A 72089-nucleotide genomic window follows, 5' to 3' on the forward strand; every position below is an offset into this window, starting at 1 on the left:
ATACCACTATTATCATAGTCCAATTCGTAGACGCTGGCCTTGAAACGTCCATTTTGTAGGTGCTATTCAAAAAATGAAAATCTGGTCCATTTCGTAGGCATTAAAATTGAGTTGGAGTGTATATCCACTTCGTAGGTGATGGACCTGAGATGGAGTTGCGCATTTTGAAAATTATTTACAGTCGTGCGTATTTAGAGAAATAATCTTTTTTTCTATATTTATTTCAATAAAAAAGCCAAGATAGCCTTAGTGAGAGAACAACTTCAACAAATAATTGTTTAGATGCAAGACCATGCTGGACAAAATACAAGTTGACTCAAATTTTCTTTTTTTTTTTTTTGGACGTGGCCTCAGGCCAGCCAAACAACCCGGCCCAAGGCACCTGAAGTTAAGAGACCCGTAACCCACCCAGACCCGCGCCCGACCCGGATACAATCTGACCCTCAACGCCTCAGCCTGGACTTCTCCCTCTTTCACTGCGAGCTATCTAGTGTTGTGTTCTCCTCCTCCAACGATTGTGCATGTTCGTGATTCCGAGCTCCTCCTCTCCCATTGCCTCCGTCTTCCCTAATCCTGAAGGTTTCGTGCTGAAGTAGGCCGTTGCTGCGCCTCACGACGGATTTCTCCTCCTGATCTGCGTCCCCTTGCCTCCCTTCGAACCCCGTTTCGCACGCTGCTCCTCTCTCCATAGCCTTCACTCGGATCTGCCTTGCAACCTCCGTCGGATCCTTGGGTTGAAGATCGCTACCCACTCTTCGGCATACCTCCTTCTGAATCTCTGTCCGATCAACTGCGCCTCCTCCTCTGTCCGTATCTGCTCTATCAGAGACTATCTTATGGCTGTCGTTGGTGGGTAGGTGCATTGCTTTGAGGCGATGGTGCTCCTTGTTTATCGCTGATGGCTTGTCTCGGGTTTCCGTTTCCACCCCTCCAGGTAACGTCTCTTCAATTTGCAATTCATGATGCAATTCTTGATGGGTGATTGAATCAGAATTTGTTGTTAGTTGGATTCTGTATTACTTGATTTTGTATATCTTGAATATGCTGAATTGTTGCGAGACTTGCTTCTGATCTGATTGTATTCCTTAATTGAGTAGGTGGGTTCATTGTCCATTGTCTCCCAAGATTATTCTCCGCTGCCATCGCTGCCAGTTGGTGAGCTAATTTGTTGCCATCCCTTGGAGTCCAGGTAACTCCCACATCTGGAGCCTCTTCCAGCAGTTGGAGAATATCTCGAATGATAGCATCTGCTTCTGCTATAGGCGTTCTAGCCTTGATTGCCTGAACCAGAGGTAAGCTATCAGTTTCAATTATGCAATTGGGTATCTGAAGATTCTTAATTAGTATGAGTGCTTCTCTGTATGCTTGAGCTTCCGCAATTAATGGTGATATTGTCTTGAATGTTGCTGTTGTCCCAGTTATGACTTTTTCTTGCCAGTCCCTTACTATTGCTGCTAGAGCTGCTGTACCGGTATCCCTGTGGAAAGCTGCGTCTGTGTTCACTTTCAACCTATTTTTTGGCGGCGGTCTCCAGGTAATTCTTTTTCTCACACCGCCCTTGCCTGTATCTGGACTGTTTGCTTTACTGGATTTCTGTGTTGCCTTATAAAATTCTGTTGTTAGATATTCTGATTGAATTATTACCTTTTGTGGGCTGATTTCTGTTTGCTGGAATATATGCTGGTTCCTTGCTTTCCATATGCACCAACAAACACATCCTAGCTTGCATAAAGTTTTCTCTTGTTCACTCCCTGATTTAGTCTTTATTCTTTTGATTTTATCCATTATCCATTCTCCAAAAGATCTTACATTATAGGCCGTAGGAACAATTTGAATACTGGAACCAAACCACACTGCTCTAGTCCACGGACACAATAATAGCGCATGTTCAATTGTTTCATCCTCTTTCTGGAATATGCTGCATGTGGGCGTCGTTGTAATTCTCCGCTGGTGCAGATTCGTGTTTACTGGCAAAATTCTATGCACTGCTTTCCATAGAAACATTCTAATCTTTTGAGGCACCGATAATCTCCAAATAGCTTTCCAAACCTCCCTCTAATCCTGACTAGTCGAAACCTTGCAGATTCTTCCCTCTTCCTTCGAATCCTTCTCCTCCTTAGCGACATGATAACCGGTTCTCACAGTGTACTGTCCATCCTTTCTGTGCTGCCAAACAAAGTGATCCTTCTTGTTGATCAGGCTAATAGGAGTCTTAGTTATTAGTTTAGCTACGCTTCCATGAAATATTTCTTTAATCTTGTTCCTATCCCAACCCTCCCCTTCTCTAATCAGCTCACTCACTTTTCTAATACCTCCTGTTCTGCCTCTTCCCAATTTTCCTATCCCTACCGCCCAATTGTCTTCCCAAATATCTACCTCTGCTCCATTCCCTATACTCCAACTTCCTTTCCTTCTAAGGAAATCCCTTCCTTCTAGCAAGCTCTTCCATATCCATGAAGCGTTCCTACCTACTCCTGCCTCCCATAGGCTGTAATTCGGGTAATAAATGGCCTTCAGAGTCCGAACCCATATAACATCCTCCTCTTTTAACAACCTCCAAGCTTGTTTACCTAGGTGTGCTATGTTCTGGCATTCTAAATCCTTGAATCCCAAACCTCCATTTATTTTGCTCCTTGTCATTTTAACCCAACTCTTCCAGTGGATGCTTCTTTCCTTACCATTGCTTCTCCACCAAAATCTGGCTATTGGTGCTTCAATTCTCTTACAAAAGGATTTAGAGAATTTAATGATATTCATAGCATAGACAGGAATCGCCTGTATTACTGCTTTTATCAAAACCTCCTTTCTGACTTGATTTAATAGCTTCTCTTTCCATCCTTGCATCTTGTCCAGCATCTTCTCCTGTATCCACTCTAATGCCTTATTCTTGGATCTTCCCCATCTTGCTGGTAGCCCTAGATATCTTTCCGGATCATCCCATGATGCCATTCCAGTGATCTCCTCAATGTTCACCCTCCTTTGTATTGATACCTGCCTTCCAAATATCAGCCTGGACTTGTCAGTGTTAATTCTCTATCCTGATGCCTCTGTATATTTATTTATAATTTGGATAAGTTGATAAATCTCCTCTTTTTGTGCCCCTGCAAAAATAATACAATCATCAGCAAAAAGTAGGTGAGTAATGACCGGTGCTGTTGGAGCAAGCCTAATTCCAGATATAAGATTTTCCTTCCTCGCCTTATCCATGAGAATAGTAAAACTCTCAGCAGCCAAAATAAATAAATAGCGCGATAGGAAATCTCCCTGTCTGAGACCTCTCTGTGGAATGATCTTGGTTGATAGGTTGCCATTTATTTTGAATCTATAACTTGCACTCTTCACACAACTCATCATCAATCTGACCCAATCTTTGCTAAAACCAAACTTTTCCATTACCCTTTGTAGAAAATTCCATTCCAGCCTGTCATATGCCTTGTTCATATCCAATTTGATGGCTATGTCATTGCTTTCATGATTTTCTTTTTGGTTTAACTTATGAAAAGCTTCCTGCACAATTACTATATTGTCCTGTATAAGTCTTCCTTTTACAAAGGCACTTTGGACTGGAGATATAATAGCATCTAAAACTCTCCTTAACCTCCCCACCAAGACCCTCGTCACTATCTTGTACACGAAGTTGCAACAGCTTATGGGTCTAAGTTGATTCAGGCTTTTCGGTTGACTCGTTTTAGGAATCAATACAACAGTTGTTTCTCCCAAGTCCTCCGGTACGCTGCCTTCCCTAAAAATCTGTTTGACTACTCCACACACTTCTTTACTCAAAATATCCCAGTGTTGTTGAAAAAATAATCCATTTAGTCTATTTGGGCCTAGAGCTTTTAAGCCTCCCATGCTAAACACCGCTTCCTTTATTTCCTCATCAGTGATGTTCGCCATTAACTCCTCATTCATCTCTCTTGTGACTCTCTTAGGAATTTCTGTTACACACTCCTCCAGGTTCCTATTTCCTTCCGACGTAAACAGCTTAGTGAAATGTCTTTCTACCAATCTCATGATATTTGCTTCCCCTATAATCCACTGTCCTGTCTCATTTCTCAATTTGTCAATTCTATTCCTAATTCTTCTCTGAATAGTTATCGCATGAAAGAAGGCTGTATTTTTATCGCCCCACTTTAACCATTTCAGCCTTGATCTTTGCCCCCCAATATTTCTCTTCTTGTTTCCATAGCTCTGATATTTGCTTCTTTAATTCTCTCTCCCTTCTTTGCTCCTCTTCTGTCATACCTGCCTCTTGAATTTGATGTAGTTTTGTTTTCTTCCTTTCTATCTCTTTATCTGCTCTTTTGAACTTCCTACTGCTCCATTCCATTAACTCCCTAATGCATTTGTTCCTCTTTTTTGTGAATTGATTCCAACAGTTTCTACTACCATCTTCCCATTTCCAGCTCCTTTGGATGACCTCTTTACACTCCTCATGTTCTGCTCAATAGGCCTCGAACCTGAAATCTTTTTTTGTTCGAACTCGCCGCTGTGTATCCAAAATTAAAGCACAATGATCCGAAGTAACGGCCGGAGAGGCTCTTAAATTAACATTCTGATATATTTGCAACCACTTCTAATTCACTAACACTCTATCTAGTCTTTCCCTAGTGATAACATTATTTCTTGGATTACTAAACCATGTGTACTTACTGCCTTTAAGATCAATATCTATTAAACCATTATCATTTACAAACCTTCTAAACGTTTCTAAATAAATTCTAGGTTGTGAATGAATGCCTACCTTCTCATCTTGATTTAAAATATCATTGAAATCCTCCAAATAAGCTTGAGGTACTTCCTTATTCATGTTGCTTACCGTAAGCTCCTGCCATAGTCTCCTTCGCTTTTGAAAAACTAGATTCCCATACACGAAAATACCCTGCCAATTCAAATCATTGTTAATGTTAATATTTGCTTTAATGTAATTATCACACCACTCATGAACATTAATATTAGTATTAGATTTCCATAACAAACTTAGACCGCCGGACAAGCCCCGGGGTTCCACGCAAAATATATAGTCAAACTTAAGCTTTCTTCTAACCCTATCCATTTTTTCCTTCCTAGCCCTAGTTTCTGTTAAAAACACTATTAGCGGCTTTACTTTTTTACATATCTCATATAACTCAGAAATCGTCGGGGCAGCCGCTATTCCCCGACAATTCCAACTTATAATACTCATGGTTGAGGTTGGGGCATGTTAAGGTCCGCCTCCTCAGCCATATGTGTTCCCCTACTCTGCCTAGACACATGCATAGCTAACTCAAACTCCCCTGTATCCACAACTGTATTGCCATTCTTCATTTTCTTGAGCTCCTTGTCCTCTTGTTCCTCCTTCCTGTCCTTGTATGTGAGCATTGGCACCTGCCAGTTCTCTCTTTTCCTTTTCAGACTCAACTTCAATTCCAATTTCTTGGTTAACTGTGCTTCCCACTCAGCTTGTTCTTCAGCTGCATTGTCTTCATCTTCATCACTTGCTAATTCCACAAAGTAGACATTTTCACCCTGATTAACATGTTGGCTAACCAAATCCAGCTCCCTGTTCTTTGCCTCCTTAGATGGCTTGCTCAGTTCATCATCTTGCATTCCTCTTCTCCCCACTTCCTGGTGGTTCATACTCTCCATTCTACCTTTACTAACCTGCTCATCCTTCTTCCTTCCTAACATGAGCCTTTTTAACTCCTGGCCTATGGTTTCTTTTTCTCTTTTATCCTCCTGGCCTAACTTCCAGTCTTCAATTTTATAGATGTTCACCTCCATTTCTTCTCTTGGGTTTTTATTCTGCCCACTCCCTTCAATATTCTCTGCTTGCAAAGGATTTAAGTCTAAGATGGGCCCAAAATCCTTCCTTAGTCCATTTCCACTTGACTTCTGGGCCTCTTTCCCCTTCTGTCCCTTCTAGGCCTTTGTGTTGCTGGACCATTCGTTCTTTCTTTCTCTTATATCCATAATAAGATTTTTAAATTTAAACGCTGCTCCTAGGTCAAACAGCATATCCCTATCATCCTGAAATTCGGGGATTTTCGATACTCCCTCTACCTGCTCTCCTGCTTCTGCCATTTCTTCCTCTCTCCTTGTTTGGTTTTTCCATTCGCTTTCTTCCCTAATTTTTTGCTGCGGTGCCTGCTCAGCCCTTATCCTACTCTCCTCAGAGCTTTGTTCATCACCACTCTCCCGTCTAGGGCCCATTTGCTCACGCGCCTGTTCCTCCTCTGCCTCCTTCCCTCCCTGTTATTTTGAAGTTCCTCCTCTCATGGTTGGACTTGGTCTAAATTGGGTTACTCCCAATCCTAGTGAGTACTTCTTCTTGGATGGGTCTTAGCAAGCCATTGCTGTTGGGTTTTTGCACGATTTCTTCTCGTGTCCTAATATACCACAATTGAAACAGTAGCTGTCTAGTAGCCTTTCATACTTGAAAAAGACCCACAGTGGTGGCATTTCCTATCTGTCGAGCCAGAATCCTGTTGGCAGAGCCTTGATTATGTTGATGCTAACCCTTATCCTCAGATATGATCTCCTAAGAACGCCATCGACTTTTGGATCTTCTGCCTCAGCCAAAACCCCAAGCATCTCTCCGATAACAATTCCTGTCTCCTTTTCCATGAGGTCATGTGGGATACCATGCACTTGGATCCAAAATTTCATGAAGTCATGATCCACTTCAAACACCGATTCTCCCTCCCTCCATAATCTGAGGTTGACCACGTTTCCTTTGACATTCCAAAGGTCGTTCTGCATAATCTGCAGCCCTTTCTTCCTATCCTTAAAGCTGAATAACAACTTTTTTGATCCAATATCAGTGATTGCCACTTCTTGTGGGTTTCCCCACATTTTCAGTAGCGCATTCTTGTATGTTTTGAAATTTATCTCTTTCTCACATATTATCTTCCCTACTACATTTAAGCAATCTCTCTTGTACCCCAGCTCTCCAGGTTTGTTGAACTTGATGACTTTTCCTTCAATGCTATTCATATTGTGAATTTCTGAGTAAAATGGTTGTCTATTTCAGGTTTCTCAGTGTTGTAGAAGGCTCGGGTTTAATGCTATATTTGTGAGGATATGACTGTGTGTGTTGATAGAAGAAAGGCTCCCTGTTGGAGAAGAACCTAAAAGTTCACAGAAGACTCTCCTAATGAGAGAAAATCAGACTCAGGGTCTAGTAGTTTCGAGCTGGTAATGGTATCGACCGACTCAAATTCTCAAAATTCTTGGAACAACCGTGTAGAATGGGCTAGCAACTACAAAAAGAATAACACTAAGGCTGTCATAGAAAACCGTCGGAGATATTCAAGGGCGGAGCCTCATATACAACACACTCCAAATTTTAATTTTTTTTATAAAAAATATATAAATTTTAGTTTACTCTTTTTCAAAATTTTTATGTTAATATGTTTATATTAAAAAATTAATTTTTAATTTTTCTGTTTCTGGTAAAAAAATTTCTATTTGAATGTCAACTAAATAGCAAAATATTAGTATTTTTATCCGTAATAATATTATAGAAATATAAATTTTTTAAAATTTCAGTCCATTTTGTTTTGATAGTATAGATTATGTATGACACAAAAGATTTATAAAATCAAACTACTTTTACAAAAAAAAATTGTAGGTTGACAAAAGTCTCTGGCTAAGAAGACCATGATCTCTGTAGATAAAAAATCAAATAACAAAATTTTTAGTTATTATTTTTATATGAAAAAATATAATTTTTTATTTTAATTATATTATTGTTAATTTTGTATTTTGTAAAACAAAAAGGTAGAAAAAATAGAGAATGAGAGAAAAGAGAGAGAAAGATAAAGATGAAGAATGAGAGTGAGAGTGAGAGTTTGTTAATTTTGGAAGAAAAATTTTTATTTTAATTGTAATAAAAAAATATCGGATGACATAGTTTGATTTGTCAAATTACTAATATAAAATATAAATTATATATAGAGTGAAAAGGGTAGAGAGAAATACAAAAATGGAGAGAGGGATAAGAGAATTTAGGAAATGAGTATTAATTTTGGAGAAAAATATTTTCTCTCGATTTTAATAAGAGGGTGCCATGTGACACATTTGATTATTAAATTAGATAGTAATATATGATACATAATATAGGTATATTTTAATTTCAATTTTAATATTTTAATTTTAATTTTAATACAATTAAAGAATGTCATGTTACACATTTTGATTGTCAAATTAGTAATTAGTCATTGATATTAATATTGATATCTAAAACAGATAGAGTGGTTGAATAAATGAGAGAGATAGAGAAAGAAAGAAGAATGAGGGGATAACTCTTTAATTTTGGAGGGAAATATTCGATTTCGATTGCAATGAGAGAGTGACATGTGGCACATTTTGGTTGTAAAATTAACATGGAGGAGAGAAGAATTCTCCTTAATTTTGGAGGAAAAGATTTAATTTCAATTACAATGAGAGAGTGACATGTGGCACATTTTGGTTGTAAAATTAGTAAGAAGTAGAGGAGAATTCTTTAATTTTAAAGGAAAAGAATTGATTTCAATTACAACGAGAGAGTGACATGTGGTATATTTTGGTTATAAAATTAAAAATATATAATAGATTTTACTAAAAAATGAGATGATTATTTTCAAAAAATTCTTTGGTGCCTATGATTTTTATGCCTAAATTACCTAAAATAGAGATAAAAAAAAGATAACACTCACTCTTTTATTTTTGAATTCTACGACTAAAATTTGAGCACAATAAAAAATATCTTGTTTTCAAAGAATATGCAATAGCCAGTGATATAACATTATAAAAACTAATTTCAACCAGTATGATATAATAGGTTATTAAATATATTTAATACAAAATATATTAAATATAAATTTTTATTGAGTTTAAATTTTAAATAATTTTTAATTAAATTTCGAATATTTTTATTTTAAAGAGTTAGAATATTTTAACATCATTTTTTTCGTATCTTTTTAGTTGAGTCTTTAATTTTTAAATTATAAATCTTATTTATAATTAAGAGTAATATTTTACCACCACCAATTAGTCACACATATAAAAATACAAGAACAATTCTATTGTCATAATTATAATCTAACTTTATAAGCAATACAATACAATGAAACTATATATAAGTAATATAACTAAATTTTATTTACATCTATAGTCACATTTCATAAATAATATAATTAAATTATATTTATGTTTATAATTAAAATATGAATAAAAATACAAAAAATTATTAGGATAGTTAATTTTTTCGTTCATAATTTTTTTTATTATTTTTGTTGTGAAAAGTTTAATTATTTTAATAATTAATTATTTTTTAAAAAAGATAATTGAATAACACAAAAAAGTCTTATTAAGAGTAATTTATTTATATATGATTAAAAAATAATTGAATAATTATATACGGTAAAAAATTAATATTATTAAAAAATAAAAATAAAATTTATTTTAAAATTAAAAATAAAATTTATTTAAAAATAAAATTAAAAATCATGTTTTTTTTCTTTTTTTCAAAATTTATCTACGAGTAATTCTATAAATATTTTATGATGAATAAAAATATATATTAAACTCGTACTAAAATTTATTCTAATAAAATTTATTTTTATTCTACTAAACGTTAAATAAACTATTGAAAAGAATTTTGTTTCCTCCATTAGAGAAGAATGATAAACTTCCATACTTCTATTATGTTATGGCAATAATTTGGCCTGTTATTTTTTAATGTACATAATAATAATAATAATAATAATAATAATAATAATAATAATAATAATAATAATAATAAACAAGTATATCACAGTAAAAAAGGAAGCACGTCACCAAATAATTTATCATCCGAATTATATATGAATCAAATTGATAATATGAGGGCTAACACTACAAAAATCGATAACAAGGTTAGGGACTTACAAAACCTTTCTTAAGATCATAGAAAAAAATGTTTATATTTGTGTGATATATAAAACAATTATCATATTATTATTATTATTATTATTATTATTATTATTATTATTATTATTATTATTATTATTATATATGAGCAAAAACAGTCCACTGTTTTAAAGTAAAATTTTCTTTTAATATTTGATTAAATGTTCTTGTATTTAGTACTTTTTTTTGGCACTGCCTCTTAGTTAAAAATATAATCATTATAATTTTTTAGTTATTATTGCTAGGGGTGTTTACAGATGGGATATGGCTGAAATTCCGATCCAATCCGCACTAAACTCATTAGATCAAATTCGATATTCGCACTTTTTATGTTTGGATCAGATATCAAATATATCCATAAAATAAAAAATATTAAAAAATTTTATTTTTATAAAAAAAGTCAATAATTTTTTTTGTTTACTTTTGTAAACATATTTACTTCTATTTGATTAGAGTGTGGATCCGATTAGATCCAATCCGATCATCTTACAGATCCGATCATATCCTCAAATTACAGATCAAATACGGATAAATACTGTGGATTTATATGGATATGATCTAATCTATGAACACCCCTGTTGCAAAAGAATGCTTCTTTTATTATAAACCAGGATCGGCTGTTACTCCTTGGACCGTTTAAGGAATAAAACCGGTGTGAACCGGTAAGAACCGATGCAAACTGGTCTAACCAAACTGGTCTGCTTGAAAATTTTTTTAAAATGTCTCCACAAGGTCTCGAACCAAGAACCTTGGAGCAAAAGCAACCTTTACTTGCCACTTAGCCATTGCACTTCTAAGTATTATATTTGACAAATACTAATTATATAGTATACATAAATATCTAATTTAATTTAATTTTTGTTTTATCTATTTTTAAAATTTGTTCGATACCTCGGGTTACCGAACGGTTCGGGTGGTAGGATGTGTGTGAAGATGGGTCTCTGTCTCGGTCTAGGTGCTGGGAACGGTTCTCGTGGGATGCCGATCTGACGAGCTCTTGATGGAGTGAGGGGGGTGTCACCTGCAATGACACTCCGATGCCCAAGTCAGTAGAGTGTATAGGTGAGGAGAGAGTTTGGAGTAGGGTGACGTACCTGGGGGAGGGATAGGACCCTCCCCATATATACTGTGTCAGAGGTGGGCCCCGCACGGGCAGACCCACCTTCCACGAAGCTTCCTTTGCCAGTTGGGTGAGCTGGCACCCGGGCGCGTGTTGCTCCGCGGGGTGGTCGTCTGGACCCGGTACAGGTGCGTACCGGTTGGGCCGGTTATGAGGCCAGCTGGGTTGGACCGCAACAAAATTAATTATATTTTAATTATATACCATTATTAATATAAATATAAATTTCACTAAAAATTTATTAATTTACTTGATCTATTTTATTGCTAGTATTGTGATTAAGGTTATTTGTTTTGATGTTAGTGTTAAAATCTACTGATATTATAGTTAGATGATAGCCTTTGTGAATTAATTATTTTTTATTGTGTCAAAATAAGATACTATTGTAGTATTAAAATTTTATGATTTTTTTATATTAGTTATTTTTAGAAGTTGAGACTTGATTCTTCATAAAATGTTAGTGAAGATATGTATTTCAAATTTTAATTTTAAGTTTTTAACTATTTTATATTTTATATTTACGTGAGACCAGTTTTATCGGTTCAACCAGTGATTTATCGGTTGAACCAATAAACCAGTGAACCAATAGCTTGTCCGGTTCGATCACTGGTTCGGTTCTAACAACTATGTTTCAATCTAATTTCAAAATTTCGATTTACTCAATTTAGTCTCCCAACTTAATAGTTATGACTCACATTGGTTCCTAATCTTATTTTTGTCACTGTCTCACAAAATCGTTAACGACATGCTGAGATGGACTAACGACTGTTACATTATACATTCTAGCGACTGTTTGATGTGACAATTGAAATTTTTTTTACCTTATTTTTTTCAACTAAACACTTAAAACCCTAATATGAGTCACGGATACCTAAGTTAAAAAATCAAACTAAGTAAATTGAAACTTTAAAAATCAGATTAAAGCTCGAATATAACTTCAAAACAGAACTTTAACTTATGTAGTGATTAATTTAAATGAGAATCAAATAAATCAAAATTCAACATCATTTTTATCAATGTTTTCAAATTCGAAATTTCTATACCAAAATTAACTAGGATTTTTCTTTAAATTAAAAATTTAATGAAATAGTGACTTTAATTATCTTAACCAATGTCCTAATTAATTATTTTTATATCTTAAAAAAACTGTATACGAGAAGAAAATAATTAATTTATCTACTTTAATAAATAATTATTTTACTAAAATGAAAGAAACTATTTTTTTAGAATTTTTTAAGAACTAATTAATATTATATATATTTTGTTACACTACATTTAGTTATAAAAATTTTATTTATTTCTAATGCTTATATTAAAAAAAAATTTAAATTAGTGAATCTTAGTATATAATATAATAATAATATAGTAATTATTTTATATATTGTACGAATATAAATTAATTATTTTTTTATTTATAAAAATTTTTAGAGCTTGTTTTATATATATATATATATATATATATATATATATATATTTTGATGAATGTGATATATTTTTTTATATAAATAATCTTTTAAAAAAATCTAATAGTTAATTTATTATCTTTTTGTTTTAGTCCAAATTAAATATTTTTTATTGTTTCTGGAAAGAAAATTTTTTGAGAAATTTAATAATATGTGATGAGAAATATCGAATAAATTATACAAAAACCAATTAAAACACAACATGAAAACATCTTTAAAAAAAAGACGTTTTAGGCGTCTTTATCTGAGTGGCCTCCGAATAAATATAATAACCACAAATGTATTATGTGTGCAGCATCAGTTAATAACTTAACATACTATTATTTCTATGTTCATCAACATGCCAATTAAGGTACTACTCAAATGGCAGAAAAACCAGTTTTCGGCGAGTATAAATACCATAAGCCTCCGATTGATGTTTGGCAATTGCAAAGAACACAAGGTCTTGCATTGCAGCATTCATAATAATGCATGTTTTCTTTTTTCTCTTTAAGCAATGCATGGCTAAAAAAGAAGTATTCATCATTTCATCTGCCATATGAGCAAAGAGCGAAACACATAATGCCTGTTATTTAACTGTAACTACTAGTGTCCATAAATATTATTTTAAAAAATTAACAATTAAACAATTTTTTTTCTTAGAGAGAGTCTTGGAAACTAAAAGACGTAATCAATATTTAATATAAAAAAATAAAAAATCTTAAAAATAAAAATATTTGAAACTCAAGCTTGTCTCTGCCCTCAAGCCTGTCTTTATCCTGAGCCCCTTCTTTTTCTCTCTGTAAACGTCTCTCTTATGCCGCCTGGACTCTTTATCGTCTCTCTGTCGCTGTAGAATTATGGTATTTGATTATATTATTTTCTCTTTTTTCTATTAATTTTCTTATTTTGTTAATTATAATAATTTTGAGTTGCTATAATTTTTATTCTAGATTCTAATAGCTAAACAGAATAGATTTTGGTTGTTGTGTAAAAATTTGATTAACCCTGTTGATTAATTTTGTTGATGGACTGAATAGATTTTGGATAATGCTACTTTTTTTTGCCTTATTAATTTTTATGAAACTGGAATAATTTTGTTGATGATTGATTTCAATGATTCAAGAATGATTTGATGCTTCACTGCTTTGTTAAATTTTGATTTCAATGATCTTAGAGTTTTAGTTTCAATTCAGTTTTGGACTTCTAATATGATAAGATACTATATTAATTAACATATTATTAGGAATTAGTGTGATATAAAAAATACCATACTTTAATAGCGAGAGATATAGCCATGCTTGACAATAGCATTATCAAATAATAATAATAATAATAATAATAAATCTTTTTTAGACTTTACCTTTATTATTGCACAATATAACATTTCAATAATTTTTTATTACCAAACTTATAAATATAATATACAATTTTTATTACAAGATAAATCAAACCGTAATTAATGATATATATAATTTTTACTATCATTATTTTATATATTAAAAAACTAATACTTAAATACAAAATAAATCTCCTTGACTAGCACAACAAACACTGCACCATTCCATCTGCAGTGAGAGTCAAATCCTGCACAGCCTCAACCTGCTACTTGGACAAGAATTTCCTTAGGATTCTAAAACCAAAGCTGATACCAACCCACAATACAAACAGGAGCAAACAACCAATGCCAAAAACAAAATCCAGTTAATACTAATACTTGAAAGTCTGAAGAATCATGTCTATACCATCAATTGAAGTAACCAAACCACTAGAATACAAAATTTCCATATTCTAATTTGAAGAAAGACGACGATAATAAAAAATTGTAGTAGACTACTCAGGACGGAGTGAACAGAGGTTTTTTCCAATCTCAAGAAGCAGTGTAACGTAATTTTTCATGGAAGTCAAAAGTGATATTTTCTTAATCTTGGTAAAGCCCGAAAAAAAAGGGGTAAAGTATATTTTTTTTGTCTTTTAAATTTGGTAAAAATTTTAAAATATTCTTAAGTTTTATTTTATTTTAATTTTGTTCCTAAAGCTTTCGATTTGCATCAAATATAACCTCAATGGCTAAATTTTTAAAAAATTTAAGATCAATCTAACAATAATGCATGAAAATTATACTATTTGCTTGTGTTGAGAGTTGTTCTTATGAAATTATTGTTGAATTAGTCTTAAATTTTTTGAAAAATTAGACGTCAGGGGTATATTTGATGCAAATCGAAAATTTATCGAACAAAATTGAAACAAAATAAAACTTAGGGGGTATTTTTAAAATTTTTTTCAAATTCTAGAGAGAAAAAATATAATTTACAACACAAAATTTACCTAAATTAGAGAATTATATGGAACTATATTTTAAGAAAAATACATGTTAAACATACAGAGGATTAATTGACCCACCACAAGTCACAAAAAAAAAAAGAAAAGTATAGGTGAACAATAATCCTAGTGAATAATATGAACAATGGGGTTACAAATGTAAATTACTTATAAATTTAATTAATGATGTAATTAATTTAATTATAATAATAATCATTTTTCAAAATTTAAAATATCAGATTTTTGAAATAGGGACTGTAACACGTTTCATATCCCCATACCATATCTCCTCTCTCGTGTGGTGGTCCTTCCCAACAAAGAAGGCTCACTTTCCAGCTCACCCAGAACCCACGCTACCCCCTGTGCCAACGTCCGACACCACCGCCATCACTACCGGCGACCACCGTCGCCTACCCCCTCTTTCTTCTCTCTTTTCTCTTTTTCTTTCCTCTTTCTCCATTTCTCCTCAATCCCCTGTACGTTACCCATGGTCTCTGTGCAAAGTCCAACCCCGCGCGAGAAACCCCAGTGCAATCTAGCAGCGGCTGAGCTCTGTGCCGCTGCAACACTGCCTCTGCTACCCCTCTCTTTCCATTCTTCTCCTTTCATCAACGCAGGTTCCATGCTTCCTCCTGCTCGTGTTATTTCATTTATTTATTTTAACTAATTTTTAATTCTGCTTTTAGTGTTTAGATTAGGTTTAGATTAATGGATTGATACTTTTTGGATTCCAAAATGTTTGATGGCTGATTTTTCTAGATTGATTGCTGCTTAAATTGAGTTTAAAATCCTTGTTTACATATTGTGCACACCATATGCTCGATGAAATGCCTGAGTGAAACTTTTTGTTTAATTCTTATGTTTGGCCAGCATTTGTCTTAAATTTTGTTATCTTTAGACATTATAATTCAAAATTGTGTAATGTTATGCTATTTTTAATGATGTTTAGATTGAGTTTTGACATGGTACTTGATTATTAGTTTTGTTTAAACACCAAATTGGTTTAAAATTTTAAATTTAGTCATTTGATTAGTGTAATTTAAGAAATGTATATCATGTTTAATTAAGTGAATTGAATGAAACTACCAATTCAGGTATGTTTTAAACATTCCACATGGTTGCCATTAGATTATTTTAAATTCTCATCCTTATGCTTCTATGCCATGCATGCACAAACAAATTTGGTCACAACTCACTTTACAGATGGAAATATATGCTCTAAGTGGAGATGCTGTTCAATTTGAATGCTTACTAAATGTGTTTTTTTATTTTTCATTCTTTTTTATTTTTTCACGCTATATAATATTGCTAGAAAATATATGTACAGTTATGCATAAAATACAATATAGTACTCAAAGGTCCCAAAATTTTAATTAGTAAGTCCATAATACATACAACACTGATTACTACTATAAGAAAAATAAATTAATTAATAAACAAATAAGGAGAAGAAGAAATAAGAGAGGATTGACAAGGAAGGAATTGAAGAAACAAAAATAGAAAATGTGAATGTATCATTCACATCCAAGAAGAAATAATGAGCTTTTTGACTTTTCAAAGCATAGAAATGGACTTGGTTTTAGATTGTGTAGGTGTGATTCAGATGTAGCAGATCCATGCATGCTCTATTCAAATACTTAATATAAGCCTAACTAATTAGGTGAGATTTTTTATGAGTACACTTTTCATTGTTATTATTTCTTGTAAGTTATGTATAGTAATAAATTTTTAATGATATTTTTGAAAAAAGTATTAATAAAATCTTTTTAGTTGAAACTTGTTTAATAGTACGGTATCTAATTAATTTGTGTATGTTTGATTGTATGTCATAAAATGTACGGACATTATTGGAAGTGATGACACAGATCTTGTTGATGAGGTTTAGTTTTTAGTATATTGCTGTTTTTTTGTGAACTGCATATTTGAATCGACCATTAATCCTCATGTTCATCGAATGATGTATGTTTTGAACTGATTCGCAATTACCGGATCATAGTTGCCTTGTCGAAGACGAAATACCAAAAGTTGGGATGCGGTTTGAGCATTTGAAGCTGGCTTAGGATTTTTATGCAACATATGCAAAGAAAGTCGGTTTCGATTCAATAGCGTAGCGGATGGTTATTTGGTACCCAGATAGTTATTTTGTAATAGCCTTGGTGTGGTGTGTATAATTAGTTACAATTATTTTAAACTGGATATTCTATTTAATAGGATAGCGGATGTTTATTTCTATTGTTACCCAGATGGTTATTTTGAATAGTTTGGGTGTAGTGTGTGATTCGTTAAAAGTATTATAAACTTGATGTTCGATTTAATAGGAAAGCGAATGGTTATTTCTTTTGTTACCCAGATGGTTATTTCGAATAATCTGGGTGTGTGTGTGATCAGTTGCAAGTATTTTAATATGGATGTTCGATTCAATAGGATAGCGGATGGTTATTTTACTGGTACCCAAATGGTTATTCGTAATAGTCTTGGTGTAGAGCATGTGGTCAGTTACAAGTAATAAAGGTTGGATGTTCGATTCTATAGGCTATCAGATGGTTATCTCTATTGTCACCCAAATGGTTATTTAGAAGAGTCTTGGTATAGTGTGTAAATAGTAACAAATAGTAGAGGCTGGATGTTCGATTCCATATGATAGCGGATGGTTATTTTTGTTGGTACTAGATGGTTATTCTTAACTAATAACTTTTATGCTTTGCTAATATCTTGAAACAGAATCAAAGTAATTAGAGAACTAAAAATGTTATTCACCGTGGAAATTTATCATTTCTGTTGTAATAAAATTCTACCACGAAAACACGTAAACAATGTAAAAAAGGTATTTGTGGTCTTAAGACTAAGGTCCAATTTGAGTTAACAACTTAAATAAGCTCTTTTGAAAAAAGAACTTAAAGTAGAAGGACTTTTATTAATAGCAACTTATAAATAAGTTATTTTGTATTGATTTTTAGTTATAAAAGTACTTATTTTAAAGTTGTAGTGTTTGGATAAATAACTGAAAAAATATAATTTTTTTACACAAGAGAATGTATATTAAAATCCTAATTTTCATAATAATCTTGATGGCAATGCAAAAGAAATTATTGTATAGTTAGTACTTGTTGTTTTATTGTGCATGATATGGTAGGTGAAAATAAAAAATGGATATGAAATGTGTGTCAATGAATATTTTGTTACTGTTTTTTAGTTTTTTTATTGTGACTTTTCATAATTTAAAAGTAACAAAAAGTAGCTTCTGCTACTTTCCAAACGGGCTCTAGGTACATCTATTGCTTTCTCTTATTCCGGTTCTTCCTCACAGGTTCATCAATAGTCCGCTCGCATTATTTAGAAAAGAAAATTTCACACGCATAAAAAATATTATTTCTATATAACTATGTATTATTCTTAAAATTTTAACACGAGTCTTTACAACATCCATGATCGAAAATAATAAAGTCTTAAATATGTAGACATCAAATATTATGCAACTATAGTATTTACAACCAATTTAACTCATCTAGTTAAGCCACCACTAAAAACCATCTCTTTTTTGCATCCATCGTTTCTTACAAAATTAAACATCTGTAATTCATAGAAATTAAAAGTCAATCACATGAACCAAGAAACATATAAAGAAAAGAATTCTAAGATATGAAGCCCAAACTCTATCAAATTTCATACCGTTCGCTTTAACCCAAGCATCCATGAACCATATGATGTTACTATCTTTGCTGTAATTTCAAAAAAAAAATATGAAAATCAATGAGTACACAGGCAGAACATAACATGAAAATTACGGTGAACATCTATGCAACCCATAACATGAAGGAACGACTATCGGGAATTGACCTTCAATAGCATGTAAACACACCCCACAGTTGCTTTGGTGTTGCCGAGGAAGACTCCAAGCGGCGCGAACATGCAGTGATTTCAACCTCTGGAGATGGCCGTTAACAGACAATGTGGGTGGCCGACTTCCACACGACGCCGACTCGAGGATTCGCCTGCTGCTGCTCTTCTTCACAATGGAGGCCTCCCGAGGGATGGTCGGTTCGGCGATGGCAGAATGGACGACGGGAAGGAGCAGAGAAGAAGCACCGGATATGAGTTGGTCTGAGTTTCTCAATGCCGTTTCAAATGGGGTAGGAAAAGAGTACTAGTTCCTAAATGGAGGTTTGAATTGAGGGGAATGGAAAAAGTTTTTTCCGCTGGTCAAAAAAAGGGGAGGGGGGAGTGGGTGGGAATGTGAGATGATTACGATGTTAATAATTAAGAAGATTAAAATTAGGATTTTGGGAAGGGGTGTATAAGGTAAACTGTGTTAGTAAATTAATTGGGCTAGTTTTTAGGGCCCGTTGTTCATATTGTTCAACAAATTCATTATCCCCTAGCATTTCCCAAAAAAAATATTGACCTACCACAGCCTTGGCAAGTGCTTTTGCAAGTAGATCAGCAGCTAATAAATCAGAATTGTTCAAAAGCTCCTCAGCCGCAGACTTCAACGCAGGAATCACACTGTGCACATGACATATGTTAGCATTAGAAGAAAACAAATGTTAACAGAAGTGAATAACAAAAATCATACCTATCAGACATTTGGGTAATCATAAAGCATTACAGCAACTCCCGTATTTCCTGAAAAAACCAGAGCCTAGAATGTAACCACAAGCTCAATAGCACAAACATAGCAATAAAAAAAAAACTAGCAAAATTCTGAAAATACCTGTTCTTCCTGTGCGCCCAGATGGATGAATGTAGGCTTCTACATCACGTGGGGGCTCACACTAAATCCAAAACAATCGAGCATATCAGATCAGATCAACATCAATAAAAAGATGATGCATTATATATTTGGCATGTATAGACATCAAGAGTACCTGGATAATTAACTAAACATCATTAATATCTAAATCTCTCGCTGCCACATTTGTGGCAACCAAAGTCATGAATTTTCCAAACCTAAAACCAGACACTATAACCTGCAATAACGGTGGAGAGTTCAGAGAAAAAGGAAAAATAGCAAAAGCAGAACCCAAGCACAGTTATTTGGAAAATATATGTACAACAGCAGGGGGTCATTACATAAGGAAATTAATTTCAAAACAACTTGTAACATGGTGAACATGTAAGATGAAAATCTCCAAAAAATCATTGAAATACATGTAGCTAAACCCCTTGTTTCTGGTAGTGAACGTTGAAGTATGTAGAAGCAAAGAAACCACAAAGTACTAAGTTTACTGGTTATATATAGATCAACAACAATGACTTTTTCCTTTTGTGATTGGCCATTTACGGTTAAGCTTAATTGTGAGGTCTTCCTTTCCTACAGAGAACAGAGAATTTTGACTTTTTACTATTGAGGTATTACTATTAGATCTGCTTAATAGTATAATCATCAAGTTCCCGTGGCAGAAAATGTCAAAGTTTATTTATCCGCTGAAAGTTAAAAATTTCCCTTAAAGCTAGGGTATGAAATTAAATACAACAATTCACTACTCTTTATTATGTGTTATTCCAAGATAATGACAATGGTTTAAATTTGGGTTACGTTCTCTACTTATATACCATATCTTGGAATGAAGGAACAATATATAACGACACAGTTACTTCCAATTTTTATTATGATGATAACAACGTGACTTACAAATTGAAAAGAATAAAACAAAAGAATAACAAATAGAAATTAGTGAAAGAATGAACCTATAAAAAAACTAAAAAAAGAATGACTCTAATTTTTGTATTAATGACTGAATATTTTGACAGTGTGGCATGTCTCGTGGTGGTGGCAACATCTGCTCTTCAGGATTCTTTCCATCTTTGACAATGAAAGTCATAGCCATTCCCCAACTCACATGTCGCTCTAAGTGGCAATGCATGAACCACACACCTGGATTTTGTGCCTTGAATCTTATGGTTACCCATCCATTTTTGGGTATAGCGACGGTATTCTGATAAGGAGGATCAACAAGATTATAAGTGAAAGGATCTTTATCTTTGTCAAAGTTTCCGAATCCCCATCCAACTACATAGAAACTATGACCATGAAAGTGCATTGGATGCTCAGTACCAGCCAGCAAATTAGTCCCTTGAAGAACAAGCTCCACCGTGGACCCATACTCAAGCACCTTCACCTCTGTATCTACCGATGGAGTTCTAAGAAATGTGGACAAATTGGAAGAAGTGAAATCAAATAGTTCTGGTGGCACATCTGGAAAATCTTGTGTATATACACCTTGAAGGTGGTTATAGTAAGCATTCAAAATGTTGTTTCCCGATGGCAATTGGAAGCTTATGTTATTTACACTTGCTGCAAGGCGGTTCCCTGGTATATGACTACCTTCGCATGTTGAACATGGTAATGTATTCACCGAAACTGTGTAGAACAGGTTGGTGGTTATGTTCAATGGCACATCAATTGGATGTGCTTCATCTGCTAAGCTTCTCATTTGACTTATCATGTTGATAGATGCATTGGTGTCATTGGAAGATGGAAGTGAAGGCATGTGAGGGGTTCTTGATGAAAATGATGGAATAATTTGTTTTCCCTTTTCGTATTGCAGAATGGCTGTGGTGGTTGTGTTGTCAAATGCAACATTGGAAGCACTTGAATACACTTTGGCAGCCATGTAATAACGATCCAAAGGTTGATTAGCTTCAAGCAACACATCCATGGTTTGACCTGGTGATATTGTTATGTAATCCACTTTGAATGGCTTCACATAGCTTCCATCGCTTCCCACCACTGTCAATTGGTGCTGCGCAATTGCAAAGAAGAGAAGGTCTTGCATTCCAGCATGCACCATTCTCAGAAGATATGTCTTGCCATGTTCCACATTTAGTTTGAAGGTTTCTGCAACCAATAAATTCAAATTGAAAAGTTAACTGAGGTTGGCTAAACAAAATTGACTTCCGCATAGTAACATAAATGAAAATTATAAAATGTTACTATAAATAACATACCATTGTTTGAGCAATTATAAAGATCACCAGGTTGGCCATTGATAGTATAAGCATCTGAAACAACAGGATCTCCTCCCCCCGTTTCAAAGTTATTGAAAACTTGGACAATGTCTTCCTTCCACCATTCACCTAATAAATTTCAAACTCTGACGATTAGAAAAGTAATTATAAAACATAAAGTGATGAAATCAAATAAAACTCATGTAAGTATATATACCTAGTATAATGGGGACCTCTCTATCTGGCATTGGAAATGGATATGTATTTCCAGGCTTGGGTTTAATGACAATAGCACCGTGAACAGTAGCACGAGACCAATCACTGTGAGCATGCCACCAAAGTGTGCCTTCCTCTTCAGAAAAGATAACCTTTTGAGAGAACAAACCACCAGGTTGAATGGCACACTGAGTGATGAATTCAGGGCCATCGGACCATGGATATCTTGGTTGGTTCACTCCATGCCAATGAATAGTGATGTTATAGTTTGCTCTGTTATACACATCAACAATTATGCTTTCTCCTTTCGTAACATACAATGTTGGCCCTGGAAATTCTCCATTTACTGTTAAGATGTTCTTTGCACTGCAAAGCTTTGTGAAGGGAGCATCTCTCACCTGCAATTTTTCAAAAATCTTAGTATATGCTTTAGTTTTTTACTTTATTTATAATAATAATAGGCATGGATGGATATATATTATTTAGCATATGATATAATAATTGAAGTTTTATTTACATCTTACTGAGTTAGGTGGTGTTAATTAATAATGAATTAATTATCAAAATTAATCTCTCAAATTTTTAAAACCAAATACTTTTATCTTTTAAATTTTAAAATATACAAAACATTCTCTAATATGTATCTTCATTAGATAATATAGTTTTTGAATAATTTAAAAAATTTTAAAATTTTAAACCAGTCATTTCGACTAACTAGATCAAATTAAAGAGACTAATAGAAACTATACTACCTAATGAAAATAAATATTAAAAATTATTGTATATTTTAAAGTTTCACAGACTAAAATATTTAATATTAAAATTTTTAAAAATTGATTTAGATAATTATTCTAAATAATTAAGCCCCAAAACTTACCACAAACTTATGGTGCCCCATTGCCTGGCAAGTAACTAGAATGACATTGAGAAACAATAATATTCCTAAGCTAGTGAGGATTTTCATTGAGAATCTCTTTATCTATGACGAAATGCTTGATCTAAATTAAAATGTGAGTTTATAATATAATAGAGAAATAAATAAAGAAGGTTGATATGCTAATGGTTTTTTTGTGTTTGATGCTTTGATATGAATTTGTTTGGAAGAGGGGGTTATATATAGTGGTGGCTTTGACAAAGCTTTGATTACGTAAGAGAATATAATTGGAATAATATTATAGCACGTGAGCTTTGTTGCCAAGTCGTAATTACTAAGAGGACAAAATGTTGCGGCTCCAATATTGAACAAAAACGCGATACAAAAAGAATCCAAATAATCATAAGAACTAACTAAATAATGAAAGGTCAATTTTGACTTTGCATACGATGATAAAGAATTTTCTTATTATTTTATACGAATGTTTCTAGTTGATTTTCAACAAATAATATTTTATTTAATATTTATTAATTGATGTAGCAATTAATAAATATTAAATAAGACAAACTCAAACTGATTTTAGCTAAATTTTTGTTGTTACCAAATATTTTTTATATAATAAATTAATAATATCAACTACATACAAACATATATCCTTATAATTACCATGCGTGGATGTACTTTGATCAACATATAATTAATAATTCCAACTTTGAACGAAAGAAAGAAGGTTAATACCTAATAATGATTTCGTAGTTGCTTTCGTCGTCATAGATTCCTATGCTATTTTTAGATGACCATAATTCCATAAAGGAACTGTCAATACAATTTTATTTACTTTTTAGATGACCAAATTTTTTCGATCGAGAAAAATACAGAGTTTCCGGTGTTAGAAACAGCATGGAAATAGCGAAAATATATGGGGAGAGCAATTTAGGTAGATTTGACTCCGACTAGTCTTTGAAAATCAAGACATATATCAAGTTATTATTTAACATTTGAAACATTCCCATCTTGTAAATTAAAATACATGTTCAAAATAAATACTTCAAAATATATACGGTATAAAATTGGTTTACGATGTAGACGAGAAGAAGATGCTTCTACAAAAACGTGTAAAACGTCTTTTTGTAAAGACGCTTACATGCTGACGTGCTGCATTATTACTGGATGTATTAATAAATCGGTTATTTTTGAATTTTTTAATAAATTAGAATAAAACTATTTTTTTTTTATAATAATAACAATAAATCCAATTTTTTTTAGGGGATCTAATTATATTTTTAAATTTTAGAAATTCAAATGTCTACAAAACAAAAAGTTAGAGATATATTTATTTTTTACCAAAAAATTTAAAAATATTTGATTTAGATTGTATAATTCGATCGAATCAAATCGAATCTAATAATTATAATGCAGACACTTGAATTTATTATTATTGCTATAATAAACTGATTTTATTTTAGTTTATTAAAAAATAAATTATTAACCGATTTAATACCGCCAATAATAATATAGTACATATAAATATCTTTTAAAAAAGTGGTTTTCAGAAGGAAAACTGTAACAAGAAAACATTCCTTTGATCATGTGACCACGTGGCACGTCATCACTTCTAAATAACGAAATAATCATTCGACTTTGAGAAGGTATACGGTGTTGATGAAGTCAACTCCAAATTAATAATTAACGTCTATCCAGCCAGTTGTTAATTGAGTAGCACATGAGAAATTGATTGATCGACGATCAAACTACAAGTATATCTGTATGTATGATAAGGATCTTATTATATTTTTACCTGCTACTTTTGACTTTTATCTGAATAAAATATAATATAATAGTAATATAGTTAAGCATAAGTTGTTTTATACAGAAAAAATCTATAAAGTATACAGTTTTATTAAAATTTACTTAGTATTTAATCATTAAACTAGAAAAAAAATAATTTTATATTATTAAATATAATTTGATATAATTAAAAATATTAATAATAATTAATTGATGATTATAAATTATAAAATTTGTTGGTTTTTTAATAATTCTCGTTTTATATATTTTGATGATGACGACACATATAGGGGTGTCAATGGGGCAGGGCGGGGGCGGAGAATGCCTCCCTGCTCCCCATTCCCGCCCTCAGATTTGCTCTCCATCCCCACCCCATTTTCTGTCGTGGGGAATATTGTTCCCCATCTCCATTTCCCACAGGGCCCCATTTCCCGTGGGGACCCCATTTCCCATCTACATAATAGTTCTAACTAATTATTAATTTCCATATGAATAGAGCTGCAAGTATCTATCTTGTACAAAAACTGCAAGATTTTATACAAAAAGTCTAAATGATACGATGGTGACTTCTTTCGAAATAATGCAATGGAGGGACGCAACGACGGGTCAAAGGAAAAAGCAGTGGACGAGGTAAAAGATGCGGCAATAGAGAGGAGAATGGACACGACGACAGAGTTACGAAAAGGAACGCTGCAAATAGAAATTACGACGCGGTAAGGGTGATGGCATGGTGAGGTGTGACGATGCAGTGAGAGGGTGACGAGGGGGTAGCTGTAGAGAGGTTGGATGGAGTATAGACAGCCTTAGGGATCTCTGAATTGAAGAAGGATTATGCAAATAAAGATTAGGAGTTTTGGGTTTTTGTATATATATATATATATATATATATATATATATATATATATATATATATGTATGTGTGAGAAATGACTAAAAAACATATATGAGAATAAACTATTAAGGATAATTCAAGGAATTAATAAATTTCGGGGAATAGTGGGAACGGGGCGGGGATCCCCGCTCGAATCCTGCGCCTGCTTCGGGAGAATTTTGTCTCCCATCCCTATTTCCACGAAAAAAATTCCCCACAATCGGATCCCCATTCGGAACAGTCCCCGCAGAAATCCCCGCGTCTCAGGAAATTTTGCCATCCCTAGACACATATGCTACGCACGCGTCTGCAAGCCTTCAAATGCTACTTTGCTCATTAGTTCAATAATATACTCTCCGCCCAAATATCATAGCTCCGTCAAACCCAAGCTATACCCAAGTTAGCTATACTCCCTATACTTCCTCAATTGTATATATGCTATTCTTACTGAAATAATAATGACACATTTGTCACATGCGGGAAACGTAAAAATTAAACTAGATAGATAAGGAATGCATGTTTTCGAACATATAATATATAGTTTATTATTTGTCAATCAATTCCCACGAGTCAATCAATTCCCACGAGTCAGGATGTTGGGAATAAGAAGTATAACACAATTTCAATCAATCATGTATCAAATAATTTATTATTGTTATTATATTAAAATGTTAATATAATAAGATTTTTGATTAAATTTAGAGATTTATCATTATGATAGTGATCATAATATTGAGAGATAAATATTTTATAATTTAATTTAAATTGTTCTTGGTCATAGGATTATTAAAAAGGATATTAATAATCCGAAAAGATCAATATATATATATAATGGTCTTCATTGGATGAAGATTAATAGATCTCATTTATTAAATTATATATATAAATGGTGCATATAGAGATATGACCATTGAACTGACTCACTTTGAGAATTTCTAATGGTTATAATTACCGTGTATTTGTCAATAGGATATTCTCAAGATGAACATAGTAATAGAGTTTCCTTTGACCTGTGACTGTCATAGTAATTAACAATGTATTTATTATACTTTGATTCCGGACACCTAATACCCTAGGGTGCTAGTTGAATGGATATTGGGTATGATTTAAATACTTGTAGAATTAATGATTAGTCAATAAGGAATCCGTCAACTCTTGGTAAAGAGTTTGAGCTCTATGATTATAATGACTGAGATGAATAAAACCTTGGCCAAGGGGATTGAATGAATGAAGAAATGAGTTTCTTAAGTCATTCACAGTTCATTATAATAATGGTAACAAGTTAGAGTTTGACAATTAAACCATACTCTAAGGATTAACCAATAGTTGGAAAGATGGAAGGAATCATACTTTGTTCTTCTAAGGTTCTTAGTAAAAATATATTACTTCATACTATCGGGTCGTCGGGGAGTGTTGCTAGACGCCAACCTTGATTAGTAAATTTAGTATGACTAATTTACTACCCGCTTAGTATTGAACCTATGGGGTCACACACTAATGAGTGATCTAATCTTTGCTATAGAATTATTTAATTATTATTTTGATTTGATCAAATAAATAATTATATTAATTCAAATAGAATATTATTATATTCTTTGCTAGCACCAAGAATATAATAATAGTATGATAATTGAGAATATTAAATGAGATTTGAGAATAATTAGTTATTCTATTTCTAAATTTGAATTCTAAATTTGGATGAGATCCTAACTGATTCTGTTTCAAATTGAGTTATGATATGATTCATAAATTTGAAAGATTTAGATTTATAATTTTAAGATATGATTTAAAATTTGAATTGAGATTCAAATTTAAAATCAGTAACAAATCTCATACTATATATATGTATGCCAAGAGCGAAGGAATTACAGATGAGAATAACAAGAGTTTTATTCTTTTACCTCTACACACATAAACGTAGTTTATGTGAGCCTAATTCTTAGAGAAGAATTTTATGGCGTGCAAAGAGTTTTAAGAGGTTTCTCAATTTAAATCAGATGTCCATTGGTCAAGAAGTTGACAACAAAGATTGGTCTCGGTGTGGATACGCATAGCGCCTTCGTACCATCGAAGGAGAAAGTGATTTTTACTAAAGCGTCTAAAGGTATTTAGATATGATCTACTATCTATATATTATTGGAATAAAGTTTAAGCACAAAATAGATCTTTAAGGATTACTTTCTTTTCTTCCGCTGCGTGTTATGAACACATGGTAATCCTTCAGTGGTATCAGAGCTTTGGCTTTTTTCTGTTTAAATTTTTATTCCTATATTTCTTAAACTTTGTGAATTAATAGGATTAATTCCAAAATTTTAAGCACGAGATGTATTTATTTCTATTGAGATGGTTTTCTAATAAATTAATAGTTAATTTATTTTAATTATTTAATTGTGATTAAATTATCATTCTTTTAATATAAAAGTTATATTTATAATCAAATATTTTGTTTGATTTTTTTATTTATTAAATTTTATTGTGATTTTGATCACAATAAAAGGAATAAGATGCAAAATATCTTTTGTTTGTTTCTTATATATATAGGTGTATATATAAATGTCAAATTTGATTTGATATTTTTTAAGACTAAACGTTAGTACATGAAAAATCAAATTTTAATTTGATTGATGTGTTTTGAACACTATAATTTTAAAAATTAGTTGTTTCTAATGTTCTTGATTATAAAGAGCGGCCTGACAATCAGGAGTTTTATTTTTAAGATAATAATCAGTATTTACATTTGATGTACTAGGGATTTACTTTTATATTTTACCTAAACAACCTGGGAGTATAAAATTTAATCCATGAATACTGGTAGAAATTCTCTAACAATTGAGATAAATCATAAACGTTAGGAGTTTGCCAAAAATAAATTTATCTCTTGTTTACAAGGAGCAACTTGACAACCAGGAGACTTGTACTAAAAGACAAAATTTATTTATTCATATGATGATGTATAAGGAGAATTAATTTTATACTTGAACCTAGACAACCTAGAGGTATAAAATATAATTCAGTTAAATAATTGTCTGACAACCAGATAATTATTTGGGATTATAATTGTATGTGATATAATTTAATCATATTTATTTGGAATAGGTATGAGTAACAACTTGCCAACCAAGGTACTCATTCATGATTCTAAATAATTTTAACAGAAATATAGATTTCTTAATTTACTTTCATATTTTAAATTTTTAAATATGTCCACCTTTTGTGTGGTATACTTGAAAGTAATATATTAAATACAATTTGAGAATTGTATTTTCAAAGGGTTATCATTGAGATGATAATATTCTCCAATAAAATTGACTTTGAAATGGTCAGAACTTTTAATGTATTTATAATATTATTTTACATGGGTTGTTTTGACAACCATAAGTTCTAATTTCAAAGGCATCTTTCTACTATTTATTACTGAACATCTTGAGACGATGTATGGTGCCCAAAGTAAGATAGTATGACTATCAAAGATTTTATTTAAACGAGTGGAAGTATTGGACAATATATTTTGAATTAAACAACTTTAGAAGTTGGAATGCCATTAGTCAAATGACTTTAGTGAGAATTGTTCTTGTAAGCATTTTTTTAGATTTATTTTGTTACAAACAAAATTTTTCTTAATATGATTAAGGTTTGTGATCTTTTTAGAAAAATTCAACATGAGTATTGAGGATGCGAATCAAAATTGCTCTTAAGGGTTGGTTTGATCAATAATAAAAATATTGAGTATTTTTATTATAAGAGTTGTAAAGTAAAATCTCTAATTATCTAATTGATATTCTATTGAATAGAGAATGAGATTCTCTCCGTGTATAAATACTAGTACTCTATGTACTCCATCATATTTAAAAAAAAAATATGAAATTTGATTTAGTTGAATATCACTATTTGTTAAATATTTAGACTACATTTTAGAAATGTGGCTAAATTAACAAATTTCTCACTAAATCAATTTTTTATCCATATGAGATATGGAAAAGGCATAAGCTGAAACTCAAGAACATTAGAGTTTGGAGATGTCTTATATGTGTTAAGAGATTGCACAACAATAGAATTGATATTAAGTCCGATAAATGAGATTTATTGGTTACCTTAAAGAAATAATGAGATTATTTTTATCTCTCTTCTTATGATAAAGTGTCTGTGATAAGAGGTTAAACTCCTTTTTAGGAAAGTGATTCCATCTTAAAGAAAGAGTGGGAGTACAATTACTTTTATTAGAATTGTATACCACTCAATAGAGAATATACTTTTTGAGAGTATAAAAAGTTTGATCGTCAAACTAACTTTTCAAAAAAGTATCCTATTTGTATAATGATACAATTCTATAAAGATAAATCTAATGGTTGCTTAGATTTTTTATAATCATGTTCAATAAGGATTGTCCTTAAAATAAAATTATACACTATTGTAGTGGGAGATTTTATGTTTAGAGAAAACGTGATATTTATTATACACTAGGTGTATTTTACAAAAGGTCAAGCAAACATGCTCAAGAGCAAAAGTGTTTAAGGTCAAAACAGTTTTGATAAACACAAATGTTCATTAAAAAATTATATACATGATTGATTGGCTCTAGTGCAAGTGGGAGATTATTGTGATAATAGTATGCCCAAGATCCAATCTATCATGATTGGCTCTCGTGCAAGTGGGAGATTGTTGGGAATAAGAAGTATGACCACAATCTCAATCAATCATGTGTCAAATAATTTATTGTTGTTATTATATTAAAATGTTAATATAATAATGTCCTTGATTAAATTTAGAGATTTATCATTGTGATAGTGATAATAATATTGAGAGATAAATATTTTATAATTTAATCTAAATTGTTCTTGATCATAGGATTATTAAAAAGGATATTAATAATCCGAAAAGATCAATATATATATATATATATATATATATATATATATATATATATAATGGTCTTCATTGGATGAAGATTAATAGATCTCATTTATTAAATTATATATATAAATGGTGCATATAGAGATATGACCATTAAACTGACTCACTTTGAGAATTCCTAATGGTTATAATTACCGTGTATTTGTCAATAGGATATTCTCAAGATGAACATAGTAATAGAGTTTTCTTTGACCTGTGACTGTCATAGTAATTAACAATGTATTTATTATACTTTGATTCCGGACACCTAATACCCTAGGGTGCTAGTTGAATGGATATTGGGTATGATTTAAATACTTGTAGAATTAATGATTAGTCAATAAGGAATCCGTCAACTCTTGGTAAAGAGTTTGAGCTCTATGATTATAATGACTGAGATGAATAAAACCTTGGCCAAGGGGATTGAATGAATGAAGAAATGAGTTTCTTAAGTCATTCACAGTTCATTATAATAATGGTAACAAGTTAGAGTTTGACAATTAAACCATACTCTAAGGATTAACCAAGAGTTGGAAAGATGGAAGGAATCATACTTTGTTCTTCTAAGGTTCTTAGTAAAAATATATTACTTCATACTATCAGGTCGTTGGGGAGTGTTGCTAGACGCCAACCTTGATTAGTAAATTTAGTATGACTAATTTACTACCCGCTTAGTATTGAACCTATGGGGTCACACACTAATGAGTGATCTAATCTTTGCTATAGAATTATTTAATTATTATTTTGATTTGATCAAATAAATAATTATATTAATTCAAATAGAATATTATTATATTCTTTACTAGCACCAAGAATATAATAATAGTATGATAATTGAGAATATTAAATGAGATTTGAGAATAATTAGTTATTCTATTTCTAAATTTAAATTCTAAATTTGGATGAGATCCTAACTGATTCTGTTTTAAATTGAGTTATGATATGATTCATAAATTTGAAAGATTTAGATTTAGAATTTTAAGATATGATTTAAAATTTGAATTGAGATTCAAATTTAAAATCAGTAACAAATCTCATACTATATATATGTATGCCAAGAGTGAAGGAATTACAGATGAGAATAACAAGAGTTTTATTCTTTTACCTCTACACACATAAACGTATGTAAGCCTAATTCTTGGAGAAGAATTTTATGGCGTGCAAAGAGTTGCAAGAGGTTTCTCAATTTAGATCAGATGTCCATTGGTCAAGGAGTTGACAACAAAGATTGGTCTCGGTGTGGATACGCATAGCGCCTTCGTACCATCAAAGGAGAAAATGATTTTTACTAAAACTTCTAAAGGTATTTAGATTTGATCTACTATCTATATATTATTAGAATAAAGTTTAAGTACAAAATAGATCTTTAAGGATTACTTTCTTTTCTTCCGCTGCGTGTTATGAACACATGGTAATCCTTCACAGGAGCTAATTAATCAAACATATGTATAGAAAAGGTTGACTTGGCTGATGGCCATGTTCTTCCCTCTTCTAAAATAAATTTGAGATGGATTATGATATGTGTATATTAAAATAGGAGTCATTTAAATAAAGATGTTTAAAATGTTTTTTTTTTAATATTTTTTAATAATTAAAATTTAATATATATAAACAATTAAATTGTGTTATTTTTGTCAAAATTAAGCCAGACAAATTAATTTAATCGAAAAAATGGTAAATCAAATTTTGAATCGGTCTAAATTAATATTATTTTTTTATAAAAAAATGACTAATATATATATATATATATATATATATATATATATATATATATATATAGGAGTATTTTAGTCATTTTCTATAATAAGAATATTGTAGTTATTTTCTATAAAAAATAATATTAATTTAGACCAGTTTAAGATTTGATTCACTATTTTTTTGGTCAAATTAATTTGTCTAGCTTAATTTTAACAAAAATAATACGGTTTAATCGATTATATATGTTAAATTTCAATTACTATAAAATATCTTTATAAAAAAATATTTTAGATGTCTTTATCTAAATAGTTTCCTACTAAAATTAGTTATTAAAAATAAGTTATTATTTGTATAAAATATATATTAAAATAAAAAATATATATTAAAAAATATATTTATATATAAATATATGATGATTAATTATAATAATTAATTTTAATATATAAATAACATTTTTTATTTAAGATAATAAATATGTTAAAAGTTTAATTATTGGAATAAATAATTTTATTAATCCAGATCATCCATATTGAATCACCAAAAATATATATCATAATGCGGAAGTGTACCTGAATTCATAAACATGAATTATGATTGGAAGAGTTTGGATCTTGTGGTTCTTTCGATCTTCCTCAACCAAAGCCTTCTGTATTCCTATGCGGTTGAATTGTGACTCTTCTGATGGGGAAAGAGCAACAAAGGCGGCTTTGGTATATCGGGGACCGAAACTCTGAAGGCCTATTTATATTTGAGCATGGCACCCATTAAACCCTAAAGCCCAAATGAAATAGTATCTAAAGTCCAAAAGATAATATATCTAAAAAAATCCAAAAGATAATTATCTAAGGAACAAAAGATAACATCTGATTTTATTCTCATTTAATTCCAAATCAAAAGTAATAATGACTTATTCAATTTATCATTTATAACAATAAATGAGATCATCATTATATAAGTCATTTAATTTGAAATAGCATAATTTGTGATTATAAGTAATATATGTATTACCCACAAACAAATTAGAAAATTAAAATAATTTCCTAACAATCTCTCACTTGGGCTATACATATATTCTTTCTTGACATAATCACATCTTATAAACTTTATACACACATCTGAATGCTATTTCTCTCATTACTTTAACAATCTGGTCCATCTCATACATTAGATATGGAACTACCGCAGCTTTTATCACATTAATGTCGTGACTAAACCACGACAATCACCATCTTAATATACTTAACGACATAGATCAAATTTGGATGAGTAATATGGAAATTACATGTCAAGTGATCTCATGCATGTCTATTTCCAGCTGGTCTAACTTTAAAATTTTATTGAGATCAAATACAATACAAATATTACAAAATAAAAATTTCACATAACATGAAATAACCATCAACTTGATTATGTAGAAAAATAATTCAACATCTGTCATAGGACATATAACATAAAATAAACTCCCACTAAACCAATGCATCACAAATATTGACACCCATCCGAGCAGTGTGCTCATGAAAAATTTTAGGGATCAATTCCTTGGTTAATGAGTCTGCTAGCATTACTCTTTTCCTATGTAAGCTCTATTTTTTCTTAACCTTTCTCCTTGAAAACTAAGAGTTTGATGTTTATATCAAGCTCTTATTGTTATTGGAGTATAGTACTGCTGACTTATTGTCACAAAATATCTTTAATAGCCTTTCAATGTCATTTTCTATATGAAGCTCAGCGACAAAGTTTCACAACCATATGCCATGAAATCGGAATCAGAGTACCTAATGATCTCCAAATTTTCTGATCTCCGATAAATAAGCATGTAATCCTTTGTTCTCTTTAAATAACGCATTACGCGTTTAACAGTTATCCAATGATCCATGTCTGGATTGCTCAAGTATCTACCCAACACTCCCACTATAAATGATATATCAGGATGTGTGTAGACTTGAGCATACATTAAGCTCCCTAATGCCGATGCATAAGGTTTATCATGCATTGCTGTCCTTTCAAGATCATTTTTAGGGCATTGCTTGAGACTGAACTTGTCTCCTTTAGTTACGGGTGTGTCTATTGGTCTACATCTTTTCATGCCATATCTACTTAAAATCTTTTCGATATAGTTCTTTTGTGATCATCTAAGAATACCTTGAGAGCGATCTCTTAGTATCTCGATTACTAATATAAAAGAGGCATCACCAAGATCTTTTATTTCGAATTTGTTTGATAGAAATTACTTAGTTTCATGCGACAAGCCTATATCGTTACTGGCAAGTAGAACGTCATCAACATGTAAGACTAAAAAGATGTATTTACTCCTATTGGACTTGCGGTATACACACTCATCTATGATATTTACCTCAAAACCATGAGGTAATGACTTGATGAACTTGTGATACCATTGACGGGAAGCTTGTTTGAGACCATAGATGAATTTTCTCCTTTCTCTATTGGATCTCCTTAATGACACTTCTTGAGGTTTTTGAGCTTGCTGTATGGATTGAGATTGAGGAGGATTGGTGCGCAGAAATTGCGATTACACTTTGATTATGTAAAATTCATTACTCTTTCTTTCCCTGGCAATGGCGCAAAAAACACGATGCCAATACCATGGTTCACAACTTCGCACAACTAACCAGCAAGTGCACTGGGTCGTCCAAGTAATACCTTACGTGAGTAAGGGTCGAATCCCACGGAGATTGTTGGTATGAAGCAAGCTATAGTCATCTTGTTAATCTCAGTCAGGCAGATATAAAATAGTAATGGGGTTTTCAAAAATAATACTAAAATAAGGATAGAAATACTTATGTAATTCATTGGTTAGAATTTCAGATAAGCGTGTAGAGATGCTTCCGTTCCTCTGAACCTCTGCTTTCCTGCTATCTTCCTCCAATCAATCTTACTCCTTTCTATGGCTAGCTTTATGTAAGGATGTCACCGGTGCCAATGGCTACTTTCGATCTCTCTCGGAAAAATGATCCAAATGCTCTGTCACAGCACGGCTAATCGTCTGGAGGCATCACCTTTGTCGTTGGTTGCATCCTATTCCTCCTTGTGAAAATGGTCCGATGCGCTGTCACTGCATGGCTAATCATCTAGAGGTTCTCGATCATACTGGAATAGGATTTACTATCCTTTTGCATCTGTCACTACGCCCATCACTCGCGAGTTTGAAGCTCGTCACAGTCATTCAATCCCAGAATCCTACTCGGAATACCACGGACAAGGTTTAGACTTTCCGGATTCTCATGAATGCCGCCATCAATCTAGCTTATACCACGAAGATCCCAATATCTCGGACTCGGTCCCCTGTATTAGTAATCTAAGAGATACTCGTTCAGTCGAAGGTAGAACGGGAGTGGTTGTCAGGCACGCGTTCATAGGGAATGATGATGATTGTCACGTTCATCACATTCAGGTTGAAGTGCGAATGAATATCTTAGAAGTGGAATAAGTTGAATTGAATAGAAAACAGTAGTACTTTGCATTAATCTTTGAGGAACAGCAGAGCTCCACACCTTAATCTATGGAGTGCAGAAACTCTACCGTTGAAAATACATAAGTGATAATGGAGTTCATTGGTCTCGGCCCCAGAGGGGAACCGGAGTAACCAAGACTGCGAATACAATGATAAAAAGTTCTATTTATCATAAACTAGTCACTAGGATTTACAGAAGTAAGTAATTGATGCATAAATCCACTTCCGGGGCCCACTTGGTGTGTGCTTGGGCTGAACTTGAAGTCTATACGTGGAGAGATCATTCTTGGAGTTGAACACCAGCTTTTGTGACAGTTTGGGCGTTGAACTCCACTTTGCAGCTTGTTTCTGGCGCTGGACGCCAGAATTGGGCAGAGAGCTGGCGTTGAACGCCAGTTTGCATCATTTAAACTTAGGCAAAGTATGGACTATTATACATTGCTGGAAAGCCCTGGATGTCTACTTTCCAACGCAATTAGAAGCGCGCCATTTCGAGTTCTGTAGCTTCAGAAAATCCACTTTGAGTGCAGGGAGGTCAGAATCCAACAACATCAGCAGTCCTTCTTCAACCTCTGAATCTGATTTTTGCTCAAGTCCCTCAATTTCAGCCAGAAAATACCTGAAATCATAGAAAAACACACAAACTCATAGTAAAGTCCAGAAATGTGAATTTAACATAAAAACTAATGAAAACGTCCCTAAAAGTAACTAGATCCTACTAAAAACATACTAAAAATAATGCCAAAAAGCGTATAAATTATCCGCTCATCACAACACCAAACTTAAATTGTTGCTTGTTCCCAAGCAACTGAAAATCAATTAGGATAAAAAGAAGAGAATATACTATAAATTCCAAACTATCAATGAAACATAGCTCCAATTAAATGAGCGAGACTTATAGCTTTTTGCCTCTTGAATAGTTTTGGCATCTCACTTTATCCATTGAGGTTCAGAATGATTAGCATCTATAGGAACTCAGAGTTCAGATAGTGTTATTGATTTTCCTAGTTCAGTATGATGATTCTTGAACACAGCTATTTTATGAGTCTTGGCCGTGGCCCTAAGCACTTTGTTTTTCAGTATTACCACCGGATACATAAATGCCACAGACACATAATTGGGTGAACCTTTTCAGATTGTGACTCAACTTTACTAAAGTCCCCAATTAGAGGTGTCCAGGGTTCTTAAGCACACTCTTTTTTTTCTTTGGACCTTGACTTTAACCGCTCAGTCTCAAGTTTTCACTTGACACCTACACGCCACAAGCACATGGTTAGGGACATCTTGGTTTAGCCGCTTAGACCAGGATTTTATTCCTTTAGGCCCTCCTATCCACTGATGCTCAAAGCCTTGGGATCCTTTTTATTTGCCCTTGCCTTTTGGTTTTAAGGGTTATTGGCTTTTTGCTCTTGCCTCTTGGTTTTAAGAGCTTTTGGCTTTTTCTGCTTGCTTTTTCTTTTCCTTTCTATTTATTTATTATTTTTTTCGCCTATTTTTCTCTTTTTTTTCTACAAGCTTTGTTCTTTGCTGCTTTTTCTTGCTTCAAGAATCATTTTTATGATTTTTCAGATTATCAAATAACATGTCTCCTTGTCATCATTCTTTTAAGAGCCAACATATTTAACATTCTTAAACAACAACTTCAAAAGACATATGCACTGTTCAAGCATACATTCAGAAGACAAGAAGCATTGTCACCACATCAATATAATTAAGCTAAGTTCAAGGATAAATTCAAAACTCATGTACTTCTTGTTCTTTTGAATTAAAACATTTTTCATTTAAGAGAGGTGATGGATTCATAGGACATTCATAACTTTAAGACAAAGTTACTAAATACTAATGATCATGTAATGCAGACACAAACATAGATAAGCACTTAACATAGAAAACGAAAAACAGAAGAAATAAGAACAAGGAATGAATCCACCTTAGTGATGGTGGCGTTTCCTTCTTGAGGAACCAATGATGTCCTTGAGCTCTTCTATGTCTCTTCCTTGTCTTTGTTGCTCCTCCCTCATTGCTTTTTGATCTTCTCTTATTTCATGAAGGATGATGGAGTGCTCTTGATGTTCCACCCTTAGTTGTCCCATATTGGAACTCAATTCTCCTAGGGAGGTGTTGATTTGCTCCCAATAGTTTTGTGGAGGAAAATGCATTTGAGGCATCTCCGGGATCTCATGGTGATGAGCTTCATACGCCTCTTGAGCTCCATGCATGGGCTCTCTTGCTTGCTCCATCTTTTTCTTAGTGATGGGCTTGTCCTCTTTAATGAGGATATCTCCCTCTATGTCAATCCCAGTCAAATTGCATAGGTGGCAAATGAGGTGAGGAAAGGCTAACCTTGCCATAGTGGAGGACTTGTCAGCCACCTTGTAGAGTTCTTGAGGTATAATCTCATGAACTTCCACCTCTTCTCCAATCATGATGCTATGGATCATGATGGCCCGGTCTATAGTAACTTCAGACCGGTTGCTAGTGGGAATGATTGAGCATTGAATGAACTCCAACCATCCTCTAGCTACAGGCTTAAGGTCCAGTCTTCTTAGTTGAACCGGTTTGCCTTTTGAGTCAATTTTCCATTGAGCTCCTTCTACACATATGTCCATAAGGACTTGGTCCAACCTTTGATCAAAGTTGACTCTCCTTGTGTAAGGGCGTGCGTTCTCTTCCATGTTTGGCAAGTTGAACGCCAACCTCACATTTTCCGGACTAAAATCTAAGTATTTCCCCCGAACCATTGTAACATAGTTCTTTGGATCCGAGTTCTTACTTTGATCGTGGTTCTTGGTGATCCATGCATTGGCATAGAACTCTTGAACCATTAGGATGCCGACTTGTTGGATGGGATTTGTTAGAACTTCCCAACCTCTTCTTTGAATTTCATGTCGGATCTCCGGATACTCATTTCTTTTGAGTTTGAAAGGGACCTCGGGGATCACCTTCTTCTTGGCCACAACATCATAGAAGTGGTCTTGATGGGCTTTGGAGATGAACCTTTCCATCTCCCATGACTCGGAGGTGGAAGTTTTTGTCTTCCCTTTTCCTTTTCTAGAGGATTCTCCGGTCTTAGGTGCCATCAATGGTAATGGAAAAACAAAAAGCTTATGCTTTTACCACACCAAACTTAGAATTTTGCTCGCCCTCGAGTAAGAGAAGAAAGAATAGATGAAGAAGAAGAAGAAATGGAGGAGAGGGAGAAGGGGTTGTGTTTCGGCCAAGAAGAGAAGAGAGGGTTGTGTTGTGTGAAAATGAGAAAGAATGGAGGGTTATATATAGGGATGGGAGGGGGTGGAGGTTTGACCATTTAGGGTGGGTTTGGGTGGGAAATTGATTTTGAATTTTGAAGGTAGGTGGAGTATATGAGGTAGGTTTATGAGGAAGAGTGGATGGATGTGAGTGGTGAAGAGGTGATGGGGAAGAGAGATTGAGGTGATTGGTGAAGGATTTTGGGGAGGAGTGTTTATGGGATTGTGTGAAAGAGGGGTGAGAAGAAGTGAGTGGAGGTAGGTGGGGATCCTGTGGGGTCCACAGATCCTGAGGTGTTCAAGGATTTACACCCTTGCACCAAATTGGGCATGCAAAATGCCCTTGCACACAACTCTGGGCGTTCAGCGCCAGGTTGGTGCCCATTTTGGGCGTTCAACGCCCATTTGTTGCCCATTTCTGGCTTTGAACGCCAGAACCATGCTTGTTCTGGGCGTTCAGCGCCAACTCCTCTCCAGGGTGCAATTCTAGCGTTCAGCGCCCAGATGATGCCCATTTTGGGTGTTCAGCGCCCAGATACTGCCCATTTTGGGCGTTCAGCGCCAGAACCATGCTCTGTTCTGGCGTTGAACGCCAGGCAGATGCTTCCTCCAGGGTGTGATTTTTCTTCTGCTGTTTTTGATTCCGTTTTCAATTTTTATATTTATTTTGTGACTCCACATGATCATGAACCTATAAAGACATATAACTAAGAAAAATATAGTTAGATAAATAAAAATTGGGTTGCCTCCTAACAAGCACTTCTTTAATGTCAGTAGCTTGACAGTGGGCTCTCATGGAGCCTCACAGATGTTCAGAGCTTTGTTGAGACTCTCCAACACCAAACTTAGAGTTTGGATATGGGAGTTCAACACCAAACTTAGAGTTTGGTTGTGGCCTCCCAACACCAAACTTAGAGTTTGACTGTGGGGGCTTTGTTTGACTCTGTTTTGAGAGAAGCTTTTTCTGCTTCCTCTCCATGGATGCAGAGAGAGATCCTTGAGTTGTAAACACAAGGTTGTCCTTATTTAATTGAAGGATCAATTCTCCTCTATCCACATCAATCACAGCTCTTGCTGTGGCTAGGAAAGGTCTTCCTAGGATGATGGATTCATCCTCTTCCTTTCCAGTGTCTAGGACTATGAAATCAGCAGGGATGTAAAGGCCTTCAACCTTTACTAACACGTCCTCTACTTGTCCATAAGCCTGTTTTCTTGAATTGTCTGCCATCTCTAATGAGATTTTAGCAGCTTGCACCCCATAAATTCCCAATTTCTCTATTACAGAGAGAGGCATGAGGTTTATCCCTGAACCAAGGTCACACAGAGCCTTAAAGATCATGGTGCCTATGGTACAAGGTATTATGAACTTTCCAGGATCCTGTCTCTTCTGAGGCAATGTCAGTTGATCCAGATCACTTAGTTCATTGGTGAACAAGGGAGGTTCATCTTCCCAAGTTTCAATACCAAATAATTTGGCATTCAGCTTCATGATTGCACCAAGAAACTTGACAGTTTTCTCTTCAGTAACATCCTCATTCTCTTCAGAAGAGGAATACTCATCAGAGCTCATGAATGGCATAAGGAGGTTCAATGGAATCTCTATGGTCTCTAGATGAGTCTCAGATTCCTTTGGTTCCTCAGAGGGAAACTCCTTATTGATCACTGGACGTCCTAGGAGGTCTTTCCCCTTGGGATTCACGTCCTCTCCTTCCCTTACAGGTTCGGCCATGATGCTTATGTCAATGGCCTTGCACTCTCCTTTTGGATTCTCTTCTGTATTGCTTGGGAGAGTACTGGGAGGGATTTCAGTGATCCTTTTACTCAGCTGGCCCACTTGTGCTTCCAAATTTCTAATGGAAGACCTTGTTTCATTCATGAAACTCACAGTGGCCTTAGATAGATCAGAGACTAAGTTTGCTAAGCTAGATGGATTCTGCTCAGAATTCTCTGTTTGTTGCTGAGTGGATGATGGAAAAGGCTTGCTATTGCTAAACCTGTTTCTTCCACCATTATTAAAGCCTTGTTGAGGCTTTTGATCCTTCCATGAGAGATTTGGGTGATTTCTCCATGATGGATTATATGTGTTTCCATAAGGTTCACCCATATAATTTACCTCTGCTATTGCAGGGTTCTCTGGATCATAAGCTTCTTCTTCAGAAGATGCCTCTTGAGTACTGTTGGATGCAGCTTGCATTCCATTCAGACTCTGGGAAATCATATTGACTTGCTGAGTCAATATTTTATTCTGAGCCAATATGGCATTCAGAGTATCAATTTCAAGAACTCCCTTCTTCATAGGCGTCCCATTACTCACAGGATTCCTCTCAAAAGTGTACATGAACTGGTTATTAGCAACCATGTCAATGAGTTCTTGAGCTTCTGCAGGTATTTTCTTTAGGTGAATGGATCCACCTGCAGAAGTATCCAATGACATCTTTGCCAATTCAGACAAACCATCATAGAAGATATCCAGGATGGTCCACTCTGAAAGTATGTCATTAGGACACTTTTTGGTCAGTCCTTTGTATCTCTCCCAAGCTTCATAGAGGGATTCACCTTCTTTCTGGCTGAAGGTCTGAACGTCCACTCTAAGTTTACTAAGCTTTTGAGGAGGAAAAAACTTGGCTAAGAAAGCCGTGACCAGCTTATCCCAAGAGTTCAGGCTATCTCTGGGTTGAGAGTCCAACCACACTCTAGCTCTGTCTCTTACAGCAAAAGGGAAAAGCATGAGCCTGTAGACTTCAGGATCTACTCCAATAGTCTTAACAGTATCACAGATCTGCAAGAATTCAGTTAAGAACTGAAAAGGATCTTCAGATGGAAGTCCATGAAACTTGCAGTTCTGCTGCATCAGAGAAACTAATTGAGGTTTCAGCTCAAAGTTGTTTGCTCCAATGGCAGGAATGGAGATGCTTCTTCCATGTAAATTGGAATTAGGTGCAGTAAAGTCACCAAGCATCCTCCTTACATTATTGTTGTTGGGTTCGGCTGCCATCTCCTTTACTTGTTCGAAATTTTCAATAAGGTTGTCTCTGGATTGTTGTAATTTAGCTTCTCTTAGTTTCCTCTTCAGAGTCCTTTCAGGTTCTGGATCAGCTTCAACAAGAATGCCTTTTTCCTTGTTCCTGCTCATAAGAAAGAGAAGAGAACAAGAAAAGAAGAGGAATCCTCTATGTCACAGTAAAGAGGTTCCTTATTGTTAGTAGAAGAAGAGAAAAATTTGAACATAGATGGAAGAGGGGGTTCGAATTTGGTGAGTGATGTGAGGAAGAGATGTTAGTAGATGAATAAATAAATAGAATAAGATGAGAGAGAAGGAGAATTTTCAAAAATTATTTTTGAAAAAGAGTTAGTGATTTTCGAAAATAGTTTTTGAAAAATGTTAGTAATTTTCGAAAATTAAGATTTAAAAATTGAAATAATTAGTTAATTAAAAAGAAATTTTGAAAAAGAGGGAGATATTTTCGAAAATTAGAGAGAGAGAGAGAGAGAGAGTTAGTTAGGTAGTTTTGAAAAAGATAAGAAACAAACAAAAAGTTAGTTAGTTAGTTGAAACAAATTTTTAAAAGATAAGAAGTTAGGAAGTTAGAAGAGATATTTTGAAATCAATTTTTTTGAAAAAGGTGAGATAAGAAGATATTTTTGAAAAGATATGATAGAAATTAGTTTTTGAAAAGATTTGAATTTTTAAAATCACAATTAATGACTTGATTCACAAGAAATCACAAGATATGATTCTAGAACTTAAAGTTTGAATCTTTCTTAACAAGTAAGTAACAAACTTGAAATTTTTGAATCAAAACATTAATTGATGATGTTATTTTCGAAAATTTGATATAAAATTAAGAAAAAAATTTTTGAAAAAATTTTTTGAAATTTTCGAAAATAACTAAAAAAATTTGAAAAAGATTTGATTTTTGAAAAAGATTTTGAAAAAGATAAGATTTTCCAATTGAAAATTTGATTTGACTCATAAGAAACAACTTGATTTTTTTTTTAAATTTTTTTGAAAAAGTCAACTCAATTTTCGATTTTGATGAGAGAAAAAGGGGAAGATATTTTTTGATTTTTGAATTTTTAATGATGAGAGAGAAAAACATGAAAATGATGCAATGCATGAGATTTTTAGATCAAAATAATGAATGCATGCAAGAATGCTATGAATATCAAGATGAACACCAAGAACACTATGAAGATCATGATGAACATCAAGAACTTATTTTTGAAAATTTTATATGCAAAGAAAACATGCAAGACACCAAACTTAGAATTCTTTAATGCTTAGGCACTAAGAATTCAAGAATGCATATGAAAAACAAGAAAAGACACAAAACATGCAAATGCAAAGATCAAACAAGAAGACTTACCAAGAACAACTTGAAGATCATGAAGAACACTATGAATGCATGAATTTTCGAAAAATGCAAGATGCACATGCAATTGACACCAAACTTATAACATGACTCAAGACTCAAACAAGAAACACAAAATATTTTTGATTTTTATGATTTTATAATTTTTTTGTATTTTCTTTTAATTTTTCGAAAATCATTTTGAAAAAGAAAAAATAAGGATTCAAAATTTTTCATATGAATTCCAGGAATCTTGTACTCTTTAGTCTAAAGCTCCAATCTGAGGGTTAGACATGGCTTAATAGCCAGTCAAGCTTTAGAATGGATTTACATCCATTGAGGTGATTAGTTGAAGACCAATCCCAAAGGAGTTTGGGTATGGCTTTTCAGCCAGATAGGATTCAACATGTTACCATGAAACTCTAGAATTCATTCTTGAAAGTTTTGAAGCCATAGAATAATTTATTTTTGAAAACATTATTTTTATTATATATATATTTTTTTTTTGAAAACAAAAGAAAAATTTTTGAAAGATTTTTGAAAAATTTTTGAAAACTTTTTGAAAAGAAAACGAAAAGAAAGTTACCCAATCTGAGCAACAAGATGAACCGTCAGTTGTCCGAACTCGAACAATCCCCGACAACGGCGCCAAAAACTTGGTGCGCAGAAATTGTGATTACACTTTGATTATGTAAAATTCATTTCTCTTTCTTTCCCCGGCAACGGCGCCAAAAACTTGGTGCGCAGAAATTGTGATTACACTTTGATTATGTAAAATTCATTGCTCTTTCTTTCCCTGGCAATGGCGCCAAAAACATGATGCCAATACCATGGTTCACAACTTCGCACAACTAACCAGCAAGTGCACTGGGTCGTCCAAGTAATACCTTACGTGAGTAAGGGTCGAATCCCACGGAGATTGTTGGTATGAAGCAAACTATAGTCATCTTGTTAATCTCAGTCAGGCAGATATAAAATAGTAATGGGGTTTTCGAAAATAATACTAAAATAAGGATAGAAATACTTATGTAATTCATTGGTTAGAATTTCAGATAAGCGTGTAGAGATGCCTCCGTTCCTCTGAACCTCTGCTTTCCTGCTATCTTCCTCCAATCAATCTTACTCCTTTCTATGGCTAGCTTTATGTAAGGATGTCACCGGTGCCAATGGCTACTTTCGATCTCTCTCGGGAAAATGATCCAAATGCTCTGTCACAGCACGGCTAATCGTCTGGAGGTATCACCTTTGTCGTTGGTTGCATCCTATTCCTCCTTGTGAAAATGGTCCGATGCGCTGTCACTGCATGGCTAATCATCTAGAGGTTCTCGATCATACTGGAATAGGATTTACTATCCTTTTGCGTCTGTCACTACGCCCAGCACTCGCGAGTTTGAAGCTCGTCACAGTCATTCAATCCCAGAATCCTACTCGGAATACCACGGACAAGGTTTAGACTTTCCGGATTCTCATGAATGCCGCCATCAATCTAGCTTATACCACGAAGATCCCAATATCTCGGACTCGGTCCCCTGTATTAGTAATCTAAGAGATACTCGTTCAGTCGAAGGTAGAACGGGAGTGGTTGTCAGGCACGCGTTCATAGGGAATGATGATGATTGTCACGTTCATCACATTCAGGTTGAAGTGCGAATGAATATCTTAGAAGTGGAATAAGTTGAATTGAATAGAAAACAGTAGTACTTTGCATTAATCTTTGAGGAACAGCAGAGCTCCACACCTTAATCTATGGAGTGCAGAAACTCTACCGTTGAAAATACATAAGTGATAATGAAGTTCATTGGTCTCGGCCCCAGAGGGGAACCGGAGTAACCAAGACTGCGAATACAATGATAAAAAGTTCTATTTATCATAAACTAGTCACTAGAGTTTACAGAAGTAAGTAATTGATGCATAAATCCATTTCCGGGGCCCACTTGGTGTGTGCTTGGGCTGAGCTTGAAGTCTACACGTGGAGAGGTCATTCTTGGAGTTGAACGCCAGCTTTTGTGCCAGTTTGGGCGTTGAACTCCACTTTGCAGCTTGTTTCTGGCGCTGGACGCCAGAATTGGGCAGAGAGCTGGCGTTGAACGCCAGTTTGCATCATCTAAACTTGGGCAAAGTATGGACTATTATTCATTGCTGGAAAGCCCTGGATGTCTACTTTCCAACGCAATTGGAAGCGCGCCATTTCGAGTTCTGTAGCTCCAGAAAATCCACTTTGAGTGCAGGGAGGTCAGAATCCAACAGTATCAGCAGTCCTTCTTCAACCTCTGAATCTGATTTTTGCTCAAGTCCCTCAATTTCAGCCAGAAAATACCTGAAATCACAGAAAAATACACAAACTCATAGTAAAGTCCAGAAATGTGAATTTAACATAAAAACTAATGAAAACATCCCTAAAAGTAACTAGATCCTACTAAAAACATACTAAAAACAATGCCAAAAAGCGTATAAATTATCCGCTCATCAAGGATTCTCATTATTTTTTCTGTGCTGTAGTAGTATGTTGAGCAACAACGATATTCTCATTGTTCTCTTGTACTATAACTGGATCTACAATAGAATTCTCATTGTGCTCTTGTACTATAACTGTGTTTTGAACAATGATAGGTACAAAGACCTGATCATTGTCAGTTACAGAATCCTCATTAAAAGCAACATTCGTAATATTTTCTTCTCCCCAAACTCAACATCCTCAAGAAATCTCGCATTTCTCGTTTCAAAAATAGATCTTGATGCAGGATTGTAAAACTTGTACCCCCGTAAGCTCTCAGCGTAACCAACAAAGTAGCAACTAATTGTCCTTGAGTCCAATTTTCTTTCATGCGGCCTATAAGGTCGCGCCTCAGTTGGACATCCCCAGATATGCAGATGCTTTATATTGGGCCTTTTTCAGTCCAAATTTCATATGGGGTTTTATTAACTGCTTTGCTTGGCACCCTATTAAGGATGTACACTGCGGTCTTTAAAGCTTCTCCCCAGAGTGATTCATGCAAGGAAGAATGACTAATCATACTTCTCACCATGTTCTTAAGAGTTCGGTTCCTTCGCTCTGCAACACCATTCATGCTAGGTTTGCCTGGCATGGTGTATTGCAAAACAATACCACACTACAAGAAAAAGCAATATTTGTAATAAAAAAAAGTATTACAAAAAAAGCGGCCGTTGCAGTAAGTCCCGTTACAAAAAGTTTTTGTAACAAAAAATGGAACTGTCACAATTCAAGGTGATATTTTGTAACAAATTTTTCTGATACAAAAAACCCGGAAGCCGTTACAAAAGTTGTAACAAATTTTGATGTCCAAGGTATTTTTGGTGACAATATATTTTTTCGTATCATAAAATTTTGTTACAAAATGTTACTTGATTTTGTAACATTTTTTTTTCTTTAGTTACAAAAGCAAATTAATTATTTTGTAATAATTTTTTTAATACAAATTGCATGCATAATTTACTAAATTATTTTTTAAATTAACTAATAAATTAAATATTCTAATAAGCAAGTCTACATTCATATAATATGCAAAAACATACATAATTCAAAGATGCCTCATTTACCTAAAGTTGTTTTAAAACAAAATAACATTAGTGAGTACATTGATTAGTTCTACAAGTTATATGTCTTGCATAAGTTCAACCAAAAGTTAAAAGTTCTAACATAGTCTTTCTATGAATCAAAATATTCTTGAGCCCTCAAGGTAGCATGTGGTCATCATTTCAGCGCTCCTGTAGATAAGAAAAACCGAAACAAAAGATTAGAAACAAGATATAACACTAACTATAATTTTATCTATTAAGTTTTATCCAAAATGTTTAAAAAAATTTTGACAAAACCTCTCCTAAAACTTGGATATTTCCACCGTCTACGGTTCCAACAAAAATAACCAATTCACAACTTATGGCTCAGCCAATACACAACCAAATTTATCAAACCAAATAATAGGACATTTGTCATTTTTCAATCATGACACAAGTAAAATGTGATAAATAGATTCATATACAAATTAAACTATACTAATAAAATAGGAATCATATAGGAAAATGTATTAAAACCATAAGCAATTTTAAGGGTACCTTTAATTGTTTAGTTTCTTTCATTGTCAAAGCGCACTATGAAAGAGTTCATAACGGCTTGTTGATCTTCCAATTAAGCTTTCACTTGAGCTAATAATGTTACCAACAGTGAAAAAGTGATAGTTTCTTTGCTCACAAGCCTCACTTCTCTATATCCAACAAAAGGGCGAAAAAAATGTCTAAAGATAACATCAAAGAATGTGAAAACTGAATTTAATTGACTAAAACTGAAAATGATAGTTAAGACTATGATTATACTACTGAGTACCTAAATAGATTAAACTGATATATGATGTATCTGTGTTCATTATTTATGTAACAAGCAATAAACCAACCATATAAATTAAACGCAAAAAAGGGAAAAAGCTTGACTTACCAACCAGTGATGCAAGAAGAACGGGTACCCATGATGGACTAGCAAGTATGGCCTTCCACCAGTAATAGAGATTACCCAACTTTTGAATAACAACAAAAACTAAGACAGAATTAAAATATTAGATATTCACATTTGTGCATGCTCCAATTAAAACTTCATGATACACTGATGCAATAAAAAGGAGAAAAAGATTTGAATTAAACATAAAACAAATAAAAAAATAATTGTCATTATCCCTTTTTAATTAAAAGAGCCCGAGAGGCACCACAGAACTCGCAAGAAAGAAAAATAAAACATAATACATAATTGAAAAAGAACATTATTATGTATATGTTCAGCAACATAATAATTAGTTTCTTGAACTTCTTACACTTCTAGCATCAATTCAAAACCTAGTAATACAAGTCATTTTGAGTTTATAAAAGTTCCATGAATATAACCATACTTATAAAACTAAATAGACTCGTTACACTAGACCAAAAAAAATTATATTTAACACATTCAAAATTAAGTGATAAAACTAAATAAACCATATGGAGCCATATTCAACAGCCATAAAGGACCAAATTTATCTTAGCCACAACATGATAGTATAATCTTAGAAGAATGCTGACAACAAAAGACTAAAGTTGTCTTAGCCACAACCTGACAGTGCATTATATAAAATTTCGCATATAGTGTTTTTCACCAATGACATATGAGAGTTGGATCAATTACTTACTTACAAATAAATTCATTAACCCAAGGTAACTGCCCAGATTCAATTGTATAGATATATGCACAATTTTTCTTTTTATTTTTTAAAGAGGAAAAAAGTGGAAAGTGAATTTTGGTTATTTTATCAAACCCTAATTAACTCCAAGAAAAACATAATTCATCAACCAGTTGAAAAAAAAAACATATGGATACAAAAGTGATAACTTGAAATTACCAGAGACTTTCATGCGAAAACGCTTACCGTACTCAAGGAGTAATTACTGGACCAAGCAGCGGCAACACCAGTGGTGGTTTCGGCAGCGACGTCGACTTTCCCGGCAGCCAAAAACGTTCACAAGACTTCATCCTCCTCCAGCAGCGACAGTGACACAACGGTAGCTCCAATGACGGCGTTGGAACAGCGACGGGCTTCTCTTCACGGCGAACCAGCTGCGGCGGCTACGAAGGAACGGCGACGCGACGGTCTTCCTCTCCTCCAACGTCTCCTCTCTCTCCTCCTCGGTTCTGAGCTCCTGGCGCGACACGACGGCGGCGGCATGAGCACCACGGCGCACTCCCTCTCCTCTCCTCGCGTGACCCACTTCTCCCTCGGTTCTCTCTTCCTCTCCGCCCTCCCTTTCTTTCTTTCCTTCTTTCTTTTCTTTCTCTGCTTCTGCATGTGTGTGTCACTTGAGTGGAGTGAGTGCTGTGAGGGATGTAAGCGGCGCTGTGTGTGTGAGGAGAGTGTAAGGTGGGAGTGATGTTAGAAATTAGGGTTGGAATTTTAGTAAAAGTAGGTATAAGGGTAATTTTTTTTTGTGACTAGGTATAAGGGTAATTTGATCCTTTATAATAAAAATAGGGATAGTATATAATTGAATCTAATTTTAATTCAATAAAATTATTTTTTTAAAAAAGTATTATTAAAATTTTAATTTTAAATTAATTTTATAAAATTATTTTTTAAAAAAATATTATATAATTAAATTATTAAAATTTTAAATTCTAAATAAAAAATATTTAAATATTTATAAAAATTATATAAAATCTAATTAATTTTAAATTTAAAATCTCATCATTTTGATTTAATTACTTTTTGGTGAATAATTATTTAAAAATAAAATCTTGAATAATATAATAAATTAAAAATAATTTATTATTTATTTTCTAACAATTGAGAATCTTACAGACTTAATGATAAGTGTTTGGTTATGGTGGATTTAGGACTAGTAGAGAAAGACAAAAAGTTAAAGTTCTATATTTTGTTCTTAAGAGAGTTTTGTAAAAATTTGTTTAAGTGTAAAAATATGTTAAATTTTAGAGCGATAATAAACAAAAAATAATATTTGTTATAAATTTATTTTAAATAAGAGAAGGAGGGTGTACAATTCTGTCTTCTGTAATGAGACGGTGATCTTGAGTGTGAGAGGTGGAGCCGTGGAGCCATGGAGGTAGCGAGAGCGGACGAGGACAACGAACAACAGAATAAAGAGTGAAGTGAGAGTTAGAATTAGGATTTTTACTTTTTACATTTGTTTTCATTTTTAAATTTTAACTATTTTTATTTATGTTTAACAATTAATTTATTTTGATTTAAAAGTTAATTTTTAGTCAACATTTAAGACTTAATTATTAGTAAAAATTATATATTAATTTTATAAAAAATATAAAATAATATATACCATTTTTAAAAATTAATCATTTAATCTTTAATTTTTTATAAAAAAATAATTAATTAATACAAATAATATTTTTAAAAAACAAATTTTTGAAACAAAATAAAATTATTTTATAGATTTTAACATTTTAAAATATTTTTTTAGTTACAAAAATTCTTATATTTTGTGACAAACAAATAACTTGTTACAAACAATATTAAATTTGTGAAAAATTAATTTTTTGTTACAAAATAATTGGAGTTTTTGAAACAAATGAATATTTTGTTACAAAATATTTTGAACTTTTGCAACAATTTCATTTTTTGATACAAAATATTATAACATTTTGTAACAAAATACCGATTCGTTACAAAAGCCAATATAATTTGTAACAAAAAAATTAAATCATTACAAAATATCAAAACGTTTTGTAACAAATTGTATTGTTGTTACAAAATATTATTATTATGTAACAATCACTGATTTTTGGTACAAAAAAAATCATTATTCGTAACAATTTTAAATTTGTTACAAATGTTTCATTTTCTTATAGTGCCACACTCTAGGAAAAGAGCAAAAGGCTCGGGACGTTGCTCACCTGAACTGTCATATCTTCCGTAGTATTCACCACCACGATCAGATTTGACAGCTTTAATTTTCTTTCCAAGTTGAAGTTCAACTTCAGCTTTAAAAGACTTGAAAACATCCAAGGCTTGGGACTTTTCATGAACTAGATATAGATACCCGTAACGAAAGTAATCATCTATGAACGTAATAAAGTACCGTTGTCCATTCCAAGAGACAGTAGGAAATGGGCCACATATATCGGTATGTATCAGTTCTAAGACATCTTTAGCTCTATCGGCTCCTAATTTCCTTTCGTTTGTCCTTTTCCCCTTTATGCACTCAATGCAGACTTCAAAGTCCGCCAATTTTAGGGGTCCAAAAATTTCATCCGACACGAGCCTCTAAATTTTCTGTTTAGAAATGTGACCTAGGTGTTTGTGCCATAATGATGCCGAATTCTCATTTAGTTTTCGTTTCGTACCCGTTTGCAGTATTTCATTATTATAGGAATTTAAGTCAAGCCTATATAGCTTATCTACCAAATGAGCAGAGCAAATATTATTCGAATTATAGAAAAGACTGACTTTATTATCTCCGAACGAACAAAGATAACCTGATTTGTCCAAACGAGAAACAGAAACCAAATTCTGTCTAGTTGACGGTACATAAAATGTCTCTAATAAATCCAAGTAAAACCACTCGTCGAACATAATCTAAAGATTCCTATAGCTTCGACTGCAATTATATTACCGTCTGCCACATATATGTATCTTTCAGCATTACTTGGCGGTCGGCTCCACAGGCAACCCTGCATAGTAACACTTATATGAGTAGTAGCATCAGAATCTACCCACCAAGTATCAACAGGTGCATAACTTAAACTAGCATCAGAACAAACGAAAGTAAGAATTATACCATTCTTTACACGCCAGGTGGCATGTTTAGTACAATCCTTCTTCATGTGTCCCACCTTCTTACAGAAGAAACAGGTTGAAACTTGATCCTGTTTCTTAGCCTTTTTCTGCTGAGAAGGCGCATTCGCAGTAGTATCACGCTTTCTTTTATACTGAGAAGATGAAGCCATGTGAGCACTTTTAGTCTTATCTTGCTGTAGCCTCTCTTCTTGCACACAGTGAGATATAAGCTCATTTAAAGACCAAGTGTCCTTCAGAGTGTTATAACTCACTTTGAATTGCCCAAAGTGTGTAGGAAGGGAAATCAAAATGAAATGCATGAGTAAATCTTCAGATAACTCCAACTTTAGTGCTTTCAATTTTGAAGCAAGATGAGACATTTCCATAATGTACTCCCTTATGTTCCCTTTACCTTTATACCTCATGGAGACAAGTTTGATCAAAAGACTACTTGCCTCCGCCTTTTCATTCTTAGTAAAGAGTTTTTTTCAACATCCTTTAGGAACTATTTGGCATCTTTATCCTCAATAATTGAGCCCCGAAACACTTCAGGAATTGAGCGTTTCATGATTATAATACTCATTAGATTGGATCTCTCTCACTTCTCTATTTTAACCTCATTGAGATTTTTCGGAGTGGAAGTGGGTTTCTCCTCTCGAAGAGCTATATCTAGATCCATACAATCGAGGACAATCTCCACGGTATCCTTCCAAACTTTAAAGTTTGAACCATTCAGCATAGGGATACTGCTAATTTGTGCAGAAATATTGATAGCTGAAGCCATAGTTTCTGGATTAGAACAAAAAGAACATGCAGTAAACATTAGTTAATTAATGGAAAAAAATCCATATTGAAATATCTAGCACAACATTAATTTTCAATCTTTGGATAGAAAAATTAACTGTAAGTGATACTCTCATTGTAGTAATCAAATATTGTCAAAATTCCTGTCACACATTAAGCCTTTCTTTGGACTTAATGCACACATGGAAACTTAAACTTCGTAACCTATTTATTACCACATATATTTTCTATTAATTGGCCAAACAATAATCTTCCTTTGAGCCGATTATTGACCGCATAATTAATAGAAAATAAACAAATGTGTGCAATGCTTATTATTTGGCCAAACAATAAACTTTCTTTGGGCCGATTATTGTTCGCATAAATAATATAAATAATAAGCATTACTTTATTCTTAATTAGTTACCCAAATATGTATTTACCATCAATATGTGTATGTACTTCGGCCAAATATAGACCTTCCTTTGGGCTGACCAATATTCGCATGAATTACATATCATCATATTCTTAATGTTTTAAATAAATCAATTTTCACGGTTACTTTGGCAGCATAATGTTCAATCAATTTATTCCAAAACCAAATTTTTATAAAATAGATGGGTATATTAATTCAAATTGTTACTAGTTTTCTTATGTAACAATTAAATAATATTTTTTATTATTCAAATATTATTAATATGTACACATAACTTGGCCAAATATAAATCTCCTTTTGGATCGATTAATATTCACATAAGTGACATATACATATTAATCTTTATATTCTAAAAAGATTATTAATCAATTGTATACTAAATTAATAGCACACATAATTAAATATGAAACAATCATATTAATGCACTATACTTTATTTTAGAATAAATCAATTATTGTTATAAAAAAAATGGATACAGCAACATATATGTTTCAGAACCAAGTGCTAAGTCCATATACAGTCATAACGAACATAAAGAAAATTATATGGTACAGATCTAAATCTGTACAGATTTAAAGATTTGCTTACTTAAACCACACTTTTCAAAGCCACACTTTTCACTTAAAACCGTAGCTCTTCACAAAGAAAAGCGTCACCTAATGGAAAAAAGTAAATTAGAAGATTTAAGAGAAGAAATAATTAAGTTATCAAATTAATAGATCAAAAATTAATGATTTTAACTAATGTTAACTGTAATGACACCGAATTCTTAAAATCAATACAAAATGATTTTTCTCAAAATCTTTATTTTACTATAAGTTTTATTGAAGGACTTCAAAAACCTTAAAAAACTTATTTTTCACACGGAATTTCTAAAAAATGTTACCATGGAAATGATTCCCCACATCTTTATCATACTTTTAACCTACAATTAAATTCTATAGTAGATATGCTTGAAGAAATTTTAGTATCCATAAAATTTCAAAGAAATAAGGAAAAAGAGAATCCCAAAGAAGAAAAATTTCAAAATATAATCAACATAACAGATTTAAAAGTAAAACCACCACTAAAATTATGAATATTGAAGAAAAATTAGAAGAAGTTACAATGCTTTTTAAATAATTAAAAATGGCTCAAGAAAATAATATTATGGAACAGAGTTTTCAGATAGAAGAAGAATTAGTAAATTCTGAAAATATAGAAAATGAAGAACACATCCTAGATTATTCAAGTGACGAAGAATCAGTAATTCCAATACAAATAAAAAATGAAGCTGGAACATCTAAGGATAATCAATCTCAATTTAAATGGGAAACAGGTTTTGATAATTATGCTTTTAAAAAAGGATTTATAAATAAAGATTCAAAATATACAAAAATACCATCAAAATACGTTCCTAAAATCCAGGAAATGGAAGGAGAAAGAATGCTCGATTTAGACTGTAAAAAGAATGAAAAAGAAATTTTCGAAAACTGGTTGAATTCCTTCTTATTAGAAGCCTTTACTAATCCAAAACTTAGTGAATTGTCTGGAAGAGACATTTGGAATTACATAGGGTTTCATACTAAAGGAACTATAAGAGATTATATGACATCAATAGAAAACCAAATAATAGAAGAATTAGCAACAAAAACCACAACTTATGATAAGATATTATATATAATGATGATTCTATATAAAGAATTTTTTGGAAAAAATATTATAGATCATAGACAAGAAGTTTATAATAAAGAATATCAAGAAGCAAAAAACCATTTAGCTAATATTCAGATATATGATCTATGTAATGTGGAGTCTTATATATGTGAATATAGAATACATTATTACAAATTAAAAGAAGAAGATAAAAATCATTATCTTAGCATGTATATAACAAAACTTCCATATCCTGCTAATGAATTTATAATGGGAAGATTTATAAGAGAAATAAATAGAGGAACAATTGAAAATAACTTTGGTGGAGCAACCTCTGCAATAAGAGAGGAAATAAAAGAACGTTGTATGCAAGAAGCAACTCAAAAAAGATTTGCAAATATAATTAGAATTTGCTGTCAAGATAATGAAGAAATACCTCAAAAATATGGTCTTAATAAAAATTTTTAAAGAAAAAGAAAATACCAATTTAGAAAAAGAAAATACTATCCAAACTGGAGAAAAAAGAGATATTTTAGAAAGGAAAATAATGATAAAAACAAAAGACAAAGAAATAATTATTGCCCGAATAAAAAAGAAAATTGTAAATGTTGGTATTGCCAAGAAGAAGGACACTATGCAAATGAATGTCCAAAAAAGAAGGATAAAAAGGATCTTACTAAACAAATAGAAATTGCTAAGTCTTGCTTCATGGAACCTTTAGAAGAATCTGATGATAACTTAGACTATATTTTTGAATATGTTTCGGAAACAGACTCAGAGACTGAGTAATAATGCTACATTTATTACTATAAAAATAACAGAAAAGTTTATAAATGCTTTCATAGATTCTGGAACAACACAATATTTTGCTAGTTCAAATATAAAACTTGATTGAAAAAAATTAAAGAAACCATTAAGAGTTAGAATAGCTGACAAATCAATACATAAAATTGACCAAAAAGCAGAGATGGTTGAAATTTTTATTCAAAATTATAGGTTCATTGTTCCATCTATATATATGTTAGATTCTGGAATGGATTTTATCATAGGAAATAATTTTTTAAAGCTATATCATCCATTCATTCAAGAATTAACATATATAGTTTTAAAAGCTCCATACGATTCTTCAATAAATCAAAAATCAAAACATATAAAAATACCGACTACTACTATAGATAAGATCTTAAAATTTAAAATATTTTCTATATTAGAAATATGTTATTTAAATTTATACTTTTAGATAAATATCCCAAAAAATAATCTTGAAATAAAGATAGATGAACTTTTAGATGAAATTTGTGCTGAAAATCCTTTAGATATTAAAAATACAAATAACGAATTAGTAAGTATTAAATTAAAAGATCCTACAAAAGAGATAAATGTTCCAAATAAAATTCCTTATTCCGCAAGAGATAGAGAAGAATTTTCACTAGAATGTAGAGATCTTTTGGAAAAAGGAATTATAAGATTAAGTAAAAGTCCTCATGCGGCTCCAGCTTTTTATGTTGAAAACAATAATGAAATTAAAAGGGGAAAACGAAGAATGGTTATTAACTATAAGAAGATGAATGAAGCAACTATTGGTGATGCTCATAAACTTCCAAGAAAAGATTCTATTTTAGAAAAAATCAAAGGAGCAACTTGGTTTTCATCTCTTGATGCAAAATCAGGATATTGGCAACTTCGTTTAGACGAAGAAACAAAGAAATTAACTGCTTTTACTTGCCCAACAAAAGAATCAACAAGTGTGTTGCTCTATGAATGGAATGTATTGCCATTCGGATTAAAACAAGCCCCAGGTATTTATCAAAGATTTATGGAAGAAAATCTAAAAGAGTTAAATGAATTTGTTTTAGTGTACATTGATGATATACTAATTTTTACAAAACAGGATAGAGAAGATCATCTTCAAAAATTATTAATAGTTTTAGAAAGATGTAAAGAAAAAGGATTAGTTCTTAGCAAAAAGAAAGCAAGAATAGCAAAACAAGAAATAGAGTTTCTTGGATTAATTCTATCTACTCAAGGAAAGCTAAAACTTCAGTCAAATGTCCTAGAAAAGGTAAATTTATTCCCTAGTAAAATAGAAGATAGAAAACAATTACAAAGATTTTTAGGGTGTATAAATTATATTTCTGATCAAGGGTTTTTAAAGAATATAACAAAATACACTAAAAGCTTATTTCCAAAAATAAGTACTAAAAAAGAATGGAAATGGGATGAAAAAGATAGTATGCAAATTCAAAAGATTAAAGAATTATGTGAAAAACTTCCAGAACTTTATATTCCAGAAGAAAATGACTACTTAATAGTAGAAACAGATGCTTCAGACATAACCTGGTCAGGATGTCTAAAAGCTAAGAAAGCTATAAAAAGTTTGGAACAAGAAAAAGAATCACTAGATTCTAAAGATTCCCCAAAGGAATTACTTTGCAGGTATATTTCAGGGACTTTTACTCCAACAGAACAGAGATATACCACTCATGAAAAGGAAACTCTAGCAGCAATTAAATCTCTTAAGAAATGGAAAATTGATTTACTACCTAGAGAATTTACATTAAGGACAGATTCAAGTTACCTAACAGGTTTCATACGATATAATTTAAAAGTTGATTATAATCATGGACGATTGGTAAGATGGCAATTATTTTTGTTACAATATCCAATAAAAATTGAATATATTAAGGGTGACAAAAATGTTATTACAGATACATTAACAAGAGAATGGAGTTCGTCTACAACGCATTAGATCAAGAAATTCAAAAATATGAGCAAGAACTCGAAAAATGCAAGCATTGTCAGCAAATAAGGACACAGATCCAATCTCTCAAGAAGGCCATCGAAGCAATGAAATCAACACAACAAGCAAAACCATCAGAGTTCAGCCAGCTAAGTGTGGTGGACAAATCAGGTGAAGAAAAAATTTCAGAAAATAAAACAATTACTGAAATCATTAAAAAATCCACCCAAGATAAAAAATATTATGTAATTTATAATGGCCCCATGAAAGGAGTATATGATGCCTGGGAAAAAGCAGCACCATTCACACATCAATCAAGGATAATTCATAAAGGAGGGTTTCTAACACTGGAAGAAGCAAAGGAATCCTTCAGGGAATATGAAGCTCTCCATCCAGAGCAAACCCTAAAAAGAGCAGATAAAGCTCCAATTCAAACCCAGAGAACAGGGATAATCAGAAACATTCCTACAAGGGCTGAAATCAAGAAAAAGAAAAGGGTCTGTAGATCAAATCTCAGAGAAACCCTTAACATAGTCCTGAATTGGACTGAAGAAAAAAGGACAATTTTGGGATATTATTCTATTGCCAAAAAACAGCTAACAAAGCTGGTTATATTTCCAGATGCTTCCCCATCTGACACTTATCAGTTTTTCCAGTATGGATTAATTGATACAATCTTAATTTTTAATGATCTAAAAATTATTAGTGAGTTTCCTGCAGGATTCGTTGATGCAGTAAAGAGATTTAAAAATATGATTGACAATGTAAATCCAAGGGATATATCCCTAAAATTTACAAACAGTCAACCTATTTTTAATGAAGAAGAAGAATGCTTGGTTCCAGCACACCAAGTAATATTCATGTCCGTCTTCCCAGGAAATTTTTAACCAATTGATCAGATTCAAGATTTAACAATTTACAGTCACGAAGGAAGGCTAGCCAGCACATTAGCAAGGGTCTTTGAAAGAACTCAAAAAATAACGAAGAAATCTCACACAAGGATTAATTATAAAAGTAGAAATACTCTGCTTGTGTCCAGTAAAAGAAATGAAATTGAAGAAAGAGAGATGAGACTCTTGGTGGAATTTGAATCAGCATTCTACAACTTATCTGGACTTTTAGAAAAGCTCCCTGAAAGGATAAAGAGGAATCTCTGCTATTTGATAAAAGACAGAGAAGACCACAAGTGCCAGCTATGTGCCTCAGAGATATCTGAAGAAAGCAATAATGAAACGGAATCAACTCACATGATGAAGGAAGAAGACAATGCATCTGACGGTCACATGATAAAAGAAGAGGACAGCGCATCTGAAGCATCTCTCAACATTATTGCATAGTGACGTAAGCACTTAGGTCATAGAGCACCAACAATGTAGCTGGTGAAAGAGAACAAACAATGACGTAAGCAATGACGTCATAGGAAGGGTAAAGATGGGAATTGTCCATCAAACCCAACTATTATAAATAGGTTGCTTAGGCAATTGTAAAGGCATCAGACAATAGGAAGCAGGAGGCTAAGAGTACTCATATGCTAGGAGAGCAAGGAGGAAGCTGCCGAGGCGATTCTATAGTCTGAGGAAGAATCCCCTTAGAGAAAAATAGTTCTAAACTCCCTTCTGGAGTTAGTATCTACAATCTTCCCTCTGGAGATAAAAACCCCTTATGTAAAATATACTGAATAAAGGAAGTTTTTCTCCAGAAAGGTACATCTTCATTCTAGTCTTTTAATTATGAATTATTTAGAAAGTTTAGAATTAACAGAAGAATTTGATTATTATAGATTAACTGCTTTATTAGATAATGAAAAGCAAGCTGTTCTAAAAACAGAATTAAATCTCAAATCAAATGAAAATTTTAATAAACAAAATCTTTTAAAAGAAGTTTTTAATAGAAAAAATATAATATACTATGGAAAAATCCAACTTGAAGCTCCTATAAAGATAAAATCTGCCAATGGAGAACTTGAAATAGCTTTGATAAATAATGAAGAATTAAGTAAACAGATTGAGAAAATTAAGGATCAACAAAAAAGATCTAAAATTGGATGGATTCATATTAGTACTATACAAGTCTTAATCAAATCTACATATATGAAAGGAATTAATTCACCAATAAGTTTAGCAATCTGTGACAAAAGAATTACTGATGACCCGATAGATCAAATAATTGGAATTGTTCATGGAAATTTGGCAAACGTAAATGTTAAATTTAATGCCCATCTTGGATATGCTATACCTTTATCAACTGAAAATCTTGGAAGATCTATAAGTTTGGCTTATAAATTTCATAGAAAGAATCTAATGGAACAAGATGATGAACCATTTTCAATAACATATGCAATAAATTATGCTTTAACAAATAGCCATCATAGTATAATATTTAAAAACAGAGAAAGAATTTATGTCGATGAACTATTTCAGAAAATTGTAAAAACAGAAATACCAAAATATAAAGCTATTGAAAACTCAGTTCTATTATTAAAAGTACCATCAGAAAAATTGGTTTCATCAAATTTTCAAATAAGAGAATCTAAAATTAATAGCCCTTTAAGTTTATCTAAGTTAAAGATTAAAGAAGAAAATTCTGAAATAAAAGAATTAACAAAAAAGGTCGAAAAATTAAATGAAACCCTAAATACTAAATTATGACAATAAATAAAGAAGAAATATATGTAACTTATCAAGATAAGAAACAAGAGCTCTTTAAAAGAGAAAATCGTTTGAATTATTTGCAGTTTTCTGAAATAAATCAAAAAGCATTTGCAGCTCTAAAAATAATCTATGACAAGTTAAAAAGAGAAGTTGAAGAGCTAGAAAAATTAATAGAATCTCTAGAAAATAGTGATGAAGCGATGATAGAATTTGCAGAAATTCTAAAATAAATAATGAAGCATACAAAGATTGAAAGACCAGAAAATAAAATAAAAAGAAAAAGAGCGAAAAAATTAAAAAATAAAATAAAGGAGTATAAAAGGGAATTAAATAATCTTCAGATCGAAATTGATGACCTTATAATAAAAAGGATAGAAATAAGAATAAATATAAACAAGTTGGAGTTAAACTTAAAAAATTTATAAATGCGTGGAAAACCATATTATGACTTAAAAGAATTAAAGCTGTTGAAAGAAAAAATGGAGAATGAGATTGAAAAATTAAAAAGATATTTAGAAACAACAGAAAGTGTAGAAATAAAAGAAGTTTTTGAAGATTTGAGAAATTATATTAAAGAAAAAGACAAACAGATAAAAGATTTTATATACAATAATCCTTGCAAAAAGAATATTATAAACTAAAACAAGATTGAAAAACTATACAAATTATAAACTTATTCGAAGTAAAATATGAAGATAAAAATTGGTATCAGAGCCAAGTTAACGATTAAGGGTAACACTTTCTCTTTAAGCAACACTTTTAGTGATACGCTTTTAAACCAAATAAAAACAAAAATCTATAAATCTGTACCAAAATGCATCTGTACACTAGATGGACCCCGAACATAAATATTATGAACATCATACCATATAAAAAAAAAAAAGTAAACATAACATGCTTGTTATAAACGCACAATAAATGTTCATACATGACGATACATACATATATATATATATAAAGAATTACCATTCAGCGCATTGGCATAAAAAAAATTAATATATAAAGAATTACCATTCAGCGCATTGGCATAAAAAAAAATTAATTCTCGTGCTAATACAGCGGTACCAGTTAGGTATGATGAGCATATATACATATATGTTGATCCAAAAGAATAATAAAAAATTAATATTTTTTATGACTAAATTATAGATGGTTCTGATTATCACTTGTTGGAATAAATAATTTTATTAATTCAGATCATTTATATTGAATCACCAAAAATATATATTATAATGCGGAAGCATACTTGAATTCATAAACATGAATTATGATGGGAAGAGTTTGGATCTTGTGGTTCTTTCGATCTTCCTCAACCAAAGCCTTTTGCTAGATGGCTGAATTGTGACTCTTTTGATGGGGAAAGAGCAACAAAGGCAACTTTGGTATATCGGGGACCGAAACCCTGAAGGCCTATTTATATTTGAGTATGGCACCCATTAAACTCTAAAACCCAAATAAAATAGTATCTAAAGTCCAAAAGATAATATATCTAAAAAATCCAAAAGATAATTATCTAAGAAACAAAAGATAATATCTGGTTTTATTCTCATTTAATTTTAAATAAAAAGTAATAATGACTTATTCAATTTAGCATTTATAACAATAAATGAGATCATCATTATATAAGTTATTTAATTTAAAATAGCATAATTTGTGATTATAATTAATATATGTATTGCCCACAAACAAATTAAAAAATTAAAACATTAATTTGTTAGAATAGAAAATTTTGTTGGGTCCATTCTGGCGCGTATTCAAATGGTTTTGTTGCCACTGAGCTGCATGGTAGCAATAACATCAACTAAAATATCAGGATTTAAGAGTTTAAGCACTCGTAATAAAGAAGTGAAGGTTATTAATGACCTAGAGTGGAAGAGAGTAGGAGTTGAATTTATGGTTAATTTTTTTAACTTTTTCACTAAAATTGATTTATTTTTAAATGTTACGGCGTCTGTTAAAATAATTATGTGAGAGATATTTTAATTTTGTCTTATAAAATAGAATAAAACAAAAGATAAAAAAAAAAGAGCTTGCACCATTATATATTATAGTTCAATCACTTAGTATAATGTGATTTGTATTTAATCTCTATTATAATAATGATAAAAAAATTTATTCTATTAAAAACACAATCTTTTAATTAAATTTATCACTATTAAACTAATCTAATTTAAACTTTAACATTAAGTGTTTTCTCAACTTAGCAAAAAAAAATTTCAAACTCATGACATAAAACAAAAAATCTACTAAAAATTTTGACACATTTTATGATTCTTTCGCCAAATATATTTTTCTATGTCTTTTTTCTTGATAACTTTTACTAATGACTCGTGTATCTGCTTGTACTCTGAAAAGTTGAAAACATTACACTAGGCTACTAAGTATTTTCTTGTGAAACAAGAAACTCAGTTTGTTGAATTAGTCGCATCAGAATCAGCTATGACTATAATTGAATTAACAAATCTTGAATAAGCCTTACTAGCATTAATTTCTACATCCCCCTTCAATCTCAAAGGCTCGAGTGAAAGCACTTAGGCTGCGTTTGTTTCTGTAAACAGGACACAGAAACATGGATAATACATATATAAAACGTATTTGGATAGAAAGACATAGATATTAGACACAATGTCTCTGAGACACTTTTTTGTGTGTGTCCATTTCTAAACGAAGGACACGAATGGACACGGAAATAAGAAGGTAGACACGAAATTTTTAATGAAGGCTTTTTTTTGTCTATAGTTATTTTTTATTATTCTCCTATTATCCCTTTTTATTATCTTGTGAAAAATCCTATCCATTTTATTAAATAGGTCTATTTTAATAATTTATTCAAATATAATACTAGACATTATATTAGTATTTTGTCCATTGTATCCAAACACAATACATAAAAAGTAATTTTTAGTATCTCTATCTCAATATTTCTATCTCAGTGTCATGTTCTGTCCTGTATACAAAAATAAACACAGCCTTAAAGCTTGGTCCTCAGAAGTGAAAATGTAGCAGTAAAAATAGTCTTAGTGAGAGAACAAGTTCAACAAATAATTGTTTAGATGCAAGACGATGCTGGACAAAATACAAGTTGACTCAAATTCTCAAAATGCTTGGAACAACCGTGTAGAATGGGCTAGCAACTACAAGAAGAATAGCACTAAGACTTAGTTTGGTAAAACTTTTACTTTTCAAAATAGTTTATAAAAGCTAACTTTTAAAAGATGGCTTTTTAAAAGTTGTAGTATTTATGTTTGGTAAATTAAATTAAAAATTACTTTTAATAAACACAAGCAACAACAATTGCATTTAGTAAAATAGTTTTTAAAATTTAAAAATACTATAATAGACATAAATACAAGCATTAAATTTGAAAATTAGTTAACATATGAGGTTATATTAGACTTTTAAATTTTCAAAAGCACAAGCCAACTTTGCAAAGCTCTATCTTAAGTGCTTTCAAAAGTATCTCATCTTTTAAAAGCTACAAGCACAAGCACATGATCTTTTTGATTTACCAAACACAAAATAAGAAATTTGAGCTTTTAAAAAGCACAAACACCTCTTCAAAAAATTTTATCAAACCAAGCCTTGAATTTAACTGTTTGTTGAAGTAGTTGCACCAGAATCAACTATGACTACTCTAACTGATTTAACGAATCTTGAATAAGCCTTACTAGCATTATATTAATCTCTACATCCCCCTTCAATCTCAAAGGTTTGGGTGGAAGCACTTTGAGCTTGGTCCTCAGGAGTGAAAATGTAGCAGCAAAGATAGCCTTAGTGAGAGAACAACTTCAACAAATAATTGTTTAGATGCAAGACGATGCTGGACAAAATACAAGTTGACTCAAATGTTGGAATTTTCTCATGATTTCTTGACCCAAAAATTATACATGTTAAATCATTAAGAAATAAAATACTTGAATTCGGAAGAGTTTGAATCTTGTGGTTCTTTTGATCTTCCTCAACCAAAGTCTTCTGTATTCCTATGCAGCTGAATTGCAACTTTTCTTATGGAAAAAGAGTTGCTGAGACTGCTTTGGTATGTTGGAGACTGAAACCCTGAAGGCACTATTTATATTTGAGCATGACACCCATTAAATCCTAAAGTCCAAATAAAATAGTATCTAAAGTCCAAAAGATAATATATCTAAAATTCAAAAGATAATTATCTAAAGAACAAAAGATAATATCTAGTTTTATTCTCATTTAATTCCAAATCAAAAGTAATTATGACTTATTCAATTTAGCATTTATAACAATAAATGAGATCACCATTATATAAGTCATTTAATTTGAAATAGCGTAATTTGTTATTATAATTAATATATGTATTGCCCATAAACAAATTAGGAAATTAAATAATTTTCTAACAATCTCCCACTTGAGCTATACATATATTCTTTCTTGACATAATCACATCTTATAAATTTTATGCACACATCTGAATGCTATTTCCCTTATTACTTTAACAATCTGGTCCGTCTCATATATTATATATGGAATCACCGCAGCTTTTATCACATTAATATCGTGACTAAACCACGACAATCACCATCCTAATATACTTAACGACATAGATCAAATCTAGATGAGTAATATGAAAATTACATGCCAAGTGATCTCATGCATGTCTATTTTCACCTGGTCCAACTTTAAAATTTTATTGAGATCAAACACAAAACAAATGTTTCAAAATGAACATTTAACATAATATGAAATAAACCATCAACTTAATTCTGCTGAAAAATAATTCAACATCTGTCATAGGGCATATAGCATAAAATCAACTCCCACTAAACCAAGGCATCACAAATATTGACATCCATCCGAGCAGTGCACTCATGAAAGACTTTAGGGATCAATCTGACGTTGAAATTTTTGCCAGTAAAGAATGTCATAAAAACAGTCGCGTTGTAGATATAGTCTCTAAACCGACAGAAATCCCTTCGTACAAACGTTTTAGTTGTCACAAGTAACAAACCCCTTTTTAAATTGATAACCGAGTATTAAATCTCGGGTCGTCTTCTCAAGGAATTGCAGGGAAGTATGTTCTTATTATTGGTTATGAAGATTGTAAATTGGGAGTTTTGGAAGTAAGGAAGCAATATGTTGCACAAAAAGAATAAGATAAAATAGTAATAATAAAATAAACTCTTGGCAAGATATGAAGACTGGAGGTCCTATCCCAGTTATCCTTATCAATTGTAATGAGAATTGGATTTTTCTCCCACTTTATTAACCTCTAACTATGAAGGTAAGTTAAGTGGATGAATTAATTCTTGAAGAATTCCAATTTTCAATTAACAATGAGTTTGATAACTCAAGAGTCACCAATTATTTAACCAAAGCCAAAAGGGGGGAAATTCTACTTGAATGAAAATAATTTGGATAAACACAGGGCATTAATAAATTAAAGAGAGCAATCATGAATCTGAAATACTTCGAATTATATTAAATAAAATGTTCAAATCATAACATGAAAATTTATAAATTAAATTAAAAAAATAAATAAAAATAAAGAACCTGGGATTGAGAGTCACTCCTAAAACTAAGAGAAATCCTAAATCCTAATCCTAAGAGAGAGGAGAGAACCTCTCCCTCTAAAAACTACATCTACTCCTAAAATTGTGAATATTAGAGCCTCCTGATGAATGGATGCATTCCCCCACTTTATAGCCTCTAATCTGTGTTTTCTGGGCCGCAAACTGGGTCAAAAACAGTCCAGAATTCGCTGAGTTCGAATTTTGCCACGCTGGATTTCCGTCATTGCGACGCGGCCACATGGATCACGCGATCGCGTCACCTAGCATCAGAGAAATTATAACATATTATATATCAAATCGAAGCTCCGGACGTTAGCTTTCCAACGCAACTGAAACCGCGTCATTTGGACCTCTGTAGCTAAAGTTATAGCCGTTTGAGTGCAGAGAGGTCAGGCTGGACAGCTTAGCAATTTCTCCAACTTCTTGCATTCCTTCCACTTTTGCATGCTTTCTTCCCATCCTCCAAGCCATTCGTGTCTTATAATATCTGAAATCACTTAACACACATATCAAGGCATCTAATGGTAATAAGAGAGGATTAATAATAAGCAAATATAAGATCAAAGAAGCATGTTTTCAATCATAGCACAAAATCAGGAAGGAAATATAAAACCGTACAAATATTATGAATAAGTGGGTAAAGAGTTGATAAAATCCACTCAATTGAGCACAAGATAAACCATAAAATAGTGGTTTATCAACCTCCCCACACTTAAACATTAGCATGTCCTCATGCTAAGTTCAAGAGAAACTATAAAGATGAAGAGGAATGATAGAGAGTATGCAATGCAACCTATGAATATGAATGCAACTACATGCAAAAAAATGTTTCTACCTACTTGGTTAAAAGTAAATAAATTCTCCAAGACAAATATGAATCAAATTCTACTAATTCAAATCATACAGTGAAAACAAATAAACTTGTAAGAAGATAGCTCATGAAAGCAGGGAACATAGAACTAAGCACTGAACCCTCACTGGTAGTGTATATCACTCTAATCTCTCAAGTGTATAGGGTAATTCACTCTACTCTTCCCTAATCATGCTTTCTAAACCTTGTTCTTCATCTAACCAATCAACAAAAATTTAATGTACCAATGCAAACATCATGAAGTCTTTTTCAAGGTTGTAATGGGGCTAAGGTAAGGGTAAAGGTATATATATGGCTAAGTGAGTTATAAATTGAATCTTTAACTAGCCAAGCTCTCACCTAACATACATACACTCTATATAACTTTAAAATCATACCTAACTACCCATAATTCCCACTTTTGTATGATTTCCATACTCATGTACCAAATTTTTCTTTTTAATTTATCACATGTGCATTGATTTTTCATTAACTTAACATTGGGGTAATTTTGTCCCCTTATTTATTTATCTATATTATATATTTTTTTTCTTTTTCTCTTTTTCTCTTTTTCTCTTTTTTTTCTTTTCATTTTATCTTTTTTTTTGTAGAGAAATAAACATAACTTATCATTGCACATGGATTTTCTATTATTTTTCTATTTTGGTTTTTCATGAGTAGGTTCTCAAATTCCCAATATTCAAATAAGTTATAAACATGACACATTCCCTTATTAACCCAAGTTCCCACAATTTTTCCACACTTAGTTGATGTACAATCCCTATCTTAAGCTAACCAAAGATTCAGTTGGGATATTTAATTGTTTTTCTGCTTTAAGGCTAGTGATGTGGTAAAATACAGAACAAGAGGGGATTAAAAGGCTCAAAATGGCTGACAAGGGTGATTTAAAGGGTAGACTTATTTGGGATAAGTGAGCTTAAAACAAGTAATGGCCTCAATCATACGCAAGCATGTAAATATACTAAACAAAAGACATATAGACTGGAACAAAATACAGATTACAATCATAGAGAAGGAAACACACAGGAATAAAATATTTATGGTTAAATAATGTAACCATGTAAATAAGCTCAAAGTCTCACAAGTTGTGTGTTCTTTAGCTTAAAAGCCATGTTCCAAATACAACTTCCAAACAAGTTTAACACATAAAAATTTTTAATTTTTTTTTATTTATTTAAATTAGTGAATTTTTTTCAAAAATAGGATCTTAAAAAGAGATTTATTATTTTAACCAAGTAGTAACTAAATGCACAAAATCAAATAAATATGCAATCAAATATACAGATGCAACAATGAACAAATAAAGAAAATAAGATTATTGGTGTTGAAAAGAAAGTACTAACCCACGGAGATCGGTATCGACCTCCCCACACTTAAAGGTTGCACCGTCCTCGGTGCATGCTAAGATGTACAAGTGGACGGGCTGTTCCAACTGATACTTTTCGTCAAGGATTGTGCAGATGGGCTTGTTTGTCTCTCCCATTAAGAAGCTTTTCCTCTCCCTTTGTGGTGGCCATCCTGAAAGAAGAGGGAAAAGAAAAAGTAACCCAAAAATAAAGATAGAAAATAAATAAAATATGGGTGTTAATGCCAGATAATAAGGGTCTCAATTACATGGTAGCTACAACATGTAAGTGAGAAAACAATAGAAGTACATGGCAGATCAAGAATGCAAAAAATTTGCAACAATAGGGAGAGAGAGTGGGTAATGAAAGACAATGTAAGTTCATGACAATGCAAATGAAGTTCATGTATTATAAAAGATTGGCATTGGCAGATAATCAATATCATCCCACAGTGTAAAACAAGTTACCAAAATAAATTCAAGAAAAGATGCAACAGTTGAATTTTTTTTTAACACCAATAGAAAAATAAAAAAAATTCTGAAAAGAAAAATAAAAATATGCAAAAATGCAATGAATGAAAATATGTAAATAAATTAAATAAAATAGAATGGAGGTGAAATAAAATAAGAAAGGAAGAAGAAAGAAATAAGAAAAGATACGAAGAATAAGGATTCAGAGAAGAAAAGATAAGAAAATTGGCACTAATCTGGATAGGTTGTGCGACGCTGGCGATGCGGTCGCGTGGGTGACGCGGTCGCGTGGTGCGCAAATAACGTTAGGCGACGCGGACGCGTGGGGCACGCGATCGCGTGACTCGATTTGTGCTAGTGGCGCGAGTGCAGCCTCGCGGTCGCACAACTCTCTGTTCAAAACTTTTTTTGCCAAAAATCTGGGTGACGCGGTCGCGTGGGTGACGCGGTCGCGTGGGTGACGCGATTGCGTGAATGGCCTTATCTTCAATATGACGCGGACGCGTGGGGCACGCGTTCGCATGGGAGGCTTGGGCTTCCAGCACGAGTCCAGCCCAACTCCAGCACAACTTTCGGCCATGCATCCTTTGACGTCGAAATCCAGGTCACGCGGCCGCGTGGGGCACGCGATCGCGTGGGATGATCTGTGCCACTGGCACGCCTCTAGCCACGCTCCAGCGTGACTCTCTATTCGTTTTTATTTTCTCCCCTCTCCTTGCGACGCGGACACGTCGCTGATGCGGTCGCGTCGCGTGGCTTCTTTTTTTTCTGAAAAATGCAGAATGCAGTGTTAATATGAATGTGATGCAAAACTCCAGGTTCAATATGACAAAATAAAATAAAATTCAAAAATAAACAAAACTAAATAAAATTAAAATTGAGAAAGGAATGATTATACCATGGTGGGTTGTCTCCCACCTAGCACTTTTAGTTAGAGTCCTTAAGTTGGACATTTGATGAGCTTCCTGTTATGGTGGCTTATGCTTGTATTCATCCAAGAATCTCCACCAATGTTTGTATCTCCAGTAACCTCCGGGATCCCAAACTAAGCATGTAAAGCCCTTAAGAAGCTTCAAACAGATTCTTAGGCTCCCGGAGTGACAAATGTCATAGCAGATTCCAGGATCCCAAATCTTGCTTTTACACCCGTCTTTGTGTTGATCATTATGATTCCATCTGGGTGGCAAGCAATCTGAATTCTCACTGAAGTGTCCAAACAACTTCCTAGACCCATTCAGTTGAGCTTTATACCAACCTTTGCGTTTAAACTTAAAGCTTCCAACCATAATGAACCTTGCAGGACAATTCTTACCACTGACCATCTTCCTCTTACTCTTAATGTCACAAAGAGCTCTAAGTTGACCATCCATCTCTAGTAGCCCATATTCAAGTGGGATTAGAAAGCTATGGGATATGAATTTTACCCACTTGAATATTGTGAAGGATTATGGCAACTTAGGAGGAGGTGTTTTTAATGAAATTGCAAGCTCCACTCCCTTGTGCTCTTCTCTGATAATTACCACCTCTTTGCAAGCTTCTTCAATTTCAACATCTTCCTCTTGGTAGCTCTCTTTCAATTCAATCTCCTCTTCATTGCTTTCCAAGGGCATGGGAGGTTGTGCTTCTTCTTCTTGAATCTCCATCTCTTGATCAACCTCTTCCAAGTCTTCAACTATGATATGCTTTGGAGGTTGTACACCCTTCTCAGCATCAATTTCAACCGTCTTGGAAGGAGGTCTATGTCTTGACTTTCCCATGGAGGTTCTGCATCTCCTAAGTCTTCAACCACTTCTTCTTCTTCTTGAACAATGACAGCTTCTTCTACTTGTTCTAGTACGAATTCATTCTCTGTCTTGTCCGCTGGGGTTTCTGGTATCTCCTTCATGCTACGCTCTTCACTAGACTGTCCACATGGAGCTGTGGCCAATCCTTGTATATTTGAGCGCCTAGAAGTCCATTGAATTAATGCTTGCCCCAGTTGTTAAACGGTTGCCTGACATCGATCCACTGTTTCTTTGAGACAATTCTTTGCCTCTTGATGCAACCGGCTTTCATAAATAGGATCATAGTGCTCTTGGATTGATGGATATGGAGATGGTGAATATTGAAATGGTGGTTCTTGCGAGTAATTAGGTTGGAATTGGGGTGGTTCTATATATGGTTCATATGGCTCATAAGGTGGTTGGTATGGTGGATGTGGGTTAGGGTCATATGGAGGTGAATGGTGGAAAGAGGCTTGTGAGTATGGCGGTCCCAAGTTGTGTTGAGGAAGTTCATAGGCATATGATGATGGTTGTTGATAGTCCATTGGAGGTGGTTGTTGCCATGAGGGTTGATTAAATCTTTGTGACTCCTCCCATCTTTGATTGTTCCAACCTTGATGCCTGTTCTCATTGTAATTTCTTCTTCCTGCAACATAATTGTAACCAGACTCATAGCCAAAGGGGTGAGAGTTCATAGTAGCAAAATAAAAATAAAAAATGAAAATAAAAACAAATTTAAATTAAAAGGTTGTTTAAATTTTGAATTTTAAATTTTTGAAATTCGAATTTTTGAAATTTGAAATTTGAAATTTGAAAATTTTTTAATTTAAATTTTGAAAATTTTTAAATTTGAATTTTGAAATTTGATTTTTAAAATAAGATAAGATAAGATAAAAATTTTAAAAATAAAAATCTGAAATTTTTTTTTTCGAAAAAAATAATAAAAATATTTTTGAATTTAATGTGAAAAGAGAAAAACAATAAAATGACACCAAATTTCAAATTTTTTAGATCAAAACGAAGAAAACAACTAAGAACAGCTTGAAGGTCAAGATGAACGCGAAGAACAACTTGAAGATCAAGATGAACACTAAGAACAAATTTTTGAAAAAAAAAATTTTTTATAAAAATCAATAACCTCTTAATTTATGAAAAAGCAAAAATAAAAACAAATAAACAAGCAAAAAAAATCAAAAAAATATTTACAATAACCAATAATAAGGCACACGTTTGCAATTCCCCGGCAACGGCGCCATTTTGACGTTAGGATTTTTGCCAGTAAAAAATGTCATAAAAACAGTCGCGTTGTAGATATAGTCTCTAAACCGACAGAAATCCCTTCGTACAAACGTTTTGGTTGTTACAAGTAACAAACCCCTTTTTAAATTGATAACCGAGTATTAAACCTCGGGTCGTCTTCTCAAGGAACTGCAGGGAAGTATGTTCTTATTATTGGTTATGAAGATTGTAAATTGGGGGTTTTGGAAGTAAGGAAGCAGTATGTTGCACAAAAAGAATAAGATAAAATAGTAATAATAAAATAAACTCTTGGCAAGGTATGAAGACTGGAGGTCCTATCCCAGTTATCCTTATCAATTGTAATGAGAATTGGATTTTTCTCCCACTTTATTAACCTCTAACTATGAAGGTAAGTTAAGTGGATGAATTAATTCTTGAAGAATTCCAATTTTCAATTAACAATGAGTTTGATAACTCAAGAGTCACCAATTATTTAACCAAAGCCAAAAGGGGGGAAATTCTACTTGAATGAAAATAATTTGGATAAATACAGGGCATTAATAAATTAAAGAGAGCAATCATGAATCTGAAATACTTCGAATTATATTAAATAAAATGTTCAAATCATAAAATGGGAATTTATAAATTAAATTGAAAAAATAAATAAAAATAAAGAACCTGGGATTGAGAGTCACTCCTAAAACTAAGAGAAATCCTAAATCCTAATCCTAAGAGAGAGGAGAGAACCTCTCCCTCTAAAAACTACATCTACTCCTAAAATTGTGAATATTAGAGCCTCCTGATGAATGGATGCATTCCCCCACTTTATAGCCTCTAATCTGTGTTTTCTGGAATTTCCGTCATTGCGATGCGGCCGCATGGATCACGCGGTCGCGTCGCCTAGCGTCAGGGAAATTATAACATATTATATATCAAATCGAAGCCCCGGATGTTAGCTTTCCAACGCAACTGGAACCGCGTCATTTGGACCTCTGTAGCTAAAGTTATAGCTGTTTGAGTGCAGAGAGGTCAGGCTGGACAGCTTAGCAATTTCTCCAACTTCTTGCATTCCTTCCACTTTTGCATGCTTTCTTCCCATCCTCCAAGCCATTCCTGCCTTATAATATCTGAAATCACTTAACACACATATCAAGGCATCTAATGGTAATAAGAGAGG

The 72089-nt window shown here is 32.6% G+C and overlaps 1 protein-coding gene, 1 long non-coding RNA gene and 1 other non-coding gene across 3 annotated transcripts; 1 reads left to right on the plus strand and 2 right to left on the minus strand.

The window, feature by feature from the left end:
* Positions 1-18214: 18214 nt before the first annotated feature.
* LOC140182036 (uncharacterized) lies at positions 18215-20148 on the minus strand. Its single transcript, XR_011877861.1, has 4 exons — positions 19662-20148; positions 19508-19568; positions 19370-19419; positions 18215-19299 (listed from the first exon to the last, which is right to left on the minus strand). It is a non-coding gene; the product is annotated as an uncharacterized lncRNA (long non-coding RNA).
* Positions 20149-20374: 226 nt separating this feature from the next.
* On the minus strand, positions 20375-23049 carry LOC112779672 (laccase-15-like). Its single transcript, XM_025824010.2, has 4 exons — positions 22838-23049; positions 21962-22358; positions 21745-21873; positions 20375-21634 (listed from the first exon to the last, which is right to left on the minus strand). Exons 1-4 carry the CDS (start codon positions 22922-22924, stop codon positions 20496-20498), a joined length of 1752 nt encoding a protein of 583 aa, XP_025679795.1. The 5' UTR covers positions 22925-23049; the 3' UTR covers positions 20375-20495.
* Positions 23050-41288: 18239 nt separating this feature from the next.
* Positions 41289-41397, plus strand: LOC112780393 (small nucleolar RNA R71). Its single transcript, XR_003191234.1, has one exon. It is a non-coding gene; the product is annotated as a small nucleolar RNA R71 (small nucleolar RNA).
* Positions 41398-72089: the final 30692 nt, after the last annotated feature.

Source organism: Arachis hypogaea, chromosome 19, assembly GCF_003086295.3.
Source record: "Arachis hypogaea cultivar Tifrunner chromosome 19, arahy.Tifrunner.gnm2.J5K5, whole genome shotgun sequence".
Lineage (NCBI taxonomy): Eukaryota > Viridiplantae > Streptophyta > Magnoliopsida > Fabales > Fabaceae > Arachis > Arachis hypogaea.

Coding starts and splice junctions, on each gene's coding strand:
- LOC112779672 (XM_025824010.2), bottom strand. CDS start 22,924: ATGAAAATCCTCACTAGCTTAGGAATATTATTGTTTCTCAATGTCATT. Junction 21,874..21,961: donor AGAGGTCCCCATTATACTAG/GTATATATACTT, acceptor GAAATTTATTAG/GTGAATGGTGGAAGGAAGAC. Junction 21,635..21,744: donor TTATAATTGCTCAAACAATG/GTATGTTATTTA, acceptor TATTGGTTGCAG/AAACCTTCAAACTAAATGTG.